Below are 71844 nucleotides of genomic sequence, written 5' to 3' on the forward strand. Positions count from 1 at the left end.
AGTCATACTAACATGTTACGAAGATTTAACTTCGTTCCAGAATATATTACTTCATTCTAGTAGGTTTTTACTTCATTCCAGTAGGTTTTTACTTCATTCCAGTACGTAAATGTGGTTTCGCTGTCGTGTGCCGTCCTTTCTCTCTACAATATCTATCGCCACCGCCATGGCGCTAATATTGGTTTAATAAACACATGGAATAATGTAATAAATTATTGGAATGAAGTATGTATAGAAGCATTTGAAGTCCTACTGGAATGAAGTAAAAATCTTATCCAATGAAGTAATAACATTCCTGAATGAAGTAATAAACTCACTTGAATAAATTGCATCTTTAAATGTCAATCAAGCAAAAACCCACGTCAATGAATTTGAATGAAACATATGTTGAATCATTTCAAAACCTACTGGAAGCAAGTAAAAACATGTTGTAGTTTCAAGGTATTAGGTACAGAATGAAGTAATAAACCTATACAATGAAGTAAAATGAGCTAGTAATGAAGCAGAAAAAATTTTCACAGCAGCACATCTCATCAAAATAACTAGATCTAATGGCCCAGATTTGGTCTCTAGTTCGGTCTTTAAAATTGGTTCGACATTGATCACAACTCTATACATATATATATATATATATATATATATATATATATATATTCTAAATATATGAATGAATTAAATGGATTTATATATTTATAATTTTAAACTTCAATATGTATTGAATTTCAATATGTTTCGATATATCCGATATGTATTGTATATTCGATATAAAACGATATATCAAAAATATCGATATGTATCGTATATTCGATATAAAACGATATATCGCGATATAAGGAAATTCATATCGTTATCGTATTGAAAATTATGATATATCGAAAATTCGATAATTTTTCGATATTTTTCAATACGATACGAGCGATATATCATTTTTTCGGTATTTTTCCCCAGCCCTAGTTGGGACATATGAGGTAAATAAATCAATTGAATAAAAAAGGCGACAAATACACAGTCGAGGGAAAATAAATTGATTGCTAATTCAAATTAACAAGGAAAAAGATTGTAGACGAACCAAACTATTTGCAGGGGAGTGTTATATTGCTAACTCAAAACTTAATTGTTAATTACAACTAAACAATAGCCATTAGATATTCAAATTAAGGGTTAAGATCATCAATCCCTAAATATCAATACGATCAACGAAAAACGTCAATAAGGTCATAGGATTAATTCCAAAAAATATCAATAGGGGTATTAATGTCAATTAACTACTCCATCCGTCCCAAGATATTAGAGCCCTTTCTCTTGGGCACAGGAATTTATGAGATGTTGTTTAATGGTGTAAGTGGAATTGGTAGGAAAGTAAATTTTTACCATAAATAGAAATGGCTCAAATATGTTGGGACACCCAAAAGGAATAAGGGTCTAATATATTGGGACATAGGGAGTACATGTTTAGCTATAACTAACTTTTTAAAGAAATCCCAAAACTTTAAATTCATATAACATATATCAAATTAAAGATAAATTTATAAGGATTCCAACGATATCCTACATGCATATGTTCCGACGTCAAAATTTGAAAAAAAATTCAAAATTTTTTAATTTTTTCGTACATCAGAAATGTCAACATACTATATAAAATATGTCAATATAATACATGTAGAATGTCAATATAAGCAACGGGTTAATATTCTTAAAGCATTGTGTTGACATTCTCAAAGCATTGTGTTGATATTTTCGAAACACTATATTGACATTTTCATTCAAAACCCTAATTTGAAGTTTTTTTTATCTTTTTTGATTTTATTAATAAAAACAAAAATTACACGTGACAAATTGTAGACCACACGTTTTCTAAAATCTTATGGCCTTAAATTAGTAATTAGTTGTTGTTGTAGTTAGTAATTAATCTTATGGCAATTAATCACTCCCCCTATTTGTAAATTAGTAAGTACTATATAAAACTCGGGTTAAGAGAAATTTAATTGTGATTCAGCATCGAGTTATTTATTACTCCATCCGTCCACGATTAAGAGTCTCATTTCTAAATAGCGCGGGTTTTAAGAAATGTTAAGAAAAGTGGGTGAAAGAAAGTTAGTGGAATAGGAGTCCCACTTGTATATATTAGTTTTAAATGATGGAATGAGTTAGTGGAATGTGAGGTCTCTTTACCATTTATGGTAATTATGAACCGGGACTCTTATTTGTGAACGGACCAAAATGGAAAAACGGGACTCTTATTCGTGGACGGAGGGAGTAGTACTTATAAATAAGGTTAGTTACGAATATGCTCACGACCTGGTGAAAAAAATACGATGCATTTCATACTATGTCAATAGATTGACCAACTTTAAGTTATCTAATTGATAGTGCTCGTACATAAATTGTTGCGGACGTGGGGAAGTCATGTGAACCAGAAATTTTCCATTTGTCGAAGAATTATTAATCGGGCATACTAACTCATAGGGTCACTTTGATTTGGAAGGAGTAGTGAATATTTTCTCTGTGTAAGCTTGTGATGTTGAATGTCGAAGTAGAATAAGTTGCCAAATGAGATTTTCCCCTGAGGAAGTTGGCAATGATAATCAATCGATTCTCCTTGATCTTGAAGACCATGAAGATCTAGCGGATAAGCAATCCGAGGCTCAAAAGTAGCATCATATTCCATCTTGATGCATCGTATGTAATGCCTCGTAGCCATCTAATGTTGCACTTTGCCCGAAACGTATGAGAAATTCCTTTGTGAACTTATCCCTCGTGAGGTCCAAAGATCGGCGTAGCATCAATTGAAATTTGAAACCATGCGTTCACCGCATCATATATGAACAACGTGCACCAAATTGTTATGTCTAAAGGCGACGAAACAGCAAATCACACAAGAAGTTAAATTAAAGACCAACTAGATCTCCTACATTACATCAAAAGAACCAACTCACAATATCATGCAACAATCACATACACATAATATTTACAATTTCACATAAGTGCTGACTCCGTGCTGACCATGCACAACAAGTTGATATCGTCAACTTCAAGTATACCTGCCAAATGGGACGATCGATCAATATCACTATGCTACATCGATAGATTGGATCGACTGTACACAGAATTGACTCTTTCAAGGGTTACATGAAATGCGCTTAAAGTTGGTTTTAATCCATCAATATATATGGCAAATCAGCATATTGTATTATTTCTTTTACATATATAAGCTATCACACAAAGTAAATGCACCCGAAATATTTCAATTATGTGTGGAAGCTGAGAATGAACCTCCACCGGAAAATGTGGAAGAAATGTGTATAGAATGGTTATTCCATGACCTCCTCAATAGTTACAAAACGGCCTTTCTCAATGGAGAGTTGAGCTGCAACTCCTATGGCTACGGAGAGCAATCCGTCATGCAGGCCTACAGCGGGAGCTTGTGTGCCTTTCGCTCTTACCACTGACAAAAAGTGAAGATGTTCCAGATAGCTAGAACCATGATGTAGCCCATCATACCTAGCACACAGTGAATTATACATCAATGACATAAAGCTTTGATGGTTCAACTTTGGCTTGTATTTTTGATCAACTTACTTTATGCGATCGTCCTCAGCTTTTAATGTCTTCACACCATCTCTTCCATCTGCACGCGTTCCCCAACGGACTATGCTTTCTGGCACAAACGCCTCACCCTGTAGTATTTTCCATTAGGAGTAGAATTGGGAAAGCAGTAGTGCAACAATACGTTATAAAATCGAGCATCACAGGCTAAAGATGTGCACCATATCCTTTAGGTGGAGATGAGTGAAGGATGTACCTTTCCGATCTGACCAACAACAGATATCTCTTGTTCATTTTTACTGCCCTCAGCAAACATACAGAGATCAAGCAGGCCCCGTGAACCGTTTTCAAATTCAACAATTACATATGCATTATCGATTATATCTGGAACCTGCAGGAACAAGAAATTGGCCATGTTATGTTACCACAAGATGATAAAATGCTATAGGAAATGACTTTGTCATTGTGCTCCTGCTCCTTTCTGTGAAGTGTGTCTTCTAATTACTCTCTGCTGCCTTCTTTTACTTTTTAATTATCGTTATGTTTTTATAATGTAAGAATTACATATATAATTAAGTTTGAGCAATGTATCAGAATATAAGAGGAAATGTTCTTAAAACACAATTTGCCCTACATTTTAGAGTCATGAAATCGGGACACTTCTGTGCAGTAAATACATGATTAAGCAAACAGCTGGAGCTTACCTAGAAGCAGAAACAGTCGCACACAAGAACTTGGTAAAGGCAAATAGATAAGGACTACAAATGCAGGCAGTGTAAACTACGACCAAAGAGAAACTATTTATAAATAGCTTTGCAATACGCTGCACGACATGCTTTACTCAGTATATTTTATCAATGTTCTCATTTTCCATCATACACATCCCAGCATAAAGGAAAAGCAAATATATCTGAAGCATGACACCCCTTTTCTCACCACTTACGCAACAAGTTTATCTATCTCCAACATGCTGAAATACATGAGAATTGAGATTGATGATTAATTTGGAGTTTTTGACCTGTGATCATGGCAAATCAGAACAGGACTGGAGCAGGGCGAAATACACATGCAACAATGTAGAAAATATAAATACAGAGATTAAACCCCCAAAATTATGTACTACCAAGTTACTTACTTGCCCAGGTAAGAACACGTTTTCCCCTTATCCAAGTCCATGTGGCTCCCTTATACTAACAACTACTGAAGAATAATGCAGGGAGAGGGAAAAGGAATGCAAACCATGCTCAATACCATATGTATAAATCTTTGAATGATCGAATCAAATGATCAATAATATAAAACATTACATGCTACAAATGTGATATTACCTTCCCATCATAAATTTCATCTTTATGATTTACATCGATAGCTCCAGAAGCCATGACGCGGACAGGATTAGCCGCAGCAAATAGGGTCATGAGGTCAAAGAAGTGGCAACATTTCTCTACCAGAGTACCTCCAGAGTTACAGTTAAATCGGTTCCAATTGTTAACCTACAGCACAATGGGTCAAGAATCTGGTGAAAGCAGACACTGAGAGTGGCACAAAATACCTTGACTAGAAATGGGAAGCGGTGCTCACGGATAGAAACCATTTTGACTTGTCCTAGAACTCCACCCTTGACCAGATCAATTAGTTTGGCAACTGGTGGCATATATCTATATTCTAATCCAACCTGTACAAGCACATCTGGTCTGTGTTTAGCAGCTTCTATGACCTGAGAAATAATGATGAACATAGTTGATCACATAATGCGAACACTTGTGCAGGCAGATATTGCAGTAACAGGGCTATATAGATAACAGGGGTTTGGCATAAAATAAAAGTTAATACATGACACACTTCAGGTTTCATATGCGCATTGCTACTTCAAAACTTTGTTAGGAGACATGTTATTTATACAGTTGCTTTATTAGAGTTGTCACAAGTACCATCTTTCATGCACATAGAAGCTCCGCCAATTAATTAAATACTTGTCTAGCGATATACCATTCTCATATTCATTTACTTACAGCTGTTAGCATAATAGACCACTAAGAGATATTGGATAATAGATGTCTGTATCAAAGTCCTGCTCCCATCAATCATTGTCGAACTCACCGAAAAGCGCAATCAGCTTATTGATGCTAGTCTAGTTACCACTTACCAGCTCATAGGAAAAGTGGCGAAGAATAAAGAAATCAATACATTAATCTCATTCGACTTGAATTAGAGGAACATTTTGATGTAAACAATACCAGCAGCATCAAACCAATTTTTGAGTGACATCAGCCCAGAAATCTTATGTTATTCATTGGACAGCAAAGAAAAATCTTAGTGACCTCTCATCACCATTTACCAATGGAATGAGCAGAGAAATAATCAACAAGTTATAACATTATCATGCACCTGATTCTACACCCCTATTCACAGAAAAACACAAATACTTATCCAATGCATGTCAATTGCATATTTGTATATTAGCATTTCGTTAACTCAAGACACAATCATACCTGCTTGCAATGTGCAACGGTGGTGCAAAGAGGCTTCTCCACCAGAACATGATGGGGTTTGGGGTGGCTTATAATATCCATCAAGATTTCATAGTGAGTCATGTTGGGAGTAGATACAATCACTACATCACACACTCCACTATCCAACAGCTCCTTGTGACAACAAAATACCTTCAAAACGAACCACACAGGCAACACTCAATCCAGAGTCAAATCACTCAATCAAAACAATCCCACAACAAATATACCAATCATCTTTTTCTTGCTCAAAAAATAAATAACTCACACTTTATCACTCAATTAAACCGAAATGAAAATAAAATGTTGAGATTAATCCCTTACCTGAATTGCCCAGTTAAAAGATTGTGCAAGTTTGAGAGCTTGCTGTTGGGAAGGCAAGTGAGGATCAGCAACAGCAACTACAGATACATTTTCATCCTTGAGGTAGTGAAGATTGACTAGGTGCTCTCTTCCCATCATTCCAACTCCAATTATCCCATATTTTAGTGTTCCAAAAGCCATAAATGTTGATTTCCAACTCTCTCAGTTCAAATTGTATAGAATTCGAGGGAAGGCCCCGTTGATTTTTTCAAAGATTGATTATGCTGGGACCAATTGATAGTTTTTGTGGATGATATATTCTTAGGGCAATTTGGTTATTTTAAACTATCTAGAATAATATGATCAATATTTTAAAAATCAGACTTTCTAATTTCACATCAGTATAAATTTTTGAAGGGATATTGACATCCAATATCACGAAACTTTCAAAAAGTTGGATTTTCCCATGAACTTTAAAATTGGTAAATAATATCATGAACTTTACTCTCGGTTTGTTTTTTCCCACGAATGAAAAAATTCATATTATTTTAATACTTCCTCCGTCCCACAAAAGATGTCACACTCTCCGTTTTAGTTTGTCCCATAAAAGATGTCACATTTCCCTTTTTGAAAAAATTCTCTCTCACATAAATATAAAAATTATATTTTCTCTCTCCATTTAACACACAAAATAAAACCTCCTAAAATCTCGTGCCGTCCCACAAGTGTGACATCTTTTGTGGGACGGAGGAAGTAGATTGAAGAACAATTTGATAGGATGTGCTTCAAGAAAAACTATCTTCAAAGATTGAAAAACTTGAAGCTATCAAAATTGTTGTCGAGAAATTACGAAAACAAATTCATATCATAATATTATTTGTGGAAATTTTTTCATTGTTGGGAAAAAACAAACAGGGGTAAAGTTCGTGATATTATTTGTCAATTTTAAAGTTCGTGAAAAAACTCAACTTTTTAAAAATTTCTTGAGATTACATTTTGAAAGTTAATTTTTGCCAAAGAGCATCGAATAACCGGCCAAACCGGCGCCCTAGGATTCCCTCACGCGCCGCCGCGCTGATCATTGACAAAGAGGAGAAAGATGACGAAATGGAGAGCTTCTCGAAGTATTCCACTGCTAAACTACCACAAGATTTACCTCCACCGACGATTCCATTTCACTACATTTCTTCGCAGCGCCCGACCTGCTCAGCCGCAAGCTTCCTTCCCCGGCGGCGCCAGTAACAGCGGCGGAAGTTCGCAAGGTACGACACAACGCAACTCTTTTATTCTCCTCTGCAAGTCGTGAACAGACCAGACCTTACTCGACTTCATAATACCCCTATTTTGTGTCTCTCTGCTATAGGAAAGATTATAAGCAACTTTTGCGTTTAATTACGCATATTTAGCATTGTTTATCATTCTTCATGGCAATTTGTCTGCCAATTGACTAGTAGTAGATGTTAATTTTTCTGTAATTTAAGTTTTGATGGCGTTTAATTGGTTATAAGAATATAGATTGCATTCGGAAATACATATTCCTGAAATTTTATGGGAGAAAAGCTATGTGATTCTGCAATTTCGTATTGTGTTCATGTCCAGCAGTAAAGTTACTCTAGAAGAACATTTTTTTTCAAGTATTGTGCAGGCAATTCTTTTTTAGTGCCTGGTGCAACTGTGGCAACGATACTTATGCTTGGTGCACTTCATGTCCGTCGTATGTATGATGATAAACAGGTAATTACAATGTACTAATAAGGGATTGTAAAAGCATTGTCGTTGCTTAATTTAGTCCTTGCTTTGTCAATGGTTTGCATGTGTACTGCTAGCTCTTTCTTTTTAAGCTTTTCTTAGCAGATACCTAGATTTGATTGGATTTAGGCTACTCTCAAGCCCAAGCTTGACTAAAAAATGCTAAGCTCAAACTTAGTCCCACTCGTATGAGACGTTGTTTGGTGATACTCAAAACGACGCCGTTTCTCTAAATTAAGAATATTTTCTTTTCAAAACCCTCCCCGGCCCAGTCCCATCCTCTTCCCATCCCATCCTCTACCAAGCCATGGCTATCGGGAGAGAGAGAGACGGACTACTTACTACTTAGTCAGAGAGAGCATGTTGCTGCGGGAGAGCAGGGAGAGGTTGAGAAGGGGAGTTTGGATTGAGTTGAGGGAGAATCTGAAGGCAAAGTCGTTCTTTAGGATGTGGAATTTACGGTGGAGGTTGGAGGCTAGGGATTGGACGAGGTGTGGGGAGGTGAGAGGGGGATGTGGGAGAAGGTGGCTGCGTAGAATAGAGGCGGTGGCGGGGGAGGAGGAGACGTAGTGTGGGAGAGAGAAAGGTAAACACGGGGGATTGTTTTTATTTCATAAACCAAAACGACGTTGTTTTGTAGATGTTGGTGCCACTTAGTTGGTCAAATCATGCAAACAAGTATATGAAAGCACAACCTCAGTGAAATTGATACATGTAAGCGTTGTTTTGTAGATGTTGGTGCCACTTAGTTGGTCAAATCATGTAAACAAGTATATGAAAGCACAACCTCAGTGAAATTGATACATGTAAGCGCCGAAAAAATTAGTCGTGGGCCAATTGTGAACAATAGAAACTTCGTCATTTTAAATTCAAATTTGACCCTGTGGGACTGAGAAGAAGTCAACGCAACGTCATGATTTAAATGGCAATTAGCTCTTTATCATTATATTGTTACTCTGGAAACAATGTATCTTAACAGATGTGCTGGTGTCTATCTTTTCAATTGTTTGAGAAATAGATTGAAGAGGCCAAGGCTAAGGGTATCGAATCAGAGTTTCACCCGGATGTGAAGGTAAATCATTCCCTTTTATTGTGTGATTACATGTAAGTATCCACTATATGATTTTTATGCCAAACTTTGATTGGTGATAGGCTAGATTCTTGAGATTGCTACCCTTGCGCTCTATTTCACGGTTTTGGGGCTCCTTAACTGGTGTGGTGAGTATACAATGTTTGTTGAGCTAATATATCATGAATGACCTTAAGTTATGCTCTAAAATAATCCTTGATCAGGAACTTCCCATTTGGTTACGGCCATATGTATATAAAGCATGGGCGCGAGCTTTTCACTCTAGTATGTTTTCCTGATCGGCATCAACATCCTTCTTAATGTATTTTCAATAAATTCATTTATACTTTGCTAAACTAAACAGATCAAAGAAACCGCTGAACTTTCCTTTTCTTTATGTAAATTAGACTTGGAAGAAGCTCAACTACCATTGGAAGAATATGCTAGCTTAAGAGAATTTTTTGTTCGCAAGTTGAAAGAGAGCTCCAGGCCCATTGATTCTGACCCTTATTGTCTGGTAAGTGGTAACTGTTAACAAGTTCTGGATATCTACATCCTTCCATAGCAGCTGTGCTGTTTCTGAACCGCTTGATCACTGTGTACTAATTTTATTCCTTCTATAGGTCAGTCCTGTAGATGGGACAGTTCTAAGATTTGGTGAGTTAAGAGGACCAGGAGCTATGATTGAGCAAGTAAAGGGATGTTCTTATTCTGCTTCTTCCCTTCTTGGTGCAAACTCGAATCTTCCCATGATTGCCGCAGAAGATGCTAATGAAGATAGTGGCAAGGAAGAGAAAACTGTGAGAGATGTAAACCAGAAGTCATGGTGGAGTATTTCCTTCTTGGCTTCTCCTAAAGTTAGAGATAATGCATCATCCCGGTAAATCTTGGATTAGTTTGAAGCAATATTACATTATATCAAGTGACAATGTGCCTGATCTATAATTACCAATGAAACAATTCTTATTGTTAGATCAGGTTTTTAGAAGTTAAAAGAGTTTTTTTAGTATATACGTTACCTTGGCAATTGGATTTATGATGTCATTAATTTATGTAGCCCACAGAAAGGCCTCTTCTATTGTGTAATTTACTTGAAGCCTGGAGACTACCATCGGATACATTCTCCAGTTGATTGGAATCTTCTCCTTCGACGGCATTTTTCCGGCAAGCTATAACTTTGTATCGATTTTTTTCAGCTCAATTTTGCAAATGTTCCCAACTGCTGTTAGATTTTGAGGAGGATAATCTTGTCCCGTTTATCTGTCTACAATCTAACCTGCTTCTGTAATTGATGGAACCTTACAGCTTGCACTTAGATTATTTCTAAAAATCTCTGTTTATGAATTGATCTTATAGTTTCTATCTACTGCATTTTATGAAATACAGTACTAAATTTTTGTGTGCTGGCATGCTTCTTTTGGAGTTTGTAGTCAATGAACATGAAAACATTTTAAGTTATTAGATGCTCTAATATATCACGTCCTCCCATATTATTTGCATTATTGTTGAGTTCATTCTTATGTTCCTTGCAGGTCATCTCCTTCCAATGAATGAGCGAGCAACGAGAACCATCAGAAACTTGTATGTTGAAAATGAAAGGGTAGGTTTCTGTGTATGTTTTCCTCTCCCCATGCTTATGGTAGTTTCTTAAGTTCAGAAGGTTATTGCTTTGTGAATATCATTTGGCCAACATTTGCTGAATTATATTTCACCAGCTAGAGATCTTAGTCCAAAGTCAAGAAGAGTTACCAATCAACCTATGCGCTTTGATGGCCATGTGGAAGTTGATAAATACGAAACTCTGATATTAACTTCGATTTGTTTCCCAACCACTACACTACTATGCCAACCAGAGAAAGATAAAATCCATACGTCATGAATTTAGACCCACTGTAATTTTACACTTTGATATAAGTCGTCAAACATTGAGTGTCATTTTTATAACGAGTTGTTTCTTGCTCATTACCCCCTGTTCCAATGAAATAAGGTAATATAGACTAAGAGCAAACTGTGCAACTGTGTGTGCATTTGATTTCTCTGAATCCTGCTTACTAGATATATATAGCATAGTAATTGAAGCAGGCAGTATAGTCCTTAAAAAATGCTTATTCAGTATTAGCGCTTATATTCTTCAACCAAATATGCTGACATCTGATATTGATAACCAGGTAGTGCTTGAAGGTCAATGGAAACAAGGCTATATGGCTATGGCAGCAATTGGTGCAACAAATATCGGTTCCATCGAGGTTCTGACTTCCTTGATTGTCTTAATTTATTAGTTGTTTGTCCCTACATAGTACGGAGATTGGTCATGTTTTATCCTGGATTCTGAATTCTGATGAATAGGCTCAGTAAAAATAGTGTCAGAATTAGGTGTCAGTAAGGTTTTCTTTTCCTTCCATAAGTTTACTTTGAAGGTAATTATGTTTAGATGTTATTCTTAGTATGTGTAGATCCTTTTCTTTTTCTTGTAAACCTTTAAAAATGAAAAGTGAAATATTTACAAACTAGGAGATGGAGGGGTGAGATTCTCTGTGGACTGTGATCAGTAAGCTTGGGAAATATACCATTTGTTACTTAATATGACATTTAAACACTAGATTTTCATGATGCACCCATGTCTTTACAAAGTGATATCTCAGATTCTCACATGATATACTACTGCGTTCTAACACTGTATGCACGTAATGGCAGCTTTTCATCGAGCCAACTCTCAAGACAAATAAACCCCAAAAGAAACTGATTCATTCATTGCCGCCAGATGAACGATTATATGAACCCGAAGGCACAGGAGTGCCACTAAGGAAAGGAGATGAGGTATGAGGCATTGAGCTCATTTATCTTAACTAGGAAACATTTATAATGCGGTGTCTTGCTTTCTTTATGCTAGTGTTTATGCTCTGGATGCTGTCTTATTTTCTTCATTCTAGTATTCATGCTCTGGAACTGGATATTGTCATTATTAAAAACAGGTAGCTGCTTTTAACATGGGATCAACCGTGGTGTTGGTCTTCCAAGCTCCTATTTCCCAGTCTGGTATCGTCAAAGAAAGCTCGTCTGACTTCAGATTTTGTATCAAGAGAGGCGGTAGAATCCGTATGGGAGAACCACTGGGTAGGTGGAATCAATCTTAAAGGCTGGGAGGTGACTCTCTTGAACATTCATCTAAAGCGTTAGGTTTTTTGTTCGTTCATCCGTCCCAGGATTGAATGTTCAGTTCTTTCAACCTAGATTGGAATATCTTGGTTTTGGAAAGAAAAACTGATTTTTTTCAACGGTAGTTTTTAATACAACAGTTATTTATATTTGCACTTATACTTTCAAGTATCAAACGAATGAGAAGGTCAGGTGATCCTCTGATCAAATGGCAGCATTGGGCATTTATCCTTGGGCGCCTAATAGTCACAAATAGTACTACTAAACAATCTCAAAGAATCAACACACATGCGTGAGCATGATTTAGCGCAGCCAGTCTTGGATATGACAAAGCCCAGCTAGAAGCATCAGACATATCTCCTTGTAGACACTCCATATTAACTTCAAAACTGAGTCGTATATTAAGTAATGATCGCATGAACAGCTGAATATGATGCAAGCACCTTGAATGCAGAAACATCAATGGAGAAGCCAAAAACACAAGGCAGTTTAAAATGTAGCCAAACTTCAAACTTAACCTATAGAAACAGAATACACAAACAAATTGGACAATCCAAGAGGAAGTTTGTATCACAGATTCACACTGATGTCATACCAGACAAAAAGGTACACAAGACCTTGTATGACCAGGAGAGGATTGAATATTAAGAATGTCAACTCAAACCTAAGCAACTGGTTTCATGGTCAAAAGAATATACATCACATAATAGCCACCATAAAAATATAAATCATCAACCTCAAAAATTGAACTGGACCTACAACTTTACAATGGCCAAGAAATAGACTACCTCTATTATTCTAGTTAATTGCAACATACTCAGTATAACTTACTCAAGTTATGAATTTACGCTGTGCTTCCCAATGCATCATTAGTCTCATAAGACACTGAAAGATGTTTTAACCAAGAAGAGTGATTCTGTTACAAAATTTCATGAATGCATTTTTTGTTGCAGACATCAGTGGAGGGGAGACTAAACTGCATCCAAACATTGATATAGAAGTCATACTATCAAGGCAATTAACCTATATGTCGTGACCATTCCATTTCTATTCTGAATGAAAGATAAACCCAGATAAAGCAACATTACATAGATACATAAATAGGGCAATCAGTCTAGACATCAAGTTTCCTATGCAAGAGAAGTGATACTCCAACCAAAACAACCAAACAGGTAAACATGGGGCACATAATGTCAATTTTCAAGAATATACAAGTACTAGGAACAATAGAAAAACGTCAAGTGATATTTTGGATAACCAACAATGCCAAATGAGCTGTCCACAAATTAGGATGAATGCAGTCGAACCATACATCTTCATAAACCACAAATATACCATATATATGGCAGGTGTCAAAACTAACAGCTCAATATGTCAAAACCAGTAGACTTTCTAACATGTACAGGCAATTTGCAGTGTTACCAAGAATCAAAATCCATTCTCCACCTTTCCTTCAAACTGTACCACCTTGCCCGTGACTAAACATTAATTCCAGGCATCCAGAACACACCTCTATATCAAAACCTTGTTCCTGCAAGAAAAACATTAATTGACCTATAAATCTCAAGTAGCTTACCACTAAACTCTTACATAAGCGATCGTATGTGGATAAGCACATCAGGCACACTCAAAATCCACACAGAATTACGGACTAGTACGACACTAAGGACTAATCCTGCAACTAGAAACACAAATGTCCAACTAACTAAAGGCACAAGCCTTATTGCATCTATAGCTAAAGCTTGATTCAGCCAGAAGAATCAGTTAATTAAATCAAAGATAAACAAAACCTAGAATCCAGAAACAAACATAGCCACGCCACAAAATCAGAAAAAACAGTTTTCTATTATAATCCTCCTATAAAATGGAAGGGAAAAGAGTCGAAACAACGATACTTCCAATAATACGAGAAAGGCAGGCACACCTACGTCTGTTTGGAGTAGGAGGAAGAGGAAGGAACTCTTTTGTTACGAAACATCATGTAGCCAACCGGTAACACCACTCCAAGCATCATTATCGCCGCTCCGATCAAATACCGAACTACGCTCGGAGGCTCCACCTCCAACTCCACGGGTTTCCTAAACTGCATCCACAAATTAATCGATCACATCAGACTGCAACCAAAATTAAGCGCGAAGAATCGACATTGGCATGTGAATTGGAAGAATTCCACGGAATAAGTAGGGTTCAACCTCGGATCTGAGTATATGCATATGAAAATCGATCAATCGTAACGTAGATAGGAGAAATGGAAGAACTTACGGGCATTGTTGATGAACTGTGGGATGAAAGTGTTGAGATCCCGATCGCAGCTGCCTGCCGCGGAGAAATATTGCGTCTGAGCAAAGCACCAACTGGAATTTGAGGAGAGAGAAGCACCCACTCAAGTCGTCCTTTTCTATTGTCTGTTTCTTCTTCTTTAGTGATCAATTAGGTTCAATTCGAAAATATGAAATGAATTTAGATTTATTGCTAAATTTTGTATTACAATGAATTTAGATTTCATGCTCAGTTTGTAATCAGGTAGGGTTTGGTGTACTACTAATACTATCATAAGAAAAAAAAATGATCTTTTAAATGTGTTAGTTAAAAAAGAAAAAGGAAATATAAATCACAGCTATAAACAATGAATAAGAAAAGTTTTTTATATGGTTCAATATAAAATTTACGTTCATAGAATTACTCCTCCAGTCTTAATTAAGTTGAGTCAAAACTTTTGGGCACTGAGATTAAGAAATTTGATTGAAAAATAAAGTATGTGACAGAGTAAAGTAAGAATGATTAGATATTTAGTTTTTAGTCAAAAAAGGACATGACTCAACTTTGTTGGGACATCGGACATCTAAAAAAAGAATACGACTCAACTTAGTTGGGACGGAATGAGTATTTGTTATTGATTCAATAAAAATTTAACTATAGCGATGAATCGCATTGGGGTCTAGGGAGCCTATGGGCCCCAACCATTCAAATTTTCAGTATTACTACCTTCGTCCACAAAGAGGAGATTAATTTTATCATTTTTGGTTGTCTATCGTAATTAGACCAATTTATAAATATAAAAAGTTTTAAACAGTTAAATACTATTAATAATAGAGTGAACTATATAAATGGTACTTGATCTTTATTTTATATCGTTTTTGGTACATATAAATCACATTTTTGGTACCTGATGAGATTTTCACCCCAAAAATACCCTTTAAACAAATACTCCCTCCGTCCACATTAAGAGTCTCATTTCTAAATGGTGCGAGTTTTAAGAAATGTTAAGAAAAGTGGGTGGAAGAAAGTTAGTGAAATAGGAGTCCCACTTGTAGGGTCCTATTCTAATGCTTATAGCACCCTAATCCAAAATCAAGACTAAATCTCCACCCTTGGATTTTAAAATGAGTGGATGAGATTAAAGCTCACAAATCTCAATAAATAGTAGACAAAATATCAACAAAAGGGTAATATCGTCATTATGTTATCATATGATAATTTTCGTGAGTGTTTTTTTATATCAACATTGTGTATTACAAATATCAACACAAGGACAAGAAAATATCAACACATTTTTATTGAGATTGGGCATGCATAATATTGAGATTTTGCCTACAATATATTGAGATTTTTTGTTGCATTTGTTGATAAAAGCTGCTTATCAACATGTACGAAAATTGAAATATAATTTATCAAATTTCATCACCCGAACATCGTCGGAACATATGCAATTGAGATCTCGATGGAATCCTTATTAAATTATCTTTAATTTGATATATTTTTTGCGAAAAAATAATTTAAATTGAGAGAGTTACGTAAATTTAAAGATTTGAGATGATTTTGAGGAGAGAGAAAGTAGTTAGTTATAATTACTATATATAGGATTTGACATTAATACCCTTTTAATTTAATTAATAATTATTTAAATTTAAAATATATTACACGACATTATATCAACCATAAGATCTTCTAATCTAATGGTTAAAAATTAGTCTCAATTTTGGATTGATAATCAGTTAGCAATTGATCACATCCCCACACTTGTATATATTAGTTTTAAATTATATGTGAGTGGAATGAGTTAGTGGAATGTGGGGTCTCTTTACCATTTATGATAATTATGAACCGGGACTCCTATTCGTGGACGGACCAAAATAGAAAAACGAGACTCTTATTCGTGGACGGAGGGAGTACTACATTTTTCCCATTTGTGTCATAGAGGATATTTTAGGCATACAAAAAACTAGTAGGAGTATTACATCTTCTCTCATTCTACTCACTCTTTATACTATTATTATTAATAAATATAAATATTATTATTTTAATATTATAAATTAATAATTAATTTCTTTTTTAATAATTATTTAAATATATTTAATTATAATTATCCATAGTTATAATTATATTTAATTGTTATAATAATATTATTGTTATAATCTACAACCTAGTGGTAGTAATTAATAAATAATTTAAGTATAATTATTTAAATTATCATATAATATTATATAATAATTATTATATTTTATATTATATTAATAATTAATTATTATAGTCTTAATAAAACTTTGAAATCGTGAATGGTATATATAATGATTTAAAAAGTTTAATATTTTTAGTTAGGTGTTTCAACCCTAAAATGAGTATAAAATAATTTAATAAAAAATATTAATTGATTTAATAATTTTAAATAATTAGTTTAATTAAGTGTTCTGTTCTTAATTTGTATTATGAATGCAATTAGATGTGTATAAAGCACTAAAAAGAAAGAAGAGAAAAGAAGAGAAAAAGAAAAAAAAAGGAAACATAAACTAAGGAGAAAAAGAAAGAAGAAATGAAGATAAAATACTAAAAAGAAAGAAGAAAATGAATAAAAAAGAAAGAAGAAGAAGAAACTAAAGAAGAAAAAAAGAAACAAGAAAGGAAGGAAAAAAAAATCACATGTTTAGTACTATTCTACCCGTCCCCGATTAATTGTCACTCTTTGACCGGCACGGGTTTTAAGAAATGTAAAGAAAAGTTGGTTGAAAAAGTTAGTGGAATGTGGAACCCACTTTTTTTATATTGGTTTTATGATAAAATGTGAGTGAAGTGAGTTACTGGAATGTGAGACCTACTTACCATTTATGGTAAAAATGAAGTGTGACAATTATGGACGGACGGACCAAAATGGAAAAGAGTGACAATTAATCAGGGACGGAGGGTACTATTTAATTGAAACTTAGAGCATCCGCAGCGGTAGGAATTTTGCCGTCTGTCCGTGGCGCTGCTCTTAGCTAAGAGCACGTCCGTGCCGCTGAGTACGTGGCACGATTTGATTGGCCAACGGCTTAGCCGTTGACAAATTTGATTTTTCTTTTTTTTTTTAAAAAAAATTCATAAATAATTCGAAATAATACCAAAAATAAAAAAAAAAATATTTTTGGATTCCCAAAAAATAGAGCCGTTTATGGACGTTTTTTTTTAGATTTTTGTGAATTTTTTTATATCCCAAAATCATCTATAAATACACACATTCATCATTCACTTTTCACATCAAATTATCTCTCGTTCATACTTTTTCATACTAAATCATCTACATCTTCCTCTCTCACCCAAACCCTCTCTAAAAAAAATTCAAAAATGGATTTCACCGATCTCATTGCGGAAGCGGAGCGCGAAGAACAAGAATACTATGAACAATACCGTGCCGCCTATGAAGCCTATGTCGCCGCCAATACCCCCTCCACTCCTCCTCAACCAACTAGATCAAAACGTCGCTACATCCCTCGTGATCGGGAGGGAGCCCAGGGAAAGGCTCGTTGCCGACTATTTTTCCGACCAGCCGCGGTATCCAGAAGATTACTTTCGGCACCGTTTTCGCATGTCAAAACTGTTGTTTATGCGTATTGTCAACACATTGTCCACCCGTGTCTAATACTTTCAATCAGGTGTAGACGCAACCGGTCGGCAAAGTCTCTCGGCGTTGCAAAAGTGTACTTGTGCCATCCGAAACTTGCTACTGGGCAAACGGCTGACCTCTTCGACGAGTATTTGCATGTCGGTGAGTCAACTGGAATCCTATGCCTCAAGAGTTTTTGCGACGGCGTTCGTTTTGCTTTCGACGAGGAATTCCTTCGGGTACCCACCACCGACGATTGTCAACGGTTGCTTCATCTTCACGAAACAGTCTGCAGTTTTCCCGGTATGCTAGGCAGCATTGACTGCATGCATTGGAAGTGGAAGAATTGCCCGACTGCTTGGAGGGGGCAATACTTAAGCGGCCACAAAGGCGGCGGCCCAACGCTTATCCTTGAAGCGGTCGCCGACTACCGCCTATGGATTTGGCATGCATATTTCGGTGTTGTCGGATCCAACAACGACTTGAACGTGCTATATTCTTCACCACTGTTTTGAATGGTGTAGCACTGGCGATCGACTTCACCGTCAACAGAAATGCATACCACATGGGTTACTATCTCACCGATGGTATCTACCCAAGGTGGTCGACTTTCGTGAAGTCGTTCAGCAATCCACAAGAGCCGAGACAGATTCTTTTGGTGTAGCGTCAAGAGTCTGCTCGGAAAGACGTCGAAAGAGCTTTTGGGGTCCTTCAAGGCCGATTCAACATTGTGAAGTCCCCTTCTCGGCTTTGGTACGTTAAGAATATCGCCGACATGATTATAGTTGACGAAGGACCGATGGCGGCTAACTTTTATGATGAGGATGAAGCCGGAAGCTCAACCGCGAGGTCTCCCCCACGCTGAGGTGTGCATACGACGGTGAACGAGATGATCGAAAGAAGACACACAATGCGCGATAAAAGAGCCCACACTGAGCTACAAAAGATCTAATCAGTCACATTTGGGCGAAATTCGGCAACGAGTAGTGGGTCTTTTTAATTTTATGGATTTTAATTATGTAATTTTTAATTTTTAGGATTTTGTAATTTTTAATTTTTAGGATTTGAATTATGTAATTTTTAATTAGTTTGTAATTTGTAATAATATTCTGGGTATTTTTAATGCATTTTAATATTGTGGAAATGTTTATATTTAAATTGAATAATAGAATGGTGGGATCTTTGAGCTTGTCCTTAGCTAAGAGCACGAATGTGGGTGTTGTGCTCTTAGCTAAGGACAAGGAGTAAAAGTGGGTCCGGGCCCACTTCCGTGCTCTTAGCTAAGAGCACGGATGAGGATGCTCTTACAAAAATATCCTCTATAACTAAAAAATCACATGTTTGGTAACTAGGGTTATTTTTGTCACGGGTATAAAAAACGATATGAAATAAAGATCATGTACTATTTATGTGCGAAAGTAAAGATCTTGTACTATTTATGTAGTTCACTCTTAATAATATGGACCCAACAATCACTAACACTATTTTCATCACGGTTCAAGAACCAATTGTGCATAGAGGTCACCATGGTTCAAGAACCGGCGGTTCTTGGTTCAGAACCGGCGGTTCAGGTTCGAAAAAATGACGAACCTGAACCGCCCCGTCATACCTTCCGGCAGTTCCGGTTCTTGAACCGGACAAACACGGTTCACAGGCGGTTCAAGACCCGACGGTTTTCAGCCGGTTCCGGGCCGGTTCCCGGTTGGACCGCCGGTTCAATTTTCGTTTTTTTTTTAATTTATTCATTTATAGTACTAATTACAAATTACACCTTGTAGTCTTGTACTATTGAATAAAATAAAACGAGAATGACAATTGACAAATGGAGTAGAAGTGGTCAAGTGGATGACATTGGACAATTGAAATTTTATTGATACAAATTTGAACGATATGTCGATATTACAAATACAAATGTTGAAAATTGAAATTACAAAAGAGTCAAAAGACTTAAACAATAATAATTACTAAATGAATGATGAATGTAAATATACATAATACATGCTTGTTAGCCTGTATAACAATTTAAATAAAAAAACTTGAAGTAAAGAACAATTCAAATCATTTTCATATCTTTTGTCCTTTTTCCTTCTTAATCCTAGCCCCACGATTTTGTCATCTGACGGTTAGATTAATGCCATGTGTCATTTAATAATGCACATTTTCATTCTAATAATGCACAACGGCTAATAATGCAACATTATAGACTATTAATGCACATTTTCATTCTAATAATGCACAGCGGCTAATAATGCAACATTATAGACTAATAATGCATTGATCACAACCATCCAATTCAAGGATCCAAGGGCTGAGATTAAGAAGGAAATAGGACACTTAGGGTGCAAAGGAGCCTAACGCACCCCTATATATATATACTCTTAGTTGGCGAATGAGATGTTTCTAGATAATTAAATTGAGGATACCTTTATCAATTCAACCTTAATTGTTGAGTTTAATTTAATCATCAACAATCATGGTAGAATTGTCAAAAGTCTCCCGGATTTAGTCTTATAGAGAAGTCTTCTTCACCGATTAGAGTATATACAAATACAATTATATAATTGTATTTGTATATTTTAAAGTTGAAACAATTGAAAAAAAAAGAAATAAAGGAAAAGGACTTGAGCCAACTTAAATTTAAAATTTAAGTTGGATTGCCTGTTGGGACTACCGCAGCGGAAGACACGGAAACCAAACAGGTCCTAGAACGGATCTATTTAGGTGATTATGCATTCAACTCCAATTTCATGAAATATTCATAGATCTATAGATATAACAACAAATAAACACATAATCATGCATATTCGATGTAGATTCGATTGTTACCTCATCTTGATCCATCATAGGATCGAAGTTGCTAGATGCACCACCCGGAGATCCTTGGTTTATCGACCGTGAATCTTCCAACCTATTCCCTAGTCCTTGATTCTCCATCCGTGTGGGCGGATCTTAGATAATCAATAATAGTCTTGATGAGATCTAGAGAAACCCAATCACAAACTCGATATTGTCTTGATCTAATCCTATGAATTAGGATAGAACAAGAACAAAACAAAACCCTAATTCTCCCACATGCCAAGGCACGAAAACCGAGGCAAGGAGAGAGAGAGAGAGCCGTCGAAGGCTTCTAGGGTTTAGGGAGGAGTGTTGTGAATGAATGGTGTGCTAGGGTTTCCACATCTCATCACTATTTATAATGGACTTGTTGGGCTAGGTTGGGGATCCATGGAATGACTTAAGTGTTGGGCTCACCCATTAGATAAATTACTAATTAAATCAAATGACCCATGATTTAATATATTATCAATGGAATATTATTTTATTCCACTAAAGAATAATATTGCACTCCCACTTAAATCACCAAATTACAAATAACTTGGGTCCATTTTATTTTATAATATTTCCCGCGTTTAAGATTATCTTGATCCATCAATTTAATTCTTTTGTCTGCTATGTGACTAGAATTAAATTAATTCTCCAAAGAGTTTTTCTAGTTTGAAACTTTATTTATTATTCGTGGAATAAATTCCAACTGCGCAGATTTCTGAATAATAAATTCCTCTTTCAAACACCTCATTGGGGATCACCCTTTTAGGGATTTAATCATACCACACTGGGCACGCGAATTCTATGAAATAATATTCCAATACCTTCATGTTATTCAATTACTACCACCCAAGATATCATGAACTTGAGTTACGTACAAACTCTCACATATTGATAAGTCAAAGTGGCGTTTGATTGAATAAACAATATTGATATTAATATCATAGACTAGAAAATACTAAACTTTCTTGAAATATATTCTTTCAGTAGATAGCAATAAAGAATACATTTCGGATTAGATCCTTTCAGTGCTTTACCACACCGGTGTTACTAATCTCTTCTTAGGTAAGAGAGAATTATCACAAACACCGCAACCGTTCCAATAGGTAGCCAAAGCCTATCTAGGTTGTGAATACGTTTTTCTTCTTACTAGATCTGGCCAAGTCCCCTACTGGAAAACTCATGAGGAGATTCATCGAATTTCCCTACTTGACCTTCTTAGTAAAAAGCCTTAGACTTGTTTATCATATTTCAATAATAAACCATTTATATTATATTATTTATTCTCATAAATAGGTAAACAAGTGGATGTGGCGTTTCTCGTATACATGCACAAGCTGACTGTACAAAGGCATGTACGCTCGAAGCATCTTTTAGTATACAAACCCCAACAATCTCCCACTTATACTCAAAGAATGCTTTCGAGTATACCAACCGCTTTATTGGCCTTGTGCTACACATTCAGAACACATTTTCTCCCACTTATACTCAAAGCAGGCTTTGGCCACTATGTACTCAAAACTATAATTCTTTAAAAAGAATCTACCAACATAGTTTGCTAGAGTACATAAAACGAAAATATACTTGTAATTTATAACCTTAATTTTTGCTAAGGAGCACGATTATTTGATCAAAATATTTCTAGGCCCTTTGATCCAGTGGAATAATTTTATGTGCCTTTCTCAAGCGCACTTATACATATTCCTCCATCAAAATCCACTATTTTGATCCTTCTGAATTTCTACTAATTAAAGTAGAATACTTATAGCAAATATAAAGTTTTTAATCATGTCGAATATGATTCCAAAAACTTTAATTATATTATACCAATCTTGGTATTATCCTTGCTATATAACTTGTGATGTAAATTTATGCATGAACATAATTACCTCATCACAATGACTAATTGGAAATTAGTCCTTATGACAAAATAAAACCGAATGATTGCATTCTTTGTTTTATAGTCATAAATTCCAAGAGTTCATTTATTTAACCATTTGTTGTGATCTTTAGAAATACTTTCTTTGGAAATCCAAAAGTAATTCTAATTTTAATAGCTAACTTGGAAATGTCTTTTAATGTTATTAGAGTCTTAGAAAGTGTGCAATTCATCACTTCTTTCATTCTAGGGTGTGAACCCTTTTTTACTCTATCAAACATTACCTTAATTCCATTTATGAATATTCTATGAGACAAAATTTAGCTCCCACTTTTAAAAGTAGAAAAATACTAGTCTCAATATTCTTTAAGGCTATTAAAACAATTTAAATAGTGCTTGGAGTTAAATTCATCCTAGTTTAATAAAACGAGCTATGAAGCTCTTATTAAACACTTAGAATTTAATCATTCATTAAGAAAAGCTCCCACTATTTTAATTATCACTTTCACAACAAAATAAATAAAATAATAACTAATCAAGTAGTCAACTCTAGGCTTGGAACATTAAAATAAATTTAATGTGCACACTATATTTACTATACAAGAATTTCTAGTATTTATAATAAATACTTATCTTGTTTCTAGTTGAATTTAATTTACTTGTCTTGTAATCAATTATTGTGATTATTTTTCTTACACCTTTATTTGAACAAACGCGATCATAAGATCATTTTATTTTGTATTGAATCCATGTTGAACATTAATGTTCTATTGACTCTTCAACAAAATAATGGTTCAAAAGACTTAAGGATTAAAGAAACTTAATAATCAATATTTCTAGAAGAAAACTTCATAATAATTGAATCAACAAATTTAATTACAAGTAAACATTTTGATATTAACCATGTTACATTTGATGTCATAAATAATTGGATAATCAAAACTTCATTTATCTAATAATGCAAGCATTATAAAATGACATCGATAATCCAAAAACAAAATTGATAAACTAGGAATAAAATTCCATATCAATAATCCATATGATATCAAAACCAAACAATATCAAAAACTCTTAAAATTCAACAATGTAAATAAAGCAAAATAAGACTTTCATTGTTCAAAACATAAATGTCATAGCTAGATCAAGATCATGTTTTCCTCCTAATCACATTGGGTTGGCTCGAACTCTCTGCCATGTCAGACTTGCGTCTTAGGTCAGTGGAGTTATTGACCATCCCGCCCTCCATCTTCCTTATCTGGACTTGTGCCTCAATGAGCTTGCTAGAGAGTACTAGAAGAGATGTTGGCCAAAGATTGTCCATTATCTCTTTCTTTACTTTCTCATAGCTCTTTGGAAGTCCGTCGAGAATCATGAGTTGTTGGGTTTCTGGGCCTATTTTTCCACCTAACTCCTCGAGCCTATCAAAACCATCAACCATTTCCACGACATAGTCGTTAATGTTTTGGTTCTCCTTCAAGACCGTTCTCCTCAAAATGTTCACCACCGATCTCATGAGACACTTGGTGGACATTTCATCAAACCATTTAGGTTCTTCAATCAATGACCTGTCGGGCTTGTCAACCTTGCCAAGAGCATTGCCGACCGAGGCCAACAAAAACTTCTTGACATGACCGCTCGCGGTATCCCATTGATCACAAGCATCCTTTTCCTTGTTTGATATGTAATAAGCAGAGGGGCGATCCTTAGTGAGGACCAACCTCAAATCACTAGCCAACTGATCAATGTCAAGTCTCCTTTTCCAATCCAAATAAGAATCAGAATCGCGTTCCTTCGATTTAAGGATCGCACTATAAACTTCCCAAGTAGTAAACATCTTTCGTTCAAGCTGAGAATAAATACCAATAATATAAACATGTAAAATTTCAAAGAATTGCAAATAACCACAAAACAATTCATCAATTTTACATCCACAAAAATCAAGCACAAACATTCTTCTACGAGGAAGCCGAGTCTTGTTCATGCAAGAAATTCATTATTTTTACTGGCCACAATGTCGACAGATAGTCCAGAGACCATAAGTGAATATTCTAGATCTATAAGTGAATACTCTAGATCGGCTAAAGATCATTCTAGATCTATGAATTTTATTCAAGATTGATGAAGAATGTCTTGACCTACAAAAGAGTACTCCAAGATCTATAGAGCATATTCTAGATCTATTTTATATAGTTGTTAAATGGAATATTCTAGATCTATAAGAATATTCTTAAGAATATTGTAGATCTATGATAGTTTATTCTTGATTTATGTTTATTGTCTTCCACTTGTGTAGATCTACATGTTTGAAAAATGTGATGGATGATTGTTTTCATGCTTGCAATATTGCGTGATTGTTGAATCTTGTTGTTCTTCGTTTTATTGTAAACCCACGGGGGTTGACCGTGGTAGATTAGGTTTTGTTTTTCCCTTGTATATTTCTTTTGTAAACAAATGTAATAGTTAGAATACAAAGAAATGTAATACGATGGAGAAAAACAAGACGAAGACGAAGCCGACGAGGAGAAGGCCTAGGCGGCGGCCGAAACCCTAGCGGGCTCGGCCGCACGCAGATCTGGTCGGCGGTAAATGGCGGCGGCGGCAGGAGGCGAGGCGTCGGCAGCGGCTGCTTTACAAGGCAGCGGCGGCTCCAGGCTGGCGGCGTTGGCTGCGGCTGGGCAGGGGCGGGCGGCGGCCGTGCAGGCAGCTTTGGCGGCGGCTGGAACCCCTAGGGTTTTCAGCCGCACGCAGATCGAGGCGGCGGCGTGGTGGCTGGCGGCAGCAGCGGCGGCTGCGGTTCCCGGAGCTTGCTTGGCGCGGAGGCAGCCCGATGAAGATGACGGCGGCGCGGATCTCTAGAAGGCGGCGGCGGCTAGTTGCTTTTATTTTTTTAGGGCAAAACCCTAATTAGGGTTTTAGATGGCCCGTTTAATAGGCAAGGCCCAATGTGTGGTCTTGACCTAATTTTTATACCCTAGATATTTGTTTTATTCAAATGGGGTATATGTTTTATTTAATCCTTTTTATCCGGAGTACCATGGTTCATTGAAAGGATAAATTGTGATTTATTTTAATTATTTGGTTTTAGACACTTAGTGGTTTAAAATCAAATGATTTATTTGGTTATGTGTGATGTGACAAAGTGTGCAAATTTATTTGCCTATGTGATTTACATCTTATGTAAGTTAAATAATTATTTGCTTGCATGATAATCAAATGAAAACCATTTTAACAAAAAATGACTAAGCGATAATTACGAACAGTCATGTTGTATATGGTCTCCATAAATGGTATTCAAATGTGAAGTAAATTATATAACATTTCGACCTTTCTTTAGAGGAGTTATGTTATTAGTAATATTTACAGATTTCATAAGATTTGAATAACTAAAATGGTTCTTTTAAATGAAAGGCATGTTTCTGAAGGAATATTGAGTCCAGTGGGAGCGATATTATCACGAAATGAGCATTATTTAAAAGATGTTAACCATGGTCTTAGAATCTTGTTGAGTGGCGTGCGACCTTTCTTTAGAGGAGTATTCAAAGCAAGATAAGATTCTTGAGGACTAGAATTATGGTACTAGCTTAGGCAATATTAGGCAGCCATGCCATTCTTATGGTCTCTGGACTATCTGTCGGTATTGTGACCAAGAAAGTTTTTTTAAAATCTAAATAATCCATGACATCATTTTGGTGCTTGTTTATTTAGCGTTTTATTAGCATATGTGATTTTCGAATGTTTTATGGTTTTTACATTCCTTTATCATGTATGGTTGTGTGATGGATAGCTTTTATTTTTCTCAGTCAATATCAATTATGTCGCTCAATCCATTATCTGTGATCTTGAAAGAAAACAAACTCGAGGGGCCTAACTATGTAGACTGGAAACGTAATTTGGACATTGTCCTTATCGCTGATGATTATAAGTTTGTGCTTGAAACCGATTGCCCTGCAAAACCTGCTGATAATGCTTCTGCGGAAGATAAGGCCGTGTACAATATGTGGATTAAGGCCAATGAGATGGCGAAGTGCTATATTTTGGCTTCTATGTCAAATGTGCTTCAACATCAGCATCATTCCTATGAATCCGCTTATGAGATCATGGAGAACCTTAGATCTCTTTTTGGGACTCAAAGTCGATCTGCTAGATCTCTAGCGATTAGGAGTCTCATGAATAAGACGATGAAGGAGGGCACGCCAGTCAGGGACCATGTCCTTGAAATGATGCGCCATCTCAATCAAATTGAGGTCTTGGGAGGATCGATTGATCCAGATTCTCAGGTGGACATAATACTCCAAAGTCTTCCGGCAAGCTTTCAAGAGTTTAAAGTCAACTATGAGATAACTAAGCAAGACCTTAACTTGGCTGAGCTTCTAACTGAGCTTCAAAACGCTGAAGGCATTTATGCCCAAGCCAAGCAAGCCATGTTGGTTGACCGCGCCTCCAGTTCCAAAGTCACTAGACCTAGGAAGGATGGCAAGGCGGAGCAGGCTGCCAAGGGATTGAAGGCAAGGAAGGGCAAGAAGAAGGTTAAAGCAAGAAAAACTGGAAAGTGTTTCAAGTGTGGTGAAAAGGGACATTGGAAGCCTGATTGCCCCAAGAAGGGTAAAGGTCCAAATGGTCAAGGTAAACACCAAGCTCATGTTCTTGAAACTTACTTAGCAACTGTTTCTACCCATCAATGGGTAGTAGATACGGGAGCAACTGATCATGTATGTTTCGATCCCGCTTTGTTGCAGGATTCAAGGAAACTAAGTGAAGGGGAGATCATTGTCCATCTGGGGGATGCTACTAGAGTGGGAGCGATTGCACTGGGAGCTGTTTATATTCGCTTTTCTAGTAGTAGAGTTTTGGTATTAAACAATGTTCTATTGATACCTTCGTTTAGAAGGAACTTGATTTCTGTTTCTAAACTGGTTTTTGACGGATATTCTATTTCTTTCAATGATGCTTGCATTATAAGGAGAGATGGATTATTTTATCTGTCAAGGTATCATGGATAATAACTTGTATACTATACGCTCTACGCATCAAGTTGTTGAGTCGAATAACATATCTGTTTCTCGCAAGAGAAAGACTTCACCACATGATATGAATGATATGTACTTATGGCATCTAAGGCTTGGGCATGCCAATCCGAGAAGGATCCAAAAGTTGGCGAGCCTTGGCTCAATTGAGGGACTAAGCTTAGACCCTTTTCCAACTTGCGAATCCTGCTTGGAAGGCAAGATGACCAAAAGATCCTTTAAGATCAAAGGAAATAGAGCCAAGAAAGTACTAGATCTCATTCACTCGGATGTGTGTGGTCCATTCCAAATTCAAACTAGGGGAGGCTATGTGTATTTCATCACCTTTATTGATGATTATTCAAGACTAGCCCAAGTCTATTTGATGCAACGCAAATCAGAATCTTTTGAAAAATTCAAACTATTCAAGGCATTTGCAGAAACGCGTCATAGTAAGACTATGAAAGCCTTACGATCTGATCGAGGAGGCGAGTATCTTAGTGATGAATTTTTGGGCTACTTAGCGGAAGCTGGGATTGAATCCCAACTGACTGCACCTGGCACTCCTCAACAAAATGGAGTTGCGGAAAGGAGAAATCGAACATTTCTTGAAATGGTTCGATCAATGATGTGTTATGCTCAGTTGCCAAAATTCCTTTGGGGGTTTGCGCTAGAAACAACGTGTTATACCCACAATAACTTACCTACAAAATCAGCGCCCAAAACACCTCATGAGTTGTGGACTGGGCGTAAGCCCAACCTAGAACATCTCAAGATATGGGGTTGTCCGGCGCATGTGCTACTTAAAGATCCAAGTAAATTGGACTCTCGCACAGAGGTATGTTTGTTGTTGGGATATGCCAAAGGGACAAAAGGCTATGAATTCTATAGTCCTCAAGACAACAAAGTATTTGTAAGCACAAATGCAAAGTTCTTGGAAGAGGAGTATATTAAGAATCAAAAACCCAGAAGTGTAATCACTCTTGAAGAAATGAGAGATGATGACATTCCAATTACACGAGAAAACTCCACAAGAAAATATTGCACCATGTAATACAACTTCTTCTACTCCTACGATTGTAGAGCCTCGTCGTAGTGGGAGGGTTTCAAAAGAACCGGAAAGGTGGATTGGTCTGGGAGAGTCTTCAGACTCAGTTTCCGGACATCTGGAACCTGACCCCTGGAACTACAAAGAAGCAATAAATGATTTGGATAGTCTCAATTGGATTGAGGCAATGGATTCCGAATTACAATCAATGGAGGATAAGGACGTTTACGACCTTGAAAACCTACCCGAAGGCTGCATTGCCATTGGGAGTAAGTGGGTATTCAAGCGTAAACGAGGTCCGGATGGGAAGGTTAAATTGTTCAAAGCTAGATTAGTGGCGAAGGGTTATACCCAAAGAGAAGGCATCGATTATGATGAGACCTTCTCACCCGTCGCTATGCTTAAATCAATTAGGATTCTCCTATCCATCGCAGCCTACATGGACTGGGAAGTTTGGCAAATGGATGTCAAGACCGCCTTCTTGCATGGTAGTCTTGAGGAAACCATTTACATGAAACAACCCGAGGGCTATGAAATTAAGGGCAAGGAGCACATGGTGTGGAAGCTTAAAAGATCCATTTATGGACTCAAGTAAGCATCCAGAGCATGGAACATGTGCTTCGATAAAACTGTTAAATCATTTGGTTTTGATCAGTGCCCAGAAGAGAGTTGCGTATTGATAAGGCTAATTTCATGCATCGGTATGTGCAAAGTAATGTTATAATTTGCTGGGTCTAACACGTTTCCTAAGCCAGGTGTGTGAAGAAAATGGCTAGATCGAGGAAGTTATGGAGGAGATGGTCTAGCAGGAGAATGGAACGAAATGAGCAGGAATTACGAGGAAATTGGCGTGATAAAGGGAGTCTACAGCTGAGGGAAACAAAGTCATTATCAATACCTCGCTGGACCCACTAAAACGCCTATAAATAGAGAGGAGCATGCAGCGCAATGGGGGATAGTTTTTACTCTTCTTAGCTCATACATTTACACACACACTTGGGAAAAATTCTGGGGATAATCGTGATAGGGGGGGTACTTTCTAAGATCTCGAGTTTGGTAACACCGTCCTAGTGAGGGCGAAGATACAATTGTTTTAATTTCAGCTGTTTTTGCTAGTTTCCACCGTCGAACTTCACTTTTGGGAGTCGACTTTGATGTTGATGATGTTTAACTGCTTATCGCTCATGGATCTGAGTTTAGCTGTTTAATTTCAAGTTATTTTGCTTAGATCTCTCTGCTGTTAGCGTAATTCTTAAATTGTTATGTCGATCTCTGCTTATTTCGTTATTGAGGTGTTTGATGTGGAATTTGGTGACAGATCTGTGGTTGATTGAGTGTTCGGAGCTTCCATTTGTAAATCTGACATGATGGAGAATTTCTTCTGTTTGGAGTCCGTGTCGGACGCTTGGATCCGGAGTGGATTTAGCGTCTGAAGTTGGTTTTGGCGTGTGAAAGAAACAGTAGTTGATAGACTTGTTTTATTTCCTTTGTTTTCTATTCAACTTCGTCTAGGTATGCAGATCTGTTAAGTTCTTCGTTAGTTATGCATAGATTTGATTTCAAGTTAGTAGCCCTGTTTTTTATTTGCTTATGTGTTTTCTCAAGAAGTTTTATGCGAATTTGGTTGTAGAAGACGATGTCACTGTCAGTTAGTACGAGAGTTAGTTATTCTGCCACTTTCCAGTCGTACTCTGCTTTTTCTTAGATGTGGTCCCACCGTAGAATTATCTCCTAGGTCTAGCTGTTAGGTTAAGTTTCTTTCTAATATTCCCAAGTCAAGTTAATTTTAATTTTCCTCAACCCAAGAAAATGCGTGGCAGCAGCCAACACCAAAAATACTCCCAAATCCTTGATTACGAGTCTTACGCATCCTTCTCTGTGGGATCGATCCCTACTTCCCTATACTAGGTTTAGTAAAGTGGTTGAGGGTTTTTGAAGCGGGGAAGTACTTGTGTGTCCGACGACCGGGATTCTACACAACCTACGAGTTCCTAGACCAAGTGATCTAGTGGACTTGCTGGATCTGGGGAACCTGCCTTATTTGAATATCGCAACACTGCACACACACTACACTTGTACTGTCACTACACTGCACACACACTACACTGCACACTTATGTGTGCAGTGTTGCGATATTCAAATAAGGCAGGTTCCCCAGATCCAGCAAGTCTACTAGATCACTTGGTCTAGGAACTCGTAGGTTGTGCGGAATCCCGGTCGTCGGACACACAAGTACTTCCCCGCTTCAAAAACCCTCAACCACTTTACTAAACCTAGTATAGGGAAGTAGGGATCGATCCCACAGAGAAGGATGCGTAAGACTCGTAATCAAGGATTTGGGAGTATTTTTGGTGTTGGCTGCTGCCACGCATTTTCTTGGGTTGAGGAAAATTAAAATTAACTTGACTTGGGAATATTAGAAAGAAACTTAACCTAACAGCTAGACCTAGGAGATAATTCTACGGTGGGACCACATCTAAGAAAAAGCAGAGTACGACTGGAAAGTGGCAGAATAACTAACTCTCGTACTAACTGACAGTGACATCGTCTTCTACAACCAAATTCGCATAAAACTTCTTGAGAAAACACATAAGCAAATCAAAAACAGGGCTACTAACTTGAAATCAAATCTATGCATAAATAACGAAGAACTTAACAGATCTGCATACCTAGATGAAGTGAAATAGAAAACAAAGGAAATAAAACAAGTCTATCAACTACTGTTTCTTTCACACGCCAAAACCAACTTCAGACCTGAATCCACTCCGGATCCAAGCGTCCGACACGGACTCCAAATAGAAGAAATTCTCCATCACGTCAGATTTACAAATTTAAGCTCCGAACACTCAATCAACCACAGATCTGTCACCAAATTCCACATCAAACACCTCAATAACGAAATAAGCAGAGATCGACATAGCAATTTAAGAATTACGCTAACAGCAGAGAGATCTAAGCAAAATAACTTGAAATTAAACAGCTAAACTCAGATCCATGAGCGATAAGCAGTTAAACATCATCAACATCAAAGTTGACTCCCAAAAGTGAAGTTCGACGGTGGAAACTAGCAAAAACGGCTGAAATTAAAACAATTGTATCTTCGCCCTCACTAGGACGGTGTTACCAAACTCGAGATCTTTAGAAAGTACCCCCTATCACGATTATCCCCAGAATTTTTCCCAAGTGTGTGTGTAAATGTATGAGCTTCAAGTGGCGCCGTTGCCGGGGATGGATGGCGTTTGCTGTTATTAAGGATTTGGTGTAAATATTCTAATTTTTGTTATTTTCTTTCTCCCTGACAGTTTATGAAAGCGGGCTTCCAATCTGGAAGTTGGGCAAGTTCATCTGGATCAGGGAGTGGCCAGTACGAGTGGCGAATCAAGGAATCTACATCTACCATCACTACTAGATCAGGATTGAGAACGGAAGATCCATTCCCGTTCGAGTCAGAAAGTGAAAAGGAGTGGAATTCATCGACAGAGGAGAATCCAAGGACATCAACCGAACTAGAGCATTCCGAGACCGAGGAGGAGAAGGACCCAGATATGGCTCATCTACTAGACCCCGATCCGGAAATAGGGTCACTCACCGCACATCTTGACGGTGAACCCGCTCATGCTATAGTCTCGAATCCACGACGGAGGTCGATCGACATCAAGACAAATGTGCTTGGAGTTCTACCTACTTTCTCTGGGCGTAGGAATGAATGCCCTTATGAATTTCTGAACGAGTTCAGTAAACTATGCAGCATTCAGAAGCGACCCAACGAGGCAACAGAAGAGGACTACCGTCTTCGAGCAATTCCGTTTGCTCTCAAAGGGGAGGCGAACACTTGGCTGCTGAGGCTTCCACCGGACTCGATCAACACGTGGAAGGATTTTAAACTGGAATTTTTGGATTACTTCTTTCCATCTAATAAGACGAATGCCTTGAAGAAGGAGATTCAGGAGTGCAAACAAGAATACGATGAGTCCCTAAGTTCTTATTGGTCCCGCTTCAAGGGGCTGCTGGATGCTTGTCCAAACCACAGGATGATAGAAGCGGAGACTTACTATTTGTTCTATGAAGGTGCAAACCCTGAATCAAAGGACTTGATGAACTCCTCGAGCGGGGGAAATTTTACTAAGAACAAAGCAAGTGAAGCCAGGGAAACGCTGGGGAGATTGATTGAGGCGAAGAAGGCCTATGATAACCCGCGAAGCATATTGAGGAGAGGATCAGCTAATGCAGTGATGGATCAAGAAGACAAGAAGGTGGAAGATAGGATCGATAAACTGGAAAAGGCCTTGCTAAGTGCGATCGAGAAATGCAATCCACATGCTCCAGTGGAAAATGAGAAATCCCTTGGTCAAGAGAAAAGGCAACTGCAACCATACTACAGTCAACCCTACGAAGGAGAGTGCCATGCTCAAGCAAGTTCGATGGGAAGTTGGAATCCCGATGGAAGTTGGAATCAAGGGAGACAGAGGGACGCTCCATGGAGGACTCACCCAAACTTCAGATGGACTGACCATGATCAAAGCCAGCCACCTCCCTTGCAGCTCACGAATTTTGCACACCCTCCGGAGAGGCAGTCCAATTGGCTAGGGAAGGGACAAGAAGGACAATTGCAGCTGGGATACAGGAATCAGGATCAAGCTAATTGGAGAAACAAAAATCAAAACAACCCAGGAAACTCCTATGTGCCACCTCACCAAAGGAATAACCAAGGCAATTTTCAGAATTCCCAACAGAACCATCAAGGGAATCAAGGGTCTGGTGGCCAGTACAACAATCAAGGGTCGAGTAACCAATACAACAATCATCAAGGAAATTTTCGACAGAACCAAGGTCAAGGACAAAATTTTGGTCAATTCAACTTCAGACCACAACGGAGTTTGGATGACATGGTCCATGATTTGGTAAATTCACAGCAGTTCATGCAAGGTAACCTACATTCCAACAATGACATGGTGCACAAGTTACAAGATGCTCAGTCAGAGCAAAAAGCCGCCATGGACATGATGGGAAAACAACTTTCCCAGATCGCAGTATCTTTGAACGAGATGCGAGGAAATGAAGGTAAACTTCCTGCTACCGTCAAACCGCCAGACCGGGCAAATATTAGTCAAATCACTTTGAGATCTGGGCGGGGTTACGAAGGGCCAACGTTGGGAGCTGATGAGGAAGCGCCTATGCAAGCCAAAGAAGGGAAACAGAGTCAGAAACAGCAAGAAGGAGGCGCTGAACCAAGGGAGATCATTGTTCAGAGAGACCTCCAGAAGGAAGATTTAGGGGGATCTCTACCTCGACCAAGGGACCCGTTCTTCCTAGACCCCGAACCTGAGGAAGTAAGCAGAGAAGGAAACAAAGCAGTTGATGAAACCCAGGCTGGTACTTCCACAAATGCAGTAAAGCGAGCAAAACCATTTCCATATCGAGGGGAGGCGAAGAAGAAAAAGGATGACACAGAGGATCTCATGGAGATTTTCAGCAAGTTGGAAATCAACTTGCCATTTTTGCAAGCCTTGAAAATGCCCACCTTCAGTAAGTTCATCAAGGAGTTTATTGCAGGGAAAACCAAACTAGATGGGAAGATTGTGATTGGAGAAACTGTGTCTGCTGTGATACAAAAAAGAAGGATGCCCTCAAAATGCACGGACCCAGGTATGTTTACATTACCCATTTCTTTAGGGGATATCAAGGTTGAGCATGCCATGTGTGATCTAGGGGCGTCAATAAATGTTTTGCCACTTTCAATCTATAAAAGGTTAACTGGGGTAAGAATGGTTGATACCAAAGTAGTAATCCAGCTAGCAGATAGAACTTGCATTTGCCCTGAAGGAGTGTTGGAAAATATTATAGTCAAGGTGCATGAGTTTCTATATCCTGCTGATTTTTACGTGATCAAGATGAATGATAATGAGTCTGCTGAGTCTAGTGGGGTACTTTTGGGGAGGCCATTTTTGCGTACGGCTAAGACCATTATCGATGTGTTTGATGGAACAATTTGCTTGGACTATAATGGGGAAAAATATACCTTTAGCATAGATGAGGGGATGAAAAGACCTTTAGATGTTGAGAATCTCTATGCTATTGATGTTATTAACCCTTTAGTCCAAGAATATCTTGAGACAGAATTGATACAGGAACAGATTGATAACTCGGAGTTGAGCCATTCGATTGACAAAGAAGTTGAGGGATGGTGTGCAACAGTGAACACAGAGGAATTGACAGATGAAGAGCTCATAGAGGCCATTATGGAATTTTGCAGGAACCCGGAATCAGCTAGGTCCAAGGGATCGGCTTATGTGGCCAGTTTGGAAAAATCTCCTGGGTTAGGGAAAGAGACTTCACCAGAAAATTCAGAAAAAAATCCCTTGCCCCAGGAGACGAATGGAACGAAAAAAGAGCTGAAAACACTCCCACCAGGCCTTAAGTACGCTTACTTGGAGAAGGACGAAACATTTCCAGTAATAGTCAACAGCAACTTGACCAAGGAACAGGAGAAGGAGTTGTTAGAGGTCATCAAAAGGAACAAGAAGGCAATAGGATGGACTCTCTCAGATTTGGTGGGAATAAGTCCAGATCTTTGCATGCACCACATCCGTTTGGAAGAAAGTGCAAAGGCTCATCGAGATGCACAACGGAAGCTGAACCCAAACATGCGAGAGGAAGTCTTGAAGGAGGTATTGAAGTTGCTTGCTCTAGGAATCATTTACTCCATTCCTGACAGTGAGTGGGTCAGTTCTGTCCATATGGTGCCAAAGAAGTCTGGGATACAAGTCATCAAAAATGAGAAGAATGAATTGGTACCCACCAGATTAGTGACAGGGTGGAGGATGTGCATCGACTACAGGAAGTTGAATGAAGCCACAAAGAAGGATCATTTTCCTTTGCCTTTCATTGATCAGATGCTGGAAAGATTGGCAGGCAAACAGTATTTTTGTTTCCTTGACGGATACAGCGGATATTTCCAAATCTACGTTAATCCGGAGGATCAAGAGAAGACCACTTTCACGTGCCCTTTTGGTACATATGCATACCGAAGAATGCCGTTTGGATTGTGTAATGCACCGGGGACTTTTCAACGATGTATGATGAGCATTTTTTCGGATCTGTTGGAAGTATGCATTGAGATATTCATGGACGATTTCACCGTCTATGGGAACTCATTTGATGCTTGTTTAGCCAGCCTGGATCTAGTGTTGCAGAGATGTCAGGAAAAGCATTTAGTGTTGAACTTCGAGAAGTGCCACTTCATGGTGACTGAAGGCATTGTCCTAGGTCACGTGGTTTCTGAGAGGGGTATCCAGGTAGACAAGGCAAAGGTGGATGTGATATCAAAATTACCTTACCCTACGAATCAAAAAGAGGTGAGAGGTTTCCTAGGCCATGTAGGGTTCTATAGGAGGTTCATAAAGGATTTTGCAAAAATCGCGCAACCACTCACTCGGTTGTTACAAAATGATGTTGAATTCGTCTTTGACGAAGGATGTGAGAGGGCGTTCCAGCTGCTTAAGGACAGGTTAGTATCAGCACCAATAATCAGGGCACCAGACTGGAACCATCCTTTCGAGATAATGTGTGATGCGAGCGATTTCGCTGTGGGAGCTATCTTAGGACAAAAAATTGATGGAAAAAGCTATGTGATCTTCTATGCTTCCAAAAGACTAAATCAAGCTCAAAAGAATTATGACACCACGGAGAAGGAAATGTTAGCCATCGTGTATGCCTTTGAAAAATTCCGACCCTACCTTCTTGGGTCAAGGGTTATAGTCTTCACGGATCACGCAGCAATAAAGTACTTACTGGCTAAGAAGGAGTCGAAGCCAAGGTTAATCCGTTGGGTGTTACTTTTACAAGAATTTGATTGGGAAGTACGAGATAAAAGAGGAACGGAGAATAGGGTAGCAGATCATTTGAGCAGAATCTTCCAAGGAGAAACAGAAGAGGCTATACTCGATGCCTTTCCCAAGGAACATTTGTACCTTTTGGAGAAATTTCCTAGACCACCTGACTGGGAAGCAGTTTTGGCTCTGACCGGTCTAGGGGAATCAGATAAAGGGAAGCGCACGCTGAATGCAGAACCATGGTTTGCTGATCTAGCCAACTACTTGGTCACAGGAGAGATGCCGATTTCAGAAGAAGTTTCCCGGGCCCAGAGGATGAAGATTAGAAGCGAATCCAAATTTTATTTTTGGGATGATCCTTACCTGTGGAAAATGTGCTCAGATCAAGTGATTAGGCGCTGCATTCCCGAATGGGAACAAAGAGATGTGTTAAATCATTGCCACGCGTTAGCATGTGGAGGCCACTTTGGGCCAAGGAAAACAGCGAGGAAGGTTCTAGACAGCGGATTTTATTGGCCAACATTGAATAAGGATGCTTTCGAATTCTGCCAGTGTTGTGAGAGATGCCAACAGACAGGGGGAATTTCAAGGAGAGATGAGATGCCTCTGATCCCAGTGATCGTGTGCGAAATTTTTGATGTGTGGGGAATGGACTTTATGGGACCGTTTTCGTCATCCTGTGGGAATACCTACATATTGGTTGCAGTGGATTATGTATCTAAGTGGATAGAAGCTAAGGCTACCACAACTTGCGAATCAAAGGAGGTGGCGAAATTTCTCAAGGATAACATTTTCAACAGATACGGAGTTCCTAGAGCCATCATCTCAGACCAAGGAACACATTTCTGTAATCGCACCATCGAGGCTTTGATGAAGAAATATGATGTACACCATCGAGTGTCAACTCCTTACCATCCTCAGTCTAATGGCCAGGCAGAGATTTCTAATCGCGAGATCAAGGCGATATTGGAGAAAACAGTTAATCCGTCAAGGAAAGACTGGAGCAAAAGACTCGGGGACGCATTGTGGGCCTACAGAACTGCTTTTAAAACACCTATTGGAATGTCACCCTACAGACTTGTGTTTGGTAAGATGTGTCACTTGCCTGTAGGAATTGAACACAAGGCATACTGGGCAGTGAAGGAAATGAACATGAAGCCGATAGCTGGAGTCGTTTGAATCTGCCATGTGGTACAAAGAAAGAACGAAGTTATGGCACGATAAAAACCTCCGGGTCAAGGAACTTCATGTGGGACAGAAAGTGCTCCTTTTTCAGTCTCGGCTTAAGCTCATGCCAGGGAAACTGAAGTCTAAATGGATTGGCCCATACACCATCGTTGGCATCCGAGCAAATGGAGCAGTAGAGATCCAGGGAAGTGCTCCAAACTCTGTTCCTTTCCTTGTAAACGGTCATAGAGTGAAAGTCTATAGGGATAATTCTGAGTTGTGTGTTGTGGACGAGACTCCACTACACACACTCCCTATTATTGCCTAAAAGGACGAGGGTAATTTCCGATGAATTCCTGGGTCAAGGGGTAAACTGATAATTTTGAAAATTTACAACTAAACCAGGGAATCTCGGAAATACAACATGTAAATAGTTTAATTTTTCTCTAAAAAAAAAAAAAAAAAAAAAAACGATGATAAAAAAAAAATATACTTATGTGTATATAATTTCGAAGCACCAGACTCCTAGGGGAACCCGTATTTTATGCCCTAACCTCGACCCAGAGGTCTGGAATCTTCAAATTTTATTTTGTAGGGCATGGTCGAGGGGATTCGCCAGGAGAGAGCCTGAAGGAAGGAGTCAAGGAGGGAAAGGATATTTTGAATTTCAAATTCTGGCCGATAATTATGGGAGACGTACGGTTGCTTACATCACGCCTGCAACCGCACCATCTTTTCACCAGAAAAGGCAACCGTCGTCCTTCTCTCTCCATCATTCCTCATTAGACAAAAAAATTGTGTTTGCTCTTCCTTCTCTCTTCATTCACTCTCTCTCTAAAAGACAGACGAAACCCTAACAACAAAATCGCCCAGTTCTTTTCGTTTTCTTTCTGATCTATACCGATGGATTCGACCAAGGGAACTGAGTATGACCTCACTTTGTTGGCCGAATTAACACAGAAGGTGGGAAGAATAGAGAAAGCGAAGGAGGTGTACGCCCTATTCACCGCCAGTCTGATGCTGTCTGCGCCGACTATACCATCACTGCCAATTCCGGCGGATTCGGCCGCAACACCGGCAAATCTCTCTGAAACAAGATCGCAAGTCACGGAACTACCTCATGCAAGGGGCGTTTCGCAAGTAGCGGAGACAGAGGAGGCTTTACACAGGCAATCTGAGGACGGTGAACAGACGCATGACGAGACCTTGAAGGAGATAAAAGGTAATGTACCGGAGAACCCTAATCTTGAGGGTAGGGAAATGTATGAGGGGGAAACCCCTACTGCTGAGGAAATTCTTGAGGGGGAAACCCCTATTGCTGTTGAGATATGTGAGGGGGAAACCCCTGTTGTGTTTGAAGTTCGTGAGGGGGAAACCCCAGTTTCTGTTGAAATTGCTGAGGGGGAGACCCCTGTGTTTGAGAAGGCTGTTGAGGGGGAAACCCCTATGTTTGAAACAACTACTGAGGGGGAAACCCCTATTCCAGGAGATGTCAGGGGGGAGAACCCCATCTATATCGAGAGGGCAACCCCGATGGTGGTTGAAGAGGGGGAAACCCCAGAAAAGCTGTTGGCGGAGTCAGATCTACATTCGACGGCGGAACCGGAGCCCGAGGAAGGGCTAAAATTGATCGTGGACCTGGTTGATGACCAGGAAACAAGTGAGCCCAAGATTGATGAAAGGGCCGAAAGGAGGCGCACCAGGAGAAGACTCCTTGACGAAGTTGATGACTTCATACCTGAAGCGACAGAGACAGAGGCGCGCTTGGCCAAGGAGAAAGCAAGAAAAGGAAAGGCGCTGGCGACTGCATCTACCCGGTCAAGGAAAGCTCCCTCCGTCCAGGAGGTCGAGGAGACCCTTTCCCCTGAGACCGAGGAAACTCTTGTTGACGAGCACGAGGAGCACATCCCTGAGCCAAGCTATAACTCTGAGGAGGTTGAGGAAGAGCCAATTCCCGGACGCCCCGTGATTTGGCTGACCAAGAGCTTGCTGGAGGAGATGAGACAGTTTGACGACCAGAAAAGAATCGCGGTGTACAAGGAACGATGCAGCGCAGGAAAGATGGCCAAGTCGGGAAAACAGTATAGCAAGAGGGAGCTCAAGATGATTGCATGTGACAAAGAATTCCGCGCCTATATCCAGGCAATAGGGTTTGAGTGGCTGTTGCAGCACAGCCAAGAGAGGGTACCAGTGGATCTGGCAAGGGAGTTTTTTTCCACTTTTCGTTTGAAGAATACCTCAGACCTGGACACGGATTCCATCACATTCAGACTCTTCAATCAGGAGCACGAGTTGAGCATTAGGGAGTGGTCCCTACGGATGGGGTTGTTCACTAAGGAAGAAGATGAAGAGGGGGCTTGGAACGACAGGATGGTGGGGATGCCAAAGAACACACCTGGGTTCAAAGTCCAGAAAGCATGGGAACTGGTCACGCACTCTAAATCAGGGGCGTTTAAATCCAGCTACTCCAAAGCCTCTCACATCGAAGATCGGATCCTCCGTTTTGCTCAAACATTTATCAGTTACAATTTGATGGGCAGTGCGAATTCAGCCCTCACTACTACCGATCTCTACTTCACTTGGTGCATGGCAGAGGGTGTTAAGGTGCACCTCGGATATTGGATGGCGCAGGCGTGCCACCAGATGATGAGCAACCCAGGACGTCATATGTACACCTGCCACCTCATCGGCGCTTACCTCCAGAGGAATATAGAAATGAGAATTGCCAAGGCTGCTCCACTTGTAGTCATGTGCGACCCCCCAGAGGTGTTCAGTGTTGATTATTTCTTCAACAAGGGGTTGCTGCAGACTCAAGGCACCAAAACTCTCTTCTATTCTTTAGGAGACAAGGTGAAGGCGGAGCCGGAGGAAGCAGAAGAGGCCATGCCAAGTGAAGAGATCGAGGAGCTGCGGAAGGCAGTCCAGGACATGAAAAAGGAGATGCAGATAATGCGGAAGGATATGATGAAGGAACTCGGTGTGATAAGGAACGAATTGATGGGAAATCGGGAGGCAGTGCAGACCCTGAGGGGAAATATTGCTGATTTGGCAGTGAAATGTGCCAAACAGAATGATAGGATGACGGAAGCGGTGGAGCTTTCAATGAAAATGTTGAAGTGGATGCAGCAGACGCTCCCCTTGACCCAGTTGAGGACAACTCCTGGGTCCAGCAGTGAAGTCAGGCAGCCCATCCATAGCAGTCCCTCCGTCAAGCGACCACAGCAGTCGCTTCAGATGATCTCCCCGACCATTCCCGTGCAAGTTCCAGCCCCACCAAAATCAAAATTGATCGTGAGAAAGTCAGTACCGGAAATCCCAGAGTAGAAGGAAGAAGAGCTGGAGCAGCCAGCTAGGAAGAAGGTGAAAGTGACCCGCCCCGGAGTCCCACCCCAGTCTGGCTCCCGAGGGAGCCAGCCCCAGAAATGATCAAACATCTCTTGACCAAGTAACTTTTATTTTTCGTTCTTTTCTTTTTTTTATTGTCTACCTGTTATATATGTGTTTATCACTTGTTATATCTTCTCCCACTTAGCCCACTGCGTGGTCTAAGTGTGAGAAGTTCGTGTTTTCTGTTGTTTTATTTGTTTTTCTATGTTTTTCTGTGTCTTTCTCCCACTTAGCCCATTGCTTGGTCTAAGTGTGAGAAGTTTTATGATTTTAGTTTTGCATTGATCTCTCTGTTCCTCCCTTCACGACGATGGCTTAGGGACAAGCTTGAGTGAAGTGGGAGGGGGAGAGGAGTCAATGCATTACCCGTATTACATGTTAAGAGTCTGTTAGTTTTAAGTATTGTCACATGAGCCAGTGGATTTAATACGGCATGATTCCCTTAGTGAAAGTAATTGAAGATAGGAGGCATTTCAACTTAGAAGTTTTTTCCTTAAATGAGCCTAGTTAATTTGAATGAAGCGAGAATGACGGAGAATGCCTCTACTTACTTAGTTGTGAAGCCCTACTATATAGTGAGTTATAAACCTCAGATAACTTTGAGCTAACAAATGTTTAAGGGCCACCACTGAATGCTTAGGGAAGAAGAGCTATGAAGGAGAAAGAAAAAAAGGGGGAATTGGGTTATGAAGGCATAAGCTGGACGAAGTCCAGGAGAAAAAAATGGAGGAACGAGCTGGACAAAGTCCAGATATAAAAAAAAAAAAGAGAGAAGAAAAGAAAAAAAAGAGGAGGAATAAGCTGGACGAAGTCCAGAGGGGGGAATGGTCTAAAACAGGAATAATGATAGCCTGACCCAGGAAGGAGAAAACTCTCATAACCCAACGCTTCAGTGGTGTAGCATTAACTTAAGAGAGAATCGATCCTAACATCCCTGGTGAGGAATGAGTGATCGAGTGAACCTAACAATTGGGTAAGTAGAGAGCTATCTTGACAAGCTGACAGATTGGCTAGGTAAAGGAAGGGAAAAGGGCCTATTTGGAGGAGTGCAAACTATTGGAATGACCTTAATCTTGTGGGGACAGATGCCTAAAATTGAAACTAGCTCATGTATATATGTGTTTTGCGTGTTTGTGTGATTTTCTTATATTTCTTAGTTTTTCTTGAGTCTAGGTTTAGGAGTCGGTCAAGAGATAACCTCGCTTGAAATTTGCCTTATTCTTTTTCTTTTCTTGTCTTTATACTTGAGGACAAGTATGGTTTAAGTGTGAGCACGTATATAAGAAAGTTGAAGGTGCAAATGTGGTGTTCTTGGTACTTTACGTGGATGACATCTTACTAATTGGAAACAATAATAAGATGTTGTCGTCCGTAAGAAACTGGTTGTCTACCCAGTTTGAGATGAAGGACTTGGGAGATGCGGGATACATTCTAGGAATCAAAGTGATCAGAGATCGCAAGAAAAGAATGTTGTGCTTGTCTCAAGAATCCTACATCGATACTGTACTACAACGTTTTAGCATGGAAAATTCCAAGAAAGGTTTCGTCCCTTTCAGACATGGAATTCATCTATCAAAGGAGATGTGTCCTACGACACATACAGAGATAGAAGACATGAATAAGGTTCCATATGCCTCGGCAGTTGGAAGTCTCATGTATGCTATGTTGTGTACACGACCTGATATATGCTTTGCCGTAGGCATGGTGGCTAGGTATCAGTCGAACCCTGGCCAAGGACATTGGACTGCAGTAAAGAATATACTCAAGTACCTGAAGAGGACTAAAGAGTATGTTCTAGTTTACAAGGCATCTGATCTATGTCCGATGGGGTACACAGATTCAGATTTTCAATCTGATCGTGATTCGAGGAAGTCTACTTCTGGTTATGTGTTCACCTTGGGAGGTGGAACCGTTATATGGAAGAGTGCAAAGCAGAAATGCATTGCGGACTCGACCATGGAAGCCGAGTATGTAGCTGTTTCTGAAGCTGCAAAAGAGGTTGTATGGCTCAAGAACTTCCTAAAGGAGTTGGGTGTGATTCAGAGTTTGCCCAAGAGCATCACGGTATATTGTGATAACTCTGGAGCTGTTGCAAACTCAAAGGAACCAAGATCCCATAAGGCAAGCAAACACATTGAGAGGAAGTACCATATCATTTGGGAGATTGTACAGAGAGGTGACATACAAGTAGTCAAGATTGCAACAGAAAACAACCTTGCTGATCCTTTCACGAAAGCCCTCTCGGGTGGGACGTTTGATCGTCATATGGAAGGGATAGGTGTTAGATGCATTAAAGACTCAGACCTGCTTTCTCTATAAGTGGGAGAAATTGAAGAAAATTGACAGTAGTATACTCGAAAGCATGTTTTGAGTATAAGTGGGAGATTGTTGGAACATATATACTAAAAAGCATTTTTTGAGTTTTTGAATTTGATAAATTGCTTGTATATTGTAAACACTCTTCATTTAATGAGAATAATAAATGTTTTCTTCACACTGTGTATTTTACTTTAATGGGTATTGACCGTATTTAATTATATATTAAATTATATAATTAAAACGCCGAAAAGTAAAATCAGTCTAAGTCTTCTACATTGAAGGTTGGGTCGTGGAACAGGTCATCACAGTAGGTGGCCCAACCGGTACCTTGTAAAAGTAAAACTTTTTCACAACCTAGATAGGCTTTGGCTACCTATCGTGAAAGGTTGCAGTGTCCATCCGAAAAGTCGTCTTTACCTTGAGAATGACTAGTGACACTGGTGTGGTATAGCATTGAATGGATCTAAAGTATAGACACGTCTTTGTTGCTATCTACTGTAAGACGATGTCTTGGAGATTTAATATTTCCTAATCTTTGTAATAATATAGGACACACGTTATTTAATCATACGCTGCTTTGACTTATCAATAGGTGCGGGTTTTTCGTAACCCAATATTCCTGATATCTTGGGTAGTAGTAATTAATAACTAGAATGGTGTCAGTTTTATTATTACATTGAATCGTGTGCCTGCGCGGTTTGACTATATCCCCAAGAGGTGTTCGAGAGAAGTTCTATTATTCGGAAACCCGGTCGGTTTGGATTTAATCCAAGAATAAATAGAAAAGGAAAAGTATATTTTTAATATACATCTCGTACTAGACAAACTCTTGGAAATAAAGATATTAATTAATTTAAAGTCTATAGCAGACTACAAATTAATTAATGGATATAGAAAGTCTTAGACACGGGAAATAATATATTAAAGAGGTTAATTCGGATTGCTTGTAATCACGGATTGGATGAGCGGTCAATATTTCTTCTATAGTGGCACAAGAAATATTCCATTGGCCTTATATTAAATTATGGGTTATAATTTAATTAGTAAAGAAGGTCCAATTGGGGAGACCCAATCCAAGCCCCATAGATCCCTAACCTAGCCCATCATAAACTCTATAAATAAGAATGTAAGGAGGAGACACAAATGTTATTACAAACCCTAGCCTCCACACTTGGCTTTTTTGTCTTCTCCTTCAAGATTCTTATAATTTCTAAGAGATTCCTCCCACAAGGAATTCAGATCTATAGAGTTAAGGGTCATAGGTTAGAAGATCTTTGGTCTTGCATTCTCAATCAAGCTTCAAGATCTACACGTGGAGAAGTAGCAAGCCACTTCGATTCTTTGGAGAATCATTGTTGTAAGTATTCAACAACATAATTTAAATTAAATTATGTGATTAATTGCGCAATTATATGTCTCTACATGTTCAAGCATGAAATTGAATCGACCCACATAATCACCTAAATAGATTCTTTTGTGGATTTATTTAATTTGCAATTTCCGCTGCGATTATCCCCAACAACGTATTCACAACACATTTTCTCCCACTTATACTCAAAGCAGGCTTTGGCCACTATGTACTCAAAACTATAATTCTTTAAAAAGAATCTACCAACATAGTTTGCTAGAGTACATAAAACGAAAATATACTTGTAATTTATAACCTTAATTTTTTCTAAGGAGCACGATTATTTGATCAAAATATTTCTAGGCCCTTTGATCCAGTGGAATAATTTTATGTGCCTTTCTCAAGCGCACTTATACATATTCCTCCATCAAAATCCACTATTTTGATCCTTCTGAATTTCTACTAATTAAAGTAGAATACTTATAGCAAATATAAAGTTTTTAATCATGTCGAATATGATTCCAAAAACTTTAATTATATTATACCAATCTTGGTATTATCCTTACTATATAACTTGTGATGTAAATTTATGCATGAACATAATTACCTCATCACAATGACTAATTGGAAATTAGTCCTTATGACAAAATAAAACCGAATGATTGCATTCTTTGTTTTATAGTCATAAATTCCAAGAGTTCATTTATTTAACCATTTGTTGTGATCTTTAGAAATACTTTCTTTGGAAATCCAAAAGTAATTCTAATTTTAATAGCTAACTTGGAAATGTCTTTTAATGTTATTAGAGTCTTAGAAAGTGTGCAATTCATCACTTCTTTCATTCTAGGGTGTGAACCCTTTTTAACTCTATCAAACATTACCTTAATTCCATTTATGAATATTCTATGAGACAAAATTTAGCTCCCACTTTTAAAAGTAGAAAAATACTAGTCTCAATATTCTTTAAGGCTATTAAAACAATTTAAATAATGCTTGGAGTTAAATTCATCCTAGTTTAATAAAACGAGCTATGAAGCTCTTATTAAATACTTAGAATTTAATCATTCATTAAGAAAAGCTCCCACTATTTTAATTATCACTTTCACAACAAAATAAATAAAATAATAACTAATCAAGTAGTCAACTCTAGGCTTGGAACATTAAAATAAATTTAATGTGCACACTATATTTACTATACAAGAATTTCTAGTATTTATAATAAATACTTATCTTGTTTCTAGTTGAATTTAATTTACTTGTCTTGTAATCAATTATTGTGATTATTTTTCTTACACCTTTATTCGAACAAACGCGATCATAAGATCATTTTATTTTGTATTGAATCCATGTCGAACATTAATGTTCTATTGACTCTTCAACAAAATAATGGTTCAAAAGACTTAAGGATTAAAGAAACTTAATAATCAATATTTCTAGAAGAAAACTTCATAATAATTGAATCAACAAATTTAATTACAAGTAAACATTTTGATATTAACCATGTTACATTTGATGTCATAAATAATTGGATAATCAAAACTTCATTTATCTAATAATGCAAGCATTATAAAATGACATCGATAATCCAAAAACACAATTGATAAACTAGGAATAAAATTCCATATCAATAATCCATATGATATCAAAACCAAACAAAGCAAGATTAAAATACAATCCTTATAATTTCGCAGCAATATTGCTCCGGTAAAGACCAGTCGCGATATTACTGAAAAACTAATTTTACGATTTTAATAACCTTTATCTAGAGAAGTCAAAACTTACGAACTAGTAATGTTCCTCCCGTAAAGACAGGCCGGTCACTACTTCGCACTAAGACCAATTTTATGGAGGCCATATACAAACGTGTTGTAATTATCGCTTCATATTTTCTTGTTGGTGGTTTTAATAGTTTAATTATCACTTAAGCAGATAAGGCAGATATCCACATTCAAAGAATAATTAAACATGTACTAGCTATGCATGCAAGGCAATAAGTACATAGGCGATGCACGAGTTAAACTAGATTTTAATAAATAAAATCATAACTCAAATTAAATATCCATCATTCATCAATAAAACATGTAAACACATTTACATAAGGTTCACATAAACATAATGACGAAAATTGATCATTTAATTAAGCATCTAAAATAAATAGATAGAATTAAAATTCCATCTTCACATAAACAAGATTATCTAGACATTAAGTCCAATCTTAAACAATCATACATTATTAGTTAAAATAACGTATCTTGATTATTAGAATTACCTTTTAATACTATTAGGATTTACTTAGATAGAATTAATCCATCCTTATCCTAAAATTAATGTCTAGGTGTATATCATAAAAGATTAGCTAAGTCTCAATTTAAAATGCCCACTTGGATATATAAATCCGCATTTTTCCAATTAAGACTAAATCCATTTAAAACACACCAATTAAAATTGAGAACTAAATTTCTCTTAGCTTTCATAAAATCACATGACAAGAAGAATCTTATTACATCTTTAATTCAAAATGATATTTTCTAGATGAAATAAAATTCACCTTCATCAAAATTAAAGACAAAATTCAACTTAATAAATAATTAAGGATTTTAATAGCAAAATTAATGCTCTATTAATTTTCATACCTTTAAATCACATTTGATGTTATCTAGATGAAACAAATTCACCTTCATCAAAATTAAAGATAAAATTCAAATTAAACTAGGAATTGAATTCCAATTAAAATCCAATTAATCATTTAACACTTTAATAATTTAGTATTTAAGTAGCATGTTAATGCTAAATGAATTTTTCACTTCTTTAATTAAACCGATGTTATCTAGATGAAATAAAATTCACCTACATCATATTAAAGACAAAATTCAAACTAGGAATAGGATTCCAATTAAAATCCATCCAATTATTAAATATGTAATTTTCAAAAATTTTAAAGGTTTAAAAACAATTGAAAAACTCAAGTCTTTTCCTTAGGTATATATCTAGGAAATAATTCCATAACGCACCAATTAAAAATATAGACAATTTTCAATTAAACCTTAAAATTAAAACATGAAAGCATATTAAGAGAATATTCTTTAAAATTCCATCCAATTAAGGAAAAGCCAAAAATTAGATCAAATAAATATTGAATGTCCTTATGTTAATTATCATGATATTATCTAGATGGAAATAATCCACCAAAATCAACTAATTAACAAATTTAATCAATTATTTGACTAATTATTCCAATTGGCAAAATTAAAGAAGACAATTATTCTCTTTTAAATTAGAATCTTGACTTAATTGCAAAATCATTCTAATTCCCACAAGATATTTTAATTATTCTAGGTTTAGGATTTTAAACCACAATTATAAATAGCTTGCGTGTTAAGAAACGAAACGAAAACACGAAAAACAAAGCGAGACGACGAGACGACGCAACCCAAACCACCCTAATTAGGGTTTGGGTCATGACGGGCCTCGCAGCAGCCGCCGCTGCCGCACCCGGCCTCCGCCGCCTCCCGCGGCCACCGCCGCTGCTCCCACTGCAGCGGCGCTGCCTCTGCCGCTCCCACTGGAGCAGCCGCCGCCCGCTGTCCGTCGCCAACGCTGCTGCCGTTGCTCGGAGTTGCTGCTGCCGGCATTTTGCTCGCTGCCTTGGCTGCCCGGAAAGCAATCTGCCGCTGTCCGAAGACCACGGCTGCTGCCTGGAGACACTGCCGCTGCCGGAGCTGCTGCCCGCTGACCCCTTGAAGACGCCGCTGCCGCTGCTGGATCAACAAGGATCCACGGCTGCCTGTCTTCATCAGCACCGCTGCTGTCACGCGGCTGCGCAGCTGCTGTTCGTCGACGACGCAGCTGCTGTTCGGATCTGCAACCGCGAGGGCTGCCCGGAGCCGATGCAGATCGCCGCTGCCTCTTCTCACCGGATCTAGATCTCGGATCCCCGATGAAGGCAACCCGGTTCTAGAACACATCTAGGGTTTAAACCCTTGCGTTCAATTATTCGTTTTCAATTAATTAACTTGATTCATCGCGGTTGCTACGCTTGACCGCGATCTTAAATCTTAATTAATCGTTTCTTAATTTGTAACAATCTTTTATGTTCATCACATATGCATATTTAAACATCTAGCATTTAGCAATTTAAATTATTCTTGCATATTAAGAGCATAAAACTATAGATCTAATGAATACTTGCTTAGATCTAGAATATTCTTGTGAAAAACTCAAATAAAATTCGAGATTCATAATATTCTTTCATCGATCCAAGTATTCAATCATGGACCACTTTATTTCTTGATTCCAAAACATATATTCACTTAAACACATACATATATGTAATCTTCAAACATATAATCTAGTATATATTACTTAGAATATATAGATCTAATGATGTTCATCATAGATCTAGAATATTTTTGTAAAAAACTTGAATAAAATTCAAGATTCATAATATTCTTTCATCGATCTAGAACATCATATCATAGATCCAAAAATAAAATCAAGAAAAACATAGATCCAACACACATTGCATTATTTTCGAAAATCCCAAGTTTTAACACTACAATTTTCGAAAAATTCAATTAATCAAATACATAATCAGAGCCTAAAAATTGGCTCTGATACCAGTTGTTGGGACTACCGCAGCGGAAGACACGGAAACCAAACAGGTCCTAGAACGGATCTATTTAGGTGATTATGCATTCAACTCCAATTTCATGCAATATTCATAGATCTATAGATATAACATCAAATAAACACATAATCATGCATATTCGATGTAGATTCGATTGTTACCTCATCTTGATCCATCATAGGATCGAAGTTGCTAGCTGCACCACCCGGAGATCCTTGGTTTATCGACCGTGAATCTTCCAACCTATTCCCTAGTCCTTGATTCTCCATCCGTGTGGGCGGATCTTAGATAATCATTAATAGTCTTGATGAGATCTAGAGAAACCCAATCACAAACTCGATATTGTCTTGATCTAATCCTATGAATTAGGATAGAACAAGAACAAAACAAAACCCTAATTCTCCCACGTGCCAAGGCACGAAAACCGAGGCAAGGAGAGAGAGAGAGAGCCGTCGACGGCTTCTAGGGTTTAGGGAGGAGTGTTGTGAATGAATGGTGTGCTAGGGTTTCCACATCTCATCACTATTTATAATGGACTTGTTGGGCTAGGTTGGGGATCCATGGAATGACTTAAGTGTTGGGCTCACCCATTAGATAAATTACTAATTAAATCAAATGACCCATGATTTAATATATTATCAATGGAATATTATTTTATTCCACTAAAGAATAATATTGCACTCCCACTTAAATCACCAAATTACAAATAACTTGGGTCCATTTTATTTTATAATATTTCCCGCGTTTAAGATTATCTTGATCCATCAATTTAATTCTTTTGTCTGCTATGTGACTAGAATTAAATTAATTCTCCAAAGAGTTTTTCTAGTTTGAAACTTTATTTATTATTCGTGGAATAAATTCCAACTGCGCAGATTTCTGAATAATAAATTCCTCTTTCAAACACCTCATTGGGGATCACCCTTTTAGGAATTTAATCATACCACACTGGGCACGCGAATTCTATGAAATAATATTCCAATACCTTCATGTTATTCAATTACTACCACCCAAGATATCATGAACTTGAGTTACGTACAAACTCTCACATATTGATAAGTCAAAGTGGCGTTTGATTGAATAAACAATATTGATATTAATATCATAGACTAGAAAATACTAAACTTTCTTGAAATATATTCTTTCAGTAGATAGCAATAAAGAATACATTTCGGATTAGATCCTTTCAGTGCTTTACCACACCGGTGTTACTAATCTCTTCTTAGGTAAGAGAGAATTATCACAAACACCGCAACCGTTCCAATAGGTAGCCAAAGCCTATCTAGGTTGTGAATACGTTTTTCTTCTTACTAGATCTGGCCAAGTCCCCTACTGGAAAACTCATGAGGAGATTCATCGAATTTCCCTACTTGACCTTCTTAGTAAAAAGCCTTAGACTTGTCTATCATATTTCAATAATAAACCATTTATATTATATTATTTATTCTCATAAATAGGTAAACAAGTGGATGTGGCGTTTCTCGTATACATGCACAAGCTGACTGTACAAAGGCATGTACGCTCGAAGCATCTTTTAGTATACAAACCCCAACAATCTCCCACTTATACTCAAAGAATGCTTTCGAGTATACCAACCGCTTTATTGGCCTTGTGCTACACATTCAGAACACATTTTCTCCCACTTATACTCAAAGCAGGCTTTGGCCACTATGTACTCAAAACTATAATTCTTTAAAAAGAATCTACCAACATAGTTTGCTAGAGTACATAAAACGAAAATATACTTGTAATTTATAACCTTAATTTTTGCTAAGGAGCACGATTATTTGATCAAAATATTTCTAGGCCCTTTGATCCAGTGGAATAATTTTATGTGCCTTTCTCAAGCGCACTTATACATATTCCTCCATCAAAATCCACTATTTTGATCCTTCTGAATTTCTACTAATTAAAGTAGAATACTTATAGCAAATATAAAGTTTTTAATCATGTCGAATATGATTCCAAAAACTTTAATTATATTATACCAATCTTGGTATTATCCTTGCTATATAACTTGTGATGTAAATTTATGCATGAACATAATTACCTCATCACAATGACTAATTGGAAATTAGTCCTTATGACAAAATAAAACCGAATGATTGCATTCTTTGTTTTATAGTCATAAATTCCAAGAGTTCATTTATTTAACCATTTGTTGTGATCTTTAGAAATACTTTCTTTGGAAATCCAAAAGTAATTCTAATTTTAATAGCTAACTTGGAAATGTCTTTTAATGTTATTAGAGTCTTAGAAAGTGTGCAATTCATCACTTCTTTCATTCTAGGGTGTGAACCCTTTTTTACTCTATCAAACATTACCTTAATTCCATTTATGAATATTCTATGAGACAAAATTTAGCTCCCACTTTTAAAAGTAGAAAAATACTAGTCTCAATATTCTTTAAGGCTATTAAAACAATTTAAATAGTGCTTGGAGTTAAATTCATCCTAGTTTAATAAAACGAGCTATGAAGCTCTTATTAAACACTTAGAATTTAATCATTCATTAAGAAAAGCTCCCACTATTTTAATTATCACTTTCACAACAAAATAAATAAAATAATAACTAATCAAGTAGTCAACTCTAGGCTTGGAACATTAAAATAAATTTAATGTGCACACTATATTTACTATACAAGAATTTCTAGTATTTATAATAAATACTTATCTTGTTTCTAGTTGAATTTAATTTACTTGTCTTGTAATCAATTATTGTGATTATTTTTCTTACACCTTTATTTGAACAAACGCGATCATAAGATCATTTTATTTTGTATTGAATCCATGTTGAACATTAATGTTCTATTGACTCTACCTAGCTAGACTCAAGACTCTGACGCAAAAGAAAAGAAAACACTAACGACACAAACACATACACATATAGTTAACTTAAACACACAGAACAGGCTATATTTTCAACCACCCTTCCCCTTGAGATCAGGTGCAATCCGACCCCCCTTTTCTTCCCCAGTCAGTATATCTGCTTGTCAAGATCGCCCAATCCTAGGCCAAACACGGGGTTCACTCAGTCACTCATTCCTCACAGGGGATGTTAGGACTGTTTTCTCTCAATGCTAAACCACAGATGTTTCGGACTCAGATCTCACATGCAGCTCCCGAAGGTCTTTTAAGGCTTGTAATGGGGCTAGTGGCTTGTAGCATTTGGGGTAGTTGTCCCTAAGGCTCTAAGTTCAAAAACTAACTATTTATTTTGATGAGGGAGAACTGTGTGCATTCGGGCTTCTGGCTAGGGCTTCTTCTTCGGCCGGACAATTTCTGACATTGGCCTCCAACTGGTCAGTAGCTTCCTTGTGGCTTCGCCACCCTTATTCCTTCTTCCTCCTTCGTCTTTTTGTGGTCAAGTATCTGCGACCATTTTCTTCAATTTTCTTCTTTGTGGCTTTGCCACCCTTATTCCTTCTTTATTTTTTGGACCTGGAAATTCCAGATCGATTTTCTCCTTCTTTCTTTGCTTTTCTTTTCTTCAGCTGGTTCCTTTTGTATGTCCTCTTGGGCAGTTGCCTCCTTGCCCCATGCCTTGCACGCACACAGTTCCAGTGGCTGATGGTTTATTTCGGGGTATAAGTCAGGCTAGAAAGTGGGGTTCTAAAGGTAGGGTTTTTTTTAGGGCTTTCGTGTCTGACCTAAGGGTTGGGTTTTTCCTTCATACTCGCATCATCTATACTGACTAGGGGTTACTGGAGGGGGTGGTTTCCGTTTTCCGGCATGTCTTATCTCCCTCAATTCCCCTCACCGTCAGTTCGAGGCAGTTGGGTTTTAAGCCCATTCAATAAAACATAACACATAATTCCTAGACCTAACAAACCCTAAAAAAAACTAACATGTACCGACTCAAATAACACATATATACATGTCATACTGGCCATTTGCTCCCCCCTCTCACTTCACAAGTGTCTGCCCCAGATACGGGCTGTGAAGTGAAAAGTGGGAATGGCTAGTATGACGGACACACACTTATAACAAACACATATTATATCTAAAAACTTCTCACACTTAGACTATGCAATAGGCTAAGTGGGAGAGTTTCAGATATAAACATAGATGTACAAAACAGAACAAAATATTTACAAACATGATATATAAACATATAAACTCCTCACACTTAGACTACGCAGTAGGCTAAGTGTGAGGTAACATGCTCACGACTAAACACAAAGGAAAACATAATAACATATGCACCAAAGAAAAACATAATAACATAATAAAAGAAACACTAAAAAAATTAAAAAGAAAAACTAACTGATCAGTTGGGGTGGTTCGATCAGATGTTCCTCCTGCTCCTTCGTGGTGCAGGGTTCTGTGCAGGTGGGTCCGTTGGTTCTTCCTCAGCAGGTCCGGTTTGGTTGTCATCATCCTTCTCTTGCTCATCATCTTCCTCTTCCTCAGGTCCGGTGGTTCCAGCTTCTTGTCCTCCATGTCCGCTTGGTCCAGCTTCATTGCTTGCTTTTCCTCTTGCCAACTCCTTTAGTACGCTCTCCATTAGGGCTGTCAATTTCGCCATCTCTGCCCGCGATTGTCTATTCTCCTCAGCCAGCTCAGTCACTGCCCGCTCCAGATTCTCTTGCCTCAGCCTCTGCGCTTGGTCGATCGGGGCAGCTTGCACCTCCTGGCCTTGTTGTGCCCTTCCCCCAGGGGCTTCTCCCATTGGGTAGAACTGGGGTACTCCTTCTCTGTAATATACCAAGTTGGTGCGGACAAAGAAGGGTACATCAAATAGGCCAGGAGCGTCGACCATGTACATTGGAGACAGGTCCTCTGCCTCTGTTATGATGATGTTGTTGCGCACGAAAGCTCCTAGGATGTTGCAGAGGGACAAGTTTCTGGCTGGGTAGGTGGCTATTAGATGGCATTGGTAGGCTGTCCAGAATCCCAAGTGTAGTTTTCTTCCACGCTTAGCACACCACACTAGGTACAATTCTGTCATGGACGTTCTGGCGGCTGAGTTACTCTGCCCCAGCAGGTTGTAGCCTAAGTAGAGCTGCACCAACCGTAGCATGGAATTGTTGAAGTGGGTGGATCTGGATTTTGTGGAGGCGAACTGGCAAGCATTGGGGTGGGTTAACTCCTCCCAGGCTTCCTGGGGCTCAAATTCTATATGACGCCTCGGTACCCCCCTCTCACGGCTTCTCCAGTCCGGCCCTATAGCCTCCTCCAGGCTACACATTCCCAATCTGACAGTCCATTCTATCAAACTCATCGACAGTTCACCACCGAATATCCTAAAGGAGATTGACACCTCGTCTAGGTCTGTGGTTACTTGGAACCTAAACGTGGTGAAAAACTCCTTCGCTAATCTCACGGATATCTCTGGGTCCCTATTATCTAACAGCCACTCAAAGCCCAATGCCTCTATACTGGCCAGGAAAGAATCACGAACAGACAACTCATCAAAGAGGGTATATGGAGTACCTTTCCGCACTTGACTTGCTTGCTACTGTCATCCTTGTTGTCAAATGCATCTTGAAGCTTTTGGGTGTCGAAGTGCTTCATGTCCTCCATAAGCTCATCGGTGAGCGTTACCCTCCACCGCCGGTATACAATCCTCTCTACCGGAGGATGGACTAGTTCAAGGTGGTGGTCTGGGAGCTGCTGCTCGTGATAGTCTTCTCCTTCCAGAGAGATATCACTCTCTGAGTCAGAATCCTCGCTGGAAGTGTAGTTTGTGTCACTTGATCTCTCTTTCTCTTCTGGCTCTCTGATCACTATGCTTGCATTGGCAGTGCGCTGCTTCTTCTTTACTTGTTTCTTCTTGACAGGGGCTTTCCCCTTCCTCTTCCTTTCTTGAATGTACTTAGTCTCTTCGACATCCATTGCCTCTGCTTCCTCGTCGGCTTGTGTTGAAGTGTCCTCCTGGGCGGTAGGCTCGGCCACCATGCGGGCATTAGTATCACTTCTTGCTGCCTCCTCCCGACCTACTGACTCTGATGCGAGGTCCAGACCCTCAGCCACCTTGTCAGTGTTCTCCTCCTGGTCAGTCGGCGTTGCTGATACTGTCCCTGTTGCCAATTGGGTGTCCTCCTGGCTAGCATTCGAGGGCTCCTCCCCAGGTTTTGTAGGAGTAGTCTGCTCGGCATCACTCGAAAACTCCACTGCATCTGCGGCGGTGTTTGCTCCTGCCTTGTTGGACGTCCACTTTCCCAAACATCTCTGTGACACTCTTTGGGGTTTCTGCCTTTCCGCCTTGGGGTCGTTTTTCAACACTAGCCTCCTCTTTACTGGTTTGGGTTTAGTCACCACTGAGGCTTCCTCTTGAGGTGTTTCTGGGTCTCGTCTCTCCTCTTCAAGTTGTTCGGCTCTTTCCGGTTGTTCGTCTGTCTTCTCCTCCACTGACTGGTGGGCTACCCCTTCCGACCTTTCCGTTTTCTTTGTTGCTTCCTCCTTCCCTACTGCCTGGGATGCGAGGTCCAGTACCTCAGCCACCCCTTCAGGGTTTACCACGATCCTATCCCCCTTGCCCAAAACCGCTTGAAATTCTTCCTCTGTCATTATCCCTTGCTTCCTGGCCGTCTCGTTCAGATCTATCACCTCCTCCGCTACATCGATTCTTTTCTCAGTGGCCCTAATCTCCTCTGCTTCACCTTTCTCGCTCTCGCTTGCTCCCCCTCCACTCTCCTTGTCTTCTGTTTCTCCCCAGTTGGGATCTTGATAGGCGGAAAGAGGGCTGACATCTAGCGGCTCTGTTTGGTGTATGAGAGAAGGGTGGGAGGGTTCTGCTTGTGCAGCAATTGTTGGGGAAATATTTTCGGACGTCGGAATTAAGGTTTTTGGGGTGGTGGTGGTTGGATTTTCTGTGGTTGTGGTTTGGGTGGGGCTTGATGTCGCCGGCACTCCTCCGGTTAAGCCAAATCCGGCTAGGGTTGCTGCCCAGTCTCTGTTGGGGTCCTGTTGGCTTAGAAACGCCGCCAGTGCGTCTAAAGGAACCATCGCCGGAATTTGTGTCGTCGGCGGTGGTTGTGCTCGTTGTGGGCTTGGCGGCCTTGATTCGGCTGCTGTCTGGGGTTCAGACGAGACCCCGCCGGCGGTAGATGCTCGGTTGATGGTTGCCTTCTTCTTTGCCATGGCTGTACCGGCGGTGGTTTGCGGTAGTTTCTGTAGTGGGTGGTGGTTTTCGGAGTGGGGGTTGCGGTTGTGGAAAAGAGAGTGCAGGTGAGAGTTTGTAAAGTGAAGGGGAGTAGGCGGTGGGGTGTTTTATAGGGTGGTGGGAAGTTGAGGGTTTTGACCGGTTGCAGTCGGTCGTCCGGTTGAGACGCTTCGTGTGGAGGCGGTTGTGTTTGCTGGCAGCTGATTGGACGTTGCCTGTCACGTCCTTGCTTCACGCGCCTCCCAGCCTCTGCACCCGCCTGCAAAGCTGCACAAACCCAATTTCAAACCCTACTCATTTCCCTCTCTCTCAATTAGCTAGAAATAGAAAAAGTAGATAAATGGCTTCTTTAATATAATTCAGAGTTTCACCTAAGTGGCATCCTCGTGGTCAGTACGAACTCCGAATTAATATTTAAGATCCGAAAAAAATCTTTTTGTTGTTTTTCTTTCTTGACTTAAATTAAATTACCAAATATTTACAATATTTACATCATTACTAAGGGTATTTGAAGTTTTACCTGGTCAGTAAGTACATTACATATGACGTTAACCAGGTGGAACTTCAAATCCCTTTCCTACTGGTCATTTAGATGCTCTTAAAGTGTAGTGGAATTTCTTCCACTACACACACTTCTTCATTTTCCCTATATATTTTTAATCTATGTCCATTAACGACAAAAGGTTCAGAGTTAGGGATACTCCCTGAAATCTCGACCGCTCCATTAGCACGTAGCGCAGTGATAATGGACTTGAGCTTCCCAGGCATCAGCTTCAATCTTGACTGGAAGAGTAGTACTTTCTGGCCAACTTGGAGATCCTTGGTTCTCAGATTTTTGTCGTGCCACATCTTTGTTTTCTCCTTGTACCACATGGCTGAGTCGAACGACTCCAATCTGAGTTCTTCCAGCTCCTGTAGTTGTAGCTTCCTTTCCTCTTCACAGGCCTTAGCATCCATATTAACCTGTTGTACTGCCCAGTATGCTCGGTGCTCAATTCCCACTGGCAAGTGACACATCTTTCCAAAGACGATGCGGTAGGGGGACATCCCTATAGGAGTTTTGTATGCTGTCCGGTATGCCCACAGAGCATCTTCCAACCTTATGCTCCAATCTTTTCTGGATGGGTTGACTGTCTTCTCTAAAATGCTCTTTATTTCTCTGTTTGAGATCTCCGCCTGCCCGTTGGCTTGGGGATGGTGATGAACTCCGTACTTCTTCATCAATGCTTCGACCGTTCGGTTGCAGAAGTGAGTCCCTTGATCAGAGATAATTGCTCTTGGTATCCCAAACCGGCTGAATATATGACTCTTGAGGAACTTGGTGACTTCTTTAGATTCGCAAGTGCTTGTGGCCTTGGCTTCTATCCATTTCGACACGTAGTCAACTGCCACTAAGATGTAGGAGTTCCCATAAGATGAGGGAAAAGGTCCCATGAAGTCCATACCCCAGATGTCAAACACCTCACAAACTATCACTGGAACTTGCGGCATTTCATCTCTTGCGGAGATTCCACCGGTCAGTTGGCAACGGTTACAACCCTTGCAGAACTCGTATGCATCTCTATTCAGGGTTGGCCAGTAGAATCCGTTATCTAGCACTTTTCTGGCAGTCTTCCTAGGCCCGAAATGCCCTCCACATGCCAAGGAGTGGCAGTGCGTCAGTACATCCCGTTGCTCCCAGTCAGGAACACATCTTCTAATGACCTGGTCTGCTCCTGCCTTCCACAAGTATGGGTCGTCCCAGAAATAATACCTTGCTTCGCTCTTGATCTTCATCCTCTGAACCTTTGTTACGTTTGGCACCATTGGCAGTTCTCCTGTTACTAAGTAGTTTGCCAAGTCCGCATACCAGGGTTCCTGTCCCACTTTCTCCTTACCCTTGGTTGTTGCGTCCTGACCAGTAAGTCTCATCACTTCTTCCCAATTGATCTTCCTTGCGGAGAAAATTACTTCACATAAATGCTCTTCCGGGAATCGATCCCTTACATCTTCACTGTTCCCTTCTTGTATTATTCTGCTCAAGTGGTCCGCTACCTTGTTCTCGACTCCCTTCTTGTCTTCTACCTCCCAGTCGAATTCTTGTAAAAGCAGCACCCATCTGATTAGTCGGGGCTTTGACTCCTTCTTCGCAATGAGATACTTGATCGCCGCATGATCAGTATAGACGATGACTCTGGATCCCAGTAGGTACTGCCTGAACTTCTCGAATGAATAGACAACCGCCAACATCTCCTTCTCGGTGGTGTCATAATTTCGTTGGGCTTGGTTCAGGGTTTTTGACGCATAGAATATCACGTACCTTTTTCCGTCTATTTTCTGACCCAGCACGGCCCCCACTGCATAGTCACTAGCATCGCACATCACCTCGAAGGGGTGATCCCAGTCAGGAGCCTGAATGATCGGTGTAGAAATCAATTTTTCCTTAAGGAGGTTAAAAGCAGCCTTGCAATGCTCATCGAAGACGAATTCCACCTCGTTCTGGAGAAGCCTGGTGAGTGGTTGGGCAATCTTGGCGAAATCCTTGATAAATCTTCGATAAAATCCCGCATGGCCAAGGAAACCTCTTATTCCTTTCTGATCAGTAGGGAAGGGTAGTTTGGATATGACATCCACCTTAGCTTGATCCACCTGGATTCCTTTTTTCGACACCACGTGTCCTAGAACAATTCCTTCTGTAACCATAAAGTGGCATTTCTCTAAGTTCAAGACCAGACTCTTTGCTTGACACCTTCCTAGCACTACATCCAAATGTTGCAAGCACGAGTCGAAAGAGTCTCCATAGACAGTGAAATCATCCATAAAGATCTCTATGCAATCTTCAATCAAATCCGAGAATATGCTCATCATGCACCGCTGGAAAGTTCCGGGGGCGTTGCATAGGCCAAACGGCATACGCCTATACGCATAGGTTCCAAACGGGCACGTGAACGTGGTCTTATCCTGGTCCTCCGGGTTCACATAGATTTGAAAGTATCCACTGTACCCATCCAAAAAGCAGAAGTATTTCCTCCCAGCCAGTCGCTCCAGCATTTGATCGATGAATGGCAGGGGGAAGTGGTCCTTCCTGGTTGCAGCGTTCATCTTTCGGTAATCTATACACATTCGCCAACCAGTAACTAGTCTGGTGGGCACTAGTTCATTCCTCTCATTCTTAATCACCTGGATCCCTGACTTCTTGGGGACCATATGGATTGGGCTAACCCATTCACTGTCTGGCACCGAGTATATAATGCCCAGTGAGAGCAACTTCAAGATTTCCTTCAGTATCTCTTCTCGCATGTTTGGGTTCACCTTTCTTTGAGAGTCCCTATGCACCTTAGCTCCATCCTCTAGCCTAATGTGGTGCATGCAGACGTCCGGGCTTATACCTACCAGGTCCGTAAGGCTCCATCCAATAGCCTTCTTGTTTTTGCTCAGCACGGTCAGTAGTCTTGCCTCTTGTTCTTCAGTCAACCCGCTGTTGATGATTACGGGGAATGAGTCTGTTAGAGTTTGTATACTAGAAATCACGTTTCGAGTGATTGAATACTGTAAAACTCTTATTTTATTTTCCAATGAATAAAACAGATTAATTTTGTCATAATGTTGTTATGTTTTACATTTAATGGATGTTAATGCATGTTTAAATGTATAAGTTAACTTAACAAAGTCTAAGTCTTTGTTTTAGTAGACCGGTTGTGGGCGTCGTCCACTTTAAGGTAATACGGTCAGTTCTAAACAAAGAAAAATATGAATTTCACAACCTAGATGGAATTAGACTACCCATCGAGAAAGGTTGCAATGTCAGTCCGTATATTTCTAAGCCTTACTGAAATAAGATGACATTGGTGTGGTATAGCACTGAACGGATCTAACAGCAAGACTTGCCTTGGGCTATCTACTGAAAGGCGAGGTCTTGATAAATATTTATTTCTTAATCAATGTAGGTTAGCATTGAGCATACGGTATTGATTATGCATTGCTTTGACTTATCAAATGGTGCGGGTTTTTCGTAGCCCAATTATCCTGATATATTGGGCAGTGGTGATCGATATCTAGCGGTGCTAGGATTGCTATTATATTGAATCGTGCACGAGGTGAGTCTCGTTTGATAATGTCCTCAAGAGGAGCGCGAAACTAAGTTTTATTATTCGGAACCTAGCTAGTTGGAGTATGATTACTCTATGAATAATAAATGAGTGTTTCATGCTAAGTCCACTCTTGGAATTAATAAGAAGTTAATTAATTAAGTCAATAGCAGACATTAATTAATTAATGGACATATTAATCTTAAGCACGGGAAATGAAAGATAAACGGAAACCCGGATTACTTATAATTTCGGATTTGGATGGGGAGAGTTCAATATTACTTCTGTAGTGGCTGCTCGTAATATTCCAATTATAACTTATATTAAATTGTGGGTTCAATTTAATTAGTAAAAAGTAAATTGGATGAGCCCATATCCAAAGCCTTCCATAGATCCCTGTCTGGGCCCAAAAGGAACTTAATATAAATAGGAGAATAAAGGAGACAGAAAATACACAATATCTCATATTGCAATTTTCGAAAATTTCGATCTCTCCCAGCTGTAGGAGATTTCGAATTTGAGTCCTATTCCAAAAAGGATTTCTTCTGTCTTCTTTATTTAAGTCCTAGTATTCTAGTAAGATCAGCCCACACTGATATTAGAGTACAGTTCGGGAACCAGAGAGAAGATTTGTGGTCTAGTACTTAAAGCTACACGTGGAGAAGTCGCTAGCCATCTTCAATTCTTTGGAGAATTAATTAGGTATTATTCTACTCCGTAGAAAAGCATGTTTTAGGTTTTCAATATTCTTAAAGCATGATTAATTCAAGTTATGAGCATGATACATGTGATAATTACGCGAATAGATTTTGTCTAAATAATCTGCTAAATAGATCTGATTATTATGTGATTTATTTACATGCTCTTCCGCTGCGTGCACCAACAATTGGTATCAGAGCCAGTCTTTGGCTCTGATTATTTGGATTTAAATTTCGCGAAATTCATGTATGCATGTCTTGATTGATTACGAAGCATGTTCTTGTGTTTTTATTTTTTTTATGTTTATGCATGTTGAACTCAAGAACATTCGAATCATAGAACTTGAATTATTCGAACGAACTAGATGTGCGATTCGTCGGCGCTTGCGCCGGGACGAATTGCGCTATGATCGATCGAAGAGGGTTGCCAATCGAGTGGGAGCCGAGGGCGACGGGCATGGGGCGACGCGCCGGCGAGCAAGGGCTCGCGCGCGCCACCGGCCAAGCCCGCCAAACCCTAGCCGGCCCCGATCAAACGCGATGCAACGCGACAGGAGCCGAGGACGTGCGATCACGCGGCGACGCGCATGCGAGCAGGGGCTCGCGCGCGCCGCCGATCGAGACCGCGAGCCCAGGCGGCACCAGACGCGTCGGACGGAGGAAGCCTGGCACGGTGGCTCGTCCGAGAACCACCGAGGCGCCGGTCTTCTTCGCAAAACCCTAACCCTAACCCTAATACCGAAACCCTAGCCGACCCAGCCCTAGCGAGGCGCAACCGAGAGCAGCCGCCGGCTGCTGGTGCGCGCGAGCTCGTCGGGCAGTGGGAGATCGCCGGGAGGTCGTGGCTCTGGCTGCGCCTTCTGGCTCGACGACGACGGAGGGTGAAATCTCGGCGGTTGTCCGCCGGGAGGAAGAAGGGAGAAGGAAGAGCGCGCCGTAAGGCGCGGGTTTTCCGGCGGTCGTCGGGGGGCGAACACGCCGTCCCGGCGAGAATCTCCGGGGATATCTTCGTATCTTCGTTGTGTAGATTCGTGCCAACCTCGAATCTCTAGAAATTGACGAAAGATTATTTTAATGATTATTTAATTGTTTAATTAATAGATATCATTAAAAATAATATTATTTAATGAAATAAAACATTTTGGGAAGATTTCCCTAGATTTTAGGAATATTTGGATTATTTTCTATATCTATGAATATTTTATATCCTAGATGATATAGATAAGAATAATTTAATAGTTTCCTAATTATAATATATATCTAGAATCTATTATAAGATATGATATATATAAGAATACATTAAATAATATAATTGATATTCTTCCTAATCTTGAACTTGGAAATTATATGAATTTGATTTTTCATGTCTAATTAAGATTATAAATAATGTATTTTATTTTAGATATATCTTATAGTAAGACATGAATGAGAATTAAATTCTAGATTAATAGTTTCTATATTAAGATATTAAAGATTATAAAAGATTTAATTATCCAGTAAATTAAATACCAACAGAATTTAATTAGTCTTAATCTGCCTTAAGGCTAAAGGATAATTAATTAAAACCATAACCCAAATATCTAAGCGATAATTATGAACTAATGGTTTATATATGGTCTCCATCGGTTGGACTGCCAAATTTTGTGAAGCTGATTTTCTAATATTATCGCCACCTACAGAGTAGGGACAATAATCCTACGAAAACAGTAAGTTCATAAGGGCGGACTTCTCAAATAATGAATAGAGTGAACTAGAAAGTGATTCCTAATATTATCGCCACCTACAGAGTAGGGACAATAATCCTAAGGAATTGCGAGTTTCAGGGTTCAATCGGAATTTATGAGATAGCTTGATTTTGTTATCAACACATGAACATTGTTATGGGAGTGTGTTGTAGAAATAAAATACTGTAATGCTAAACCAGGTGGTCGTGCTTAGGAAGCATTTGACATGTCAACCTCCAGAGGAGGAAGCTATTGATATGTCGGTGTTGTGACCAGTAAATTGTCGAAATTTTAATGCGTATTAACCTCCTGAGGAGGATACAATTTATTAATTTTGCTGTTGTAAGATTTTGAAAAGTTTTATGGTTAATCTACTCAATTTCCTTACATAAGTTTATGACAAATAGTAAAATCTTCTGTTTGCAGTGCAATAAAATTCGTCAAGATGTCTTTTAATCCTCTTTCTGCCATTCTCAAAGAAAACAAACTCGAAGGCCAAAATTACATCGAATGGAAACAAAACTTGGATATCGTTCTCACAGCAGAAGAGTACAAGTTCGTACTCACTACTCCACGCCCAGCTGTCCCGGCTGCTAGTGCCAGCCAAGCATTGCGAGATGCGCATAGACGGTGGCATAAGGCGAATGAGATGGCTAAGTGCTACATGTTGGCTTCTATGTCATCAGTACTCAAGCATCAGCATTCTGCCATGGAAACTGCCGCCGAGATCATGACAAATCTCGCAAATCTTTTTGGTACTCAGAATCGAACGGCTAAGTCTCAAGCCTTTCGGAGTATCATGACGAAGTCTATGAAGGAAGGCTCGTCTGTGAGGCAACACGTCCTCGAGATGATGAGTCACCTCAACCAGATTGAGGTATTGGGAGGGACGATCGATCCCGAGTCCCAGGTTACTATAATCCTTCAGAGTCTTCCCCCTAGCTTCCAGCAGTTCAAGCTCAACTTTGAGATGAACAAACGGAATTATACTTTAGCAGAGTTGCTGACTGAACTTCAGTCGGCGGAGGACCTTATGGTTCAAGCTAAAGTAGCTATGATGAGTATCGCGCCTAATTCCTCTGGCTCTAAGGCTAGAAGAGGAAAGAAAAAGGCACCGAACCAAGTAGCAGTCAACAATGCTAAGGGAAAGAAGAAACAGCGGGGTGACAAGAAGCAAACTGGAAAATGCTTCAAGTGTGGAGAGAAAGGTCATTGGAAGCCAGATTGTCCTAAAAAGGGCAAGGCTACAGGTATGCACCATGCTCTAGTAGTCGAGTCATGTTTGGCTTTGACATCTACTCATACTTGGGTTATTGATACTGGAGCAACTGATCATATATGTTTTGATCCTGACTTGATGCAGGTGACAAGACGGCTACATGATCGTGAGATAGAGGTCCAGCTGGGCGACGCTACGAAAGTGGCGGCCGTTGCAGTGGGAGACGTTTATTTACGTTTTTCTAGTGATAGATTTTTGATTTTGAAGAATGTTTTGTTGATACCCTCTTTTAGAAGAAATTTAATTTCAGTTTCTAAATTGTCTTATGATGGATATTCGATTTCTTTTAATGACAATTGCGTTATTAAGAAAGATGGTTCTTATATCTGTCGCGGTATCATGGAAAACAATCTGTACACGATCACTTCTACACAATTTAATCAACGTAAATCAGAACTCAATGCTACATCGAAAATTTCTAAGAAAAGAAAAGAACCTTCAACTTCAATGAATGAAACGTACTTATGGCACCTTAGACTTGGTCATGCCAACGAAAGAAGGATTCATGCGATGGTTGATCAAGATCTTATTAAAGGTCTTGAGAAGGAACCGTTTTCGAAGTGTGAGTCCTGTCTCGAAGGCAAGATGACTAAGAGATCTTTTAGATCAAAGGGGAATAGGGCCAAAGAAGTACTGGAGCTCATTCATACTGATGTGTGTGGACCAATGTCAACCGAGGCAAGGGGCGGTTTTCGATATTTCGTCACCTTTACAGATGACTACTCGAAAATCGGATACATCTATTTGATGCGCTACAAGTCTGAAACTTTTGACAAGTTCAAGGAGTTTAAGGCTAAAGTAGAGACGCAACATGGTAAGAGTATCAAATGCCTGCGATCTGATCGCGGAGGCGAATACCTAAGTGCCGAGTTTTTGGACTATTTATCGGTAGCTGGGATTGAATCCCAAACGACTGCGCCGGGCACACCCCAGCAGAATGGCGTGGCTGAAAGAAGGAATAGGACCTTATTAAATATGGTCAGATCGATGATGAGTTATGCACGGTTACCTGTTTCGTTTTGGGGTCATGCTTTGCTTTCTGCAAACTATCTCTTAGACGTCTTACCTTCTAAATCTGTTCCTACTACCCCATATGAGTTGTGGAATGGGCGTAAGCCCAATCTAGAACATCTCAGAGTATGGGGGTGTCCGGCTCATGTATTGGAAAAGGATCCAACTAAGCTGGAATCTAGGACTGAGGTTTGCGTGTTTATAGGATACCCTAGAGGAACGAAAGCTTATGAATTCTATAGTCTCAGAGATCAGAAAGTGATTGTGAGCACTCATGCCACATTCTTAGAGGAAGACTATGTAATGAATCATAAGTCCAGCAGTGAGATTGCTCTAGAAGAGCTAACTCAAGTTTCAACTTCCATTAACCAAGAACAATTACCAAGTGTAACAACAATTCCAGAAACTTCAACTAATACTCCAGATATTGTAGTGCCGCGCCGCAGTGGGAGGGTCTCTCATGAGCCCGATAGATACATTGGTTTGGGTGAGTGTATGGATCACTCCTCGGACAGCAATGTACTGGATCCCTGGAATTTTGCAGAGGCGCAGGCTGATGTCGATCATTGCGAATGGGTGAAAGCAATGGATTCGGAACTACAATCTATGTTAGACAAAGACGTCTACGATTTGTCTGTCCTACCCGAAGGCTGTACTGCCATTGGGAGCAAGTGGATATACAAACGTAAACGTGGACCCGATGGACGAGTTAAAGTCTTCAAGGCAAGACTAGTGGCTAAGGGGTATACCCAAAAGGAAGGTATCGATTACGATGAGACCTTCTCCCCAGTGGCCATGCTCAAATCGATCCGTATACTTTTGTCTATAGCAGCTTACATGGATTGGGAAGTATGGCAGATGGACGTTAAGACTGCGTTTCTAAACGGGAGTCTTGAGGAGACCATCTACATGGAACAACCCGAAGGCTATGTAGTGAAGGGCAAGGAACACATGGTTTGGAAGCTTAAGAAGGCCATTTATGGTCTCAAGCAAGCATCTAGATCATGGAACCAGTGTTTCGATCAAACTGTTCAAAAGTTTGGATTCGAAAAATGCCCTAATGAAAGCTGCGTGTATAAGAAGGTTGAAAAAGGAAATGTTGTGTTCTTAGTTTTGTATGTAGATGACATTCTTCTAATTGGAAACAATAAAAAGATGTTGTCATCAGTGCGAACTTGGTTGTCCAGCCAGTTCGAGATGAAAGATATGGGTGATGCGGGACACATTCTCGGTATCAAGGTTCTTAGGAACCGAGGTAAGAAAATGTTGTGCTTATCCCAAGAATCTTACATCGAAACGGTACTTAGACGCTTTAGCATGCAAGATGCCAAGAAAGGTTTCCTACCTTTTAGACATGGCATCCAGTTGTCTCAAGAGATGTGTCCTAAGACAGCATCTGAGATAGCAGAGATGAGAAGAATACCATATGCCTCGGCAGTTGGTAGTCTCATGTATGCTATGCTTTGTACTAGACCCGATATCTGCTTTGCTGTTGGCATGGTAGCAAGATATCAATCAAATCCCGGCCAAGGACATTGGACTGCCGTAAAGAACATACTCAAGTACCTTAATCGGACTAAGGACTATGTTCTAGTTTACAATGCAGCCGAGCTCTGTCCTTTAGGATATACAGATTCAGACTTTCAGGCTGATCTGGATTCGAGAAAATCAACTTCCGGATATGTGTTTACCTTAGGAGGTGGAGCTATAGTTTGGAAGAGTGTAAAGCAGAAATGCATTGCAGACTCTACCATGGAAGCCGAGTATGTAGCCGCTTCGGAGGCTGCAAAGGAGGCTGTATGGCTTAAGAACTTCCTTCTGGACTTAGGTGTGGTTACGAATATGCCCAAGCGCATCACCGTTTATTGTGATAACTCTGGTGCTGTGGCAAATTCGAGGGAACCACGGGCTCATAAGGCGAGCAAGCACATAGAGAGGAAGTATCATATCATTCGAGATATAGTGCAGAGAGGAGACATACAAGTGGTCAAGATTGAGTCAGAAAACAACCTGGCAGATCCTTTCACGAAGGCGTTAGCGGTAAAGCCGTATGAAAGCCATGTTGAAGGAATGGGAGTTCGACTAATTCAAGACCTCAATCCGCTTTCAGTATAAGTGGGAGATTTAGACGTTAGCACATTTTGTATACTCGAAAGTGTTTTGAGTATAAGTGGGAGATTGTTAGAGTTTGTATACTAGAAATCACGTTTCGAGTGATTGAATACTGTAAAACTCTTATTTTATTTTCCAATGAATAAAACAGATTAATTTTGTCATAATGTTGTTATGTTTTACATTTAATGGATGTTAATGCATGTTTAAATGTATAAGTTAACTTAACAAAGTCTAAGTCTTTGTTTTAGTAGACCGGTTGTGGGCGTCGTCCACTTTAAGGTAATACGGTCAGTTCTAAACAAAGAAAAATATGAATTTCACAACCTAGATGGAATTAGACTACCCATCGAGAAAGGTTGCAATGTCAGTCCGTATATTTCTAAGCCTTACTGAAATAAGATGACATTGGTGTGGTATAGCACTGAACGGATCTAACAGCAAGACTTGCCTTGGGCTATCTACTGAAAGGCGAGGTCTTGATAAATATTTATTTCTTAATCAATGTAGGTTAGCATTGAGCATACGGTATTGATTATGCATTGCTTTGACTTATCAAATGGTGCGGGTTTTTCGTAGCCCAATTATCCTGATATATTGGGCAGTGGTGATCGATATCTAGCGGTGCTAGGATTGCTATTATATTGAATCGTGCACGAGGTGAGTCTCGTTTGATAATGTCCTCAAGAGGAGCGCGAAACTAAGTTTTATTATTCGGAACCTAGCTAGTTGGAGTATGATTACTCTATGAATAATAAATGAGTGTTTCATGCTAAGTCCACTCTTGGAATTAATAAGAAGTTAATTAATTAAGTCAATAGCAGACATTAATTAATTAATGGACATATTAATCTTAAGCACGGGAAATGAAAGATAAACGGAAACCCGGATTACTTATAATTTCGGATTTGGATGGGGAGAGTTCAATATTACTTCTGTAGTGGCTGCTCGTAATATTCCAATTATAACTTATATTAAATTGTGGGTTCAATTTAATTAGTAAAAAGTAAATTGGATGAGCCCATATCCAAAGCCTTCCATAGATCCCTGTCTGGGCCCAAAAGGAACTTAATATAAATAGGAGAATAAAGGAGACAGAAAATACACAATATCTCATATTGCAATTTTCGAAAATTTCGATCTCTCCCAGCTGTAGGAGATTTCGAATTTGAGTCCTATTCCAAAAAGGATTTCTTCTGTCTTCTTTATTTAAGTCCTAGTATTCTAGTAAGATCAGCCCACACTGATATTAGAGTACAGTTCGGGAACCAGAGAGAAGATTTGTGGTCTAGTACTTAAAGCTACACGTGGAGAAGTCGCTAGCCATCTTCAATTCTTTGGAGAATTAATTAGGTATTATTCTACTCCGTAGAAAAGCATGTTTTAGGTTTTCAATATTCTTAAAGCATGATTAATTCAAGTTATGAGCATGATACATGTGATAATTACGCGAATAGATTTTGTCTAAATAATCTGCTAAATAGATCTGATTATTATGTGATTTATTTACATGCTCTTCCGCTGCGTGCACCAACAGAGTCTTCCTCCCCTAGGTAGGCATACTTAAGGTTTGCTGGCAATTTTTTCAACTCCACTTGCGGGGGTAGTGTGTCTGTAGGTAAAGGGTTCTTCTCTGAATCCTCCTCTTGTTCCTGTTCAGCATCTGATTTTTCCTCCGTACTGGCCGGTACCACAGCCCCTACGGATCCTGCTAGTTCTGACTTCTGACAGAATTCTATAATTGCTTCCTCGATCTCTTCGTCAGTCAACCCTCGGCTACTGATCAGATCACACCATGCGGCTGCTTCCACATCAGCCTGGGCATACACATCCAAGGCTTGGAGATTTTCCTGCAATAATTCGGTCTCAAGAAATTCTTGGACTAGGGGGTCAATTACATCAACATAACATAGATTTTCAGAATCTATTGGTCTCTTCATGGCTTCGTTGATGTCAAAGACAAATTTCTCACCATTAAAGTCAATGCATATTGTCCCTTCGGCCATATCCACAATTGTCTTAGCCGTTCTTAAAAATGGTCTTCCTAACAATATCCCGCTAGACTCCCTAGCTTCTTGTTCACTCATTTTAATGACATAAAAATCAGCGGGATAAGTAAAGTTCTGTATCCTGACCAGCACATTTTCTAACACACCCTCAGGATTAATACATGACCTATCAGCCAATTGGATTAACACCCTAGTATTCGACAGTTTTACCCCCTTTAACTGATTATAAATGGATAACGGCATAACATTGATAGATGCTCCTAAATCACACATTGCATGCTCGATTTTCACATCTCCAATTGTTATGGGTAGGGTAAACATACCTGGGTCGGCTCTCTTGGGTGGTAGCTTCTCCTGTACAATGGCTGAGGCTATTCCTTCCACCATGATCTTTCCATCCTCTTGGGCTTTCCCAGCTATGAATTCCTTTATAAACTTCCCCAGGGGGGGTAGTCTCACGGCTTGGAGGAATGGTATGGTGACATCCAACTTCCCAAAGATTGACATGAAATCCACAGGGTTTTCCTTCTTCCTTCTCGTCACAAACTGGTATGGAAACGGTTTTTCTCCCTTAGCCTCTCCAGTCAATCCTTGTGGATTTCCCGTTTGTGCCTCCCGGGTTCGCGGGTCTGATGTGGGTATTACCCCTCCCGGTTGCTCACTCCCAGGTTGTGTTTCTCCCTCCTTTTCTTCCGCGGTAGGCTCCTTGTTTAGAAAAAACGGACTCTCCATCTGAGGCAGAGCCCTCTTGAGCTCTTCCGCTGGGATGACGTCGCTCAGCACCCCTTCTCTACTAGACTCCCTGACAGGGTTCTTGAGCTGAGGTCCGTTGTAAGCTGTTCCCGACCGCAGCGTAATCTTGCTCACATTTGCCTTTTCCGGTACATGGACTGTAGATGGGAGTTTCCCTGAGTTCCCCTTCATTTCGCCCACTGAGTTAGCGAGCTGGGCCAACTGCCTGTTCATCATATCCATATTTGCCCTATGCTCCTTCTGGGCACTTTGCATTCCTTGCATTGTTTCATTACTGGACTGCAAGTCATTTTTAATGCTTTGCTGCGAGGCAAGCATTTCTCCCATCATGTCCTCCACGGACCTCCTCGACCTGTTTGGGTGATGGAATTGGCTCGAGCTCTGATACTGATTATACTGAGTTGGTGGGTTTGACTGGTAGCCTGAGAAATTTTGTTGGTTTTGGTTTGGTGGGTACTGGTTATACTGGGCAGGAGGGTTATACTGATCGTGGTTGTGTTGGTATTGACTTTGGTTTTGGTGGTGGGTGTTATGTTGAGGCCCTGGGTTAAATTGGTGTTGGTTCTGGTTTTGATTGTGGTTTTGGTTTTGGTAGTTTCGCTGATGGGGTGGCACATAGGTAGGGTTCGGGTTCTGGTTTTGAGAGTTTTGGTTCTGAGAATGCTGGTTTCTTCCTACCCAGTTAGACTGGTAGTCAGGGTTTGTTGGTCCGCGGTTGGGATATTGGTTCGGCTGGGGGTTGGGTTGATTTGGAGCCTGATTTTGATTCTGATTCTGATTCCCATCTCCCCATCGGAAATTTTGGTGGTCCCTCCACGGTGCATCTCTCTGTTTCCCCGGAATCCAATTGCTTGCTCCACATCCGGCGAGTCGTCCGACTGATCATACGGTAGTGCTGGGGCTTCCTGGCCTCCAGTTGGAGAAGGTGGTGGAGTGTTCTGTTTGATTGCAGTCAGCAGTTCCTTCTTTAATTCCTCCATCTTCAAGTCCATCCGTTCCTCCTAGTCAGTAGCCGAAGCACTCGCTACCCTTTCTCTGTTGTACCCATCTCTCGCGTTGTCATACGTCTTCTTCGCATTCATTGCGTAGCACTTTTTTGGCTTCACTCACTCTCAACTGGGTGAAATCACCTCCAGACGATGAATTTGCCAGATCCTTGGTTTCTTTGTTCATCCCCTCATAGAAGGTGTGGTGCACCTCTATCTCCTTCATGCGATGGTTGGGGCATGACTCCAGAAGGCTCATGTACTTCTCCCAGTACTCGCTCAGGGTTTCATCATATTCTTGCCTTATGCACGATATTTTCCTCTTCAATGCACTTGTCTTCGAAGATGGGAAAAATTCGGCTAGGAATGTTGACTTGAAGTCGGCCCATGTATTGATGGAGTCGGCTGGCAGGCGCATGAACCAAGTGTTGGCCTCTCCTTTTAGGACAAAGGGCATGGCCTTCAGTCTGTA

General features: G+C 39.5%; 5 protein-coding genes across 9 annotated transcripts; 2 read left to right on the forward strand and 3 right to left on the reverse strand.

Annotated features, from left to right (window-relative positions):
• Positions 1–2871: 2871 nt before the first annotated feature.
• Positions 2872–6665, reverse strand: LOC125191819 (Oxidoreductase family protein). Of its 3 annotated transcripts, none has more exons than XM_048089238.2 (8): positions 6381–6665; positions 6039–6209; positions 5099–5263; positions 4875–5039; positions 3803–3937; positions 3580–3677; positions 3324–3501; positions 2872–3041 (listed from the first exon to the last, which is right to left on the reverse strand). In XM_048089238.2, the coding sequence occupies exons 1-8, from the start codon at positions 6558–6560 to the stop codon at positions 2952–2954; spliced, it is 1182 nt and encodes a 393-aa protein (XP_047945195.1). In that variant the 5' UTR covers positions 6561–6665; the 3' UTR covers positions 2872–2951. The 3 variants fall into 3 exon arrangements, with proteins under 3 accessions (XP_047945195.1, XP_047945198.1, XP_088913842.1); XM_048089241.2 differs by having other exon boundaries at positions 3274–3501; positions 6381–6663; XM_089057716.1 differs by lacking the exon at positions 2872–3041 and having other exon boundaries at positions 3147–3501; positions 6381–6663.
• Positions 6666–7357: 692 nt separating this feature from the next.
• On the forward strand, positions 7358–12452 carry PSD1 (phosphatidylserine decarboxylase 1). Of its 2 annotated transcripts, none has more exons than XM_048093991.2 (12): positions 7358–7621; positions 8005–8093; positions 9127–9180; positions 9261–9326; positions 9402–9462; positions 9585–9694; positions 9801–10057; positions 10235–10341; positions 10710–10777; positions 11346–11423; positions 11872–11994; positions 12150–12452. In XM_048093991.2, the coding sequence occupies exons 1-12, from the start codon at positions 7459–7461 to the stop codon at positions 12309–12311; spliced, it is 1338 nt and encodes a 445-aa protein (XP_047949948.1). In that variant the 5' UTR covers positions 7358–7458; the 3' UTR covers positions 12312–12452. The 2 variants fall into 2 exon arrangements, with proteins under 2 accessions (XP_047949948.1, XP_088913841.1); XM_089057715.1 differs by having other exon boundaries at positions 7499–7621; positions 7995–8093.
• Positions 12453–13560: 1108 nt separating this feature from the next.
• LOC125195772 (uncharacterized) lies at positions 13561–14765 on the reverse strand. Of its 2 annotated transcripts, none has more exons than XM_089057717.1 (3): positions 14596–14765; positions 14258–14416; positions 13561–13864 (listed from the first exon to the last, which is right to left on the reverse strand). In XM_089057717.1, the coding sequence occupies exons 1-2, from the start codon at positions 14599–14601 to the stop codon at positions 14258–14260; spliced, it is 165 nt and encodes a 54-aa protein (XP_088913843.1). In that variant the 5' UTR covers positions 14602–14765; the 3' UTR covers positions 13561–13864. The 2 variants fall into 2 exon arrangements, with proteins under 2 accessions (XP_088913843.1, XP_047949949.1); XM_048093992.2 differs by having other exon boundaries at positions 14262–14416; positions 14596–14761.
• A 9277-nt stretch (positions 14766–24042) lies between these two features.
• LOC148927260 (uncharacterized) lies at positions 24043–24729 on the reverse strand. The gene has a single exon (XM_089056541.1). It carries the CDS (start codon positions 24727–24729, stop codon positions 24043–24045), a length of 687 nt encoding a protein of 228 aa, XP_088912667.1.
• Positions 24730–26707: 1978 nt separating this feature from the next.
• LOC148927261 (uncharacterized) lies at positions 26708–29626 on the forward strand. Its single transcript, XM_089056542.1, has 4 exons — positions 26708–27400; positions 27467–27518; positions 28982–29402; positions 29602–29626. The coding sequence occupies exons 1-4, from the start codon at positions 26708–26710 to the stop codon at positions 29624–29626; spliced, it is 1191 nt and encodes a 396-aa protein (XP_088912668.1).
• Positions 29627–71844: the final 42218 nt, after the last annotated feature.

The sequence above is a fragment of the Salvia hispanica genome, chromosome 4 (genome assembly GCF_029641045.1).
Source record: "Salvia hispanica isolate PSC_SH4W2 chromosome 4, Shi_PSC_v1, whole genome shotgun sequence".
NCBI lineage: Eukaryota > Viridiplantae > Streptophyta > Magnoliopsida > Lamiales > Lamiaceae > Salvia > Salvia hispanica.

What these genes read in the sequence shown, in the direction of transcription:
- LOC125191819 (XM_048089238.2), bottom strand. Translation starts at nt 6,560, where the DNA reads ATGGCTTTTGGAACACTAAAATATGGGATAATTGGAGTTGGAATGATG. An exon ending in GCTGAGGACGATCGCATAAA is followed by an intron (nt 3,502 to 3,579) that starts GTAAGTTGATCA and finishes ACTGTGTGCTAG; the next exon opens with GTATGATGGGCTACATCATG. An exon ending in GTTTTGTAACTATTGAGGAG is followed by an intron (nt 3,042 to 3,323) that starts GTCATGGAATAA and finishes CCCATTTGGCAG; the next exon opens with GTATACTTGAAGTTGACGAT.
- PSD1 (XM_048093991.2), top strand. Translation starts at nt 7,459, where the DNA reads ATGACGAAATGGAGAGCTTCTCGAAGTATTCCACTGCTAAACTACCAC. An exon ending in CAGCGGCGGAAGTTCGCAAG is followed by an intron (nt 7,622 to 8,004) that starts GTACGACACAAC and finishes AGTATTGTGCAG; the next exon opens with GCAATTCTTTTTTAGTGCCT. An exon ending in CACTAAGGAAAGGAGATGAG is followed by an intron (nt 11,995 to 12,149) that starts GTATGAGGCATT and finishes TATTAAAAACAG; the next exon opens with GTAGCTGCTTTTAACATGGG.
- LOC148927260 (XM_089056541.1), bottom strand. Translation starts at nt 24,729, where the DNA reads ATGTTTACTACTTGGGAAGTTTATAGTGCGATCCTTAAATCGAAGGAA.
- LOC148927261 (XM_089056542.1), top strand. Translation starts at nt 26,708, where the DNA reads ATGTCGCTCAATCCATTATCTGTGATCTTGAAAGAAAACAAACTCGAG. An exon ending in TAAAGGTCCAAATGGTCAAG is followed by an intron (nt 27,519 to 28,981) that starts GTAAACACCAAG and finishes CTACGATTGTAG; the next exon opens with AGCCTCGTCGTAGTGGGAGG. An exon ending in TACATGGACTGGGAAGTTTG is followed by an intron (nt 29,403 to 29,601) that starts GCAAATGGATGT and finishes GGTTTTGATCAG; the next exon opens with TGCCCAGAAGAGAGTTGCGT.